The following is a 72,089-nucleotide window of genomic DNA, read 5'->3' as shown; positions in this document are numbered from 1 at the left end:
CAAAAAAGTTATGTATCGTCTCCAATAGAATATAACTCAAATACCCCAATGTAAATATCTAAACCATAGTTCGTATGATCAAAAAGCAAATAGACTAAGTTTTAAAAGTGTATTAGTTAAATATAATGAGAATTTGGCAACAAGAGGTGCAATTTTGACAAAATAAGGTCAAAATTGATTAGAACACAATATGTAATGTTGACAATGTCTAAATTAAACATCAATTTAAAGGGACAGTTTAAATGTATCCAACAACAAAGTGCGCTTTTTACAAAATAAAGTCAAAATTGAACGTTGATTGAACTCGACAGTCAAATTTGACAAAAATAAAGTCTAAATTTGGGGAAAGAAAAAAAGCAAACATCAAAGTGCTATATAATTTTAATTTTGGGTTGCCCAGATATACATTTGATAAATTTTAGTTGGGGATATATGCATTGTCCCTGTATGATAATATCCAACCATAAAAAAACTTATCCATGTAAAAATAACTCCAACCCCATTCTAAATATTATTAACAAACTTTATAACTATCTTTCATATTAAACGTTATCATAAGACCCTACTCATGTTTTCTTACTCAATAAGCCCTTCATCCTAAACCAAATCCATAACTCCTGACAACATCCCCAAATCTTGTTCTCAATCCTTCAAACTCTAAATCAAAATCCATACATTAGTCACGTTTACATCAAAGGTAACTAACTCTATGCAATCGATTCAAGCAGATTGTCTTTTCCTTGTTTGACTGTTTTCTCCCCCTTTTCAACAATTATGTTTTCTATATTTGCCGGTTTTGCCATTTTTTAAATCGCAACAAGTTAATCGAAATTTCATCTCAAAATTTGTTTGTTTGTTACTATATCTATACTATATATAATGCATCACTCATGGGCAAATTAAGACACTCCATTTTTAAGTAATTTACAACACTCAAAGCATTATGTACAACCATTATAGCATGTAGTATAGGGGCAAAGTTTTTCACTGCAAAATATATTTTTCCGTAAATTCAGTTTTGTTAATAGTTACAGCATTGGTCCTTAAACTTTACTAACTTTTTGTAACTTTAAGAAAATGTTACAACTTTTACCCCTCAACGATTTGACAAGTTTATATATTTTCTTGTTTTCGTCTATATCTCTAAATATATTACGTTTATAAAAAAACCGAGCTTACCGATGCATCGTACTTATTTTTGTCGACGTTTCGATATAAAATTTATTCAATACCGAGGTACATATTATAATGTACAAGTCACTAAAGCATTAATGTAAAACTTAAATATGCAATTATAAATCAATAAAATGTTTAAACACATGAACATGCAACCCATGTTCTATTTTAGTTTATAAATTATGAAATTACAAATTCAGTCCTTCCATTTATATAGCACACATTACAAAAACAAAACAATAAATATTAAAAAAAGAATAAGATAAAGAGAAGGGAAATATCTAAGTGAACTTTTACCTATGGTAGTTTGAACAATTCAAATATCCAGCCAGCCCATCCTTGGCTTCCAGTCCATATTAGTCATCCAGGCCATCAGAATTAAGTTCTCAATTTATACCTAAAAAATATCAAACGGGCATCCAAATGAAGGAGCCTTGGCCTTGACCAGCTCTGGTCCACCAAGCTTCCAAGCTCCACTTGAGTTAATTAGCAGCCTCAAATAACCAATGAAGAAAATGATTAAATGAAATGCTAACATCGACTATAACGATCAATAGGTAAGATCAAATAAGCTTTTGTATACCTTAGGCAACAGACCGTGATGAACGAGGTGAGCATTATTATGTAGAAATTCCAATAATTCTGCTACCTGAAGTAACTTCATAGTAACCAATACATACACATTATCATAACCTCAAATTTCACAAATAACCAAACAAACAACCTACAATTCATTGCAGCTCACGCAGCACTTAGCAATATTATCCAACATCCCAACGGCATTGGCCACGGATGCAAACAACGGCTCAGTTCTGGGGACCTTTGCATCTGGTGAATAGAGCACAGCTTCAACAGGTGGAAGAAATAGTGCATCCCAAGACAATGATATATTAAGATAATAAAAAACGAAATTTTAATATTAAATAAAAACAAAATTAGGAATCTTTTAATACCTAAAATACCGAAATTAAGGGATTTTTAGTATTAAATAAAAACAAAATTATAGGAATATTTTAATACCTAAAATACCGAAATTAAGGGATTTTTTAGTATTAAATAAAAACAAAATTATAGGAATATTTTAATACCTAAAATACCGAAATTAAGGGATTTCAAATTAATAACTGATAATGGTCATTATTTTTAGAAATAATTTGAAATTAATAACCGAAATTAATCAATTTACTTTCACTCCAATTTATTTTAAATCCTATGATATGTGGGTTTTAATTATCTTGATTTTTAAGCAATTCAATTTTTCAATTTATGTAATATTAACAATCAGCTTATGAAATCCCACCTAATCACGAAATTATAGGGTTTATCAATAAAAATCTTTATATAAAAAAACCTCCAAAATTATGGTATTTGAAATTAATTAATGAATGACCATTATCTTTATGAAGGATTACAAACTAATGACCGAAATTATGGTTCTTTGCAAAATTAATGCAATCTTGATAAATATAGGAAGTACAATTTCGTGAGACACAATATTATAATGTGATATTTGTTGATTTTATTTCAATAACAACTATGTTTTGTTTTTTTATTTTTATTAAATTGTTAAATATTTTAATATTTAAACAACTTCCATAACTGCTCCTATATCACGGTTAAAAGAAAGTGGGGCAATGCAGTTTTTAAATTTAACCCTCTATATAAAGATATTAAAAGTAATAAGTGTTCAACTTAGACACAATTTCTTGTTTTACTCATGGATCATCCGACTGAAATCATTAAACAACATAAACTAAAAGAGGATTCTTTACATCACACTGCCTACAAGCTTGAAGACAAGCAAAATCTTCAATCTGATAAGGTAAATTCTTAAATTAATTTTTTTTTTAATTTTCAAATATTTCATGTCTGCTTTTGTTAATTTCAGGGGCATCAGCCAAATTTTTTCAATGATTCTCCCTTAACGTGTATCAAATCCATACACTTAATCCAAAAGCATAAAGTTTATGAAGATGTAAATTGACGGAATTAACATACCTATCAATGTATTCAAAAACTTGCTGAAGACACAAATAACAGAAGAACATGCACCCCAAGTTACTTCCATTTAGGCATACTTGAAGGTAAAGCTCACAGATTTTAGATTCTCATATTCAAAGAAATTTGTCATGGATTCTTTCTTGTTACTTGATATTAATGAGAAACCTGGTGCTTAAGTTCTAGATTTTTCTAGTAGAGTCTGCAATAGGCATACTATAAGAAACAATAAAGTAATTCAGATGTAATACACACCGAAAATAATAATGCATAACACATCAATCAATGGTGTGGACTAATTGAGTAATTGGGTGAAACCCCTAATTTATCATCACACCCAGATTCTAAGAAACCCTAAAACAATGAGAAAATGGAACCCTAAAACAATCTAAGATCATGTAGGGAGTCGGAGTGGACCTTATGGCCTTACGGATCTGCAAATCGCCATAGTTGAGGCGAAGGAACGGTGGTGAAAGGCTGACAACGTAGTTGAGGCGGATATGCAAATCGGCATGGTGGAGGAGGATCTGCAAATCGCCATAGTTGAGGCGAAGGAACGGTGGTGAAAGGCTGACAACGTAGTTGAGGCGGATCTGCAAATCGGCATGGTGGAGGAGGATCTGCAAATCGGCGTAGTGGAGACGGGTCTGCAAATCATGTGCCGGAGGAAAAACCCTAACCCGAAGAATAATATTAGAAGAAGATGAGGCGGAGGAACGACGGTGAAAGGTTGACGACAACAGTGGTGGTGTTTCTATTTGTTTTGTTAGGTTTTGGTTATTTCAAACTTTGAAGACTTAATGCTTTGAAGACTTATATGTCATTTAACACGTAACATGATAGGTAGAAAATTGAAATATAAATTGTTTTTAATTTAATTTATTAATCTTTAATAATATAAATATCATTCATATTTCCTTTTTATAAATATTATTTATATTTCCTTAATATCTTTAAAAAAATATATGATCTTACCTTATTAAAAATATATAAAAAAAAAAGTTTCAAAATCCATAAATTAAAATTTAAAACATACTAAATAGTTTCAAATTATAATCTAATCTTTAAAATAGTTTAATTTTTAATATTTATAAAATTTTTTATTGAATAAAAGATAATTTTAAATCATATTTATTTAATTAAAATTGATTTTGGTTAGTTTGTGAATGAGAGTGAAAATTTAAGTTTGGTTGGATTGTAAAGGTGGAATTGAGATAAATTAGTTTTTTTAATGAAAAGTATGGTTAGCTTGGGTTGAGAATGAGAATAGAAACAAGTAACAAACCGTTCCATTTTTAACTTCCAACTCATAAGAACAAATTTTCATCCATTCGGTTTAAACATCTTACCCAACTTAACCCATAGAATTAAAATATATATATAAAAAAAAAGCTCACACTGACCCAAATAAAATAGTTTTAGGTTAGGATTGACACCCCCTAAACATAGCTAACTTTCATTTACATCTCTAGATAATATAAACTCGTAAATTAGGAAATTCAATTTTATTTATATAGTTAGAAACGACCAATTTTATATTTCTTATATACGCAGAAAAACTCTTTTTGGTTTTTATAATTACCAAATATAATTTTGTTATTATTATATATAATAAATTTTACATGTAAACTAAACATGATTTGTCTTTTTCCAAACTACATTGTTTAGATCAAAATGACTACATCATCCCTTCCGATTATGGTATTAATGCTGGAGATTATTGCAAAACTCCCTCCAAATGTTATCGCCCAATGCAAGACCGTTTGTAAGGAATGGTTAACCTTCATATCAACGCCGGTGTTTCTAAATCCATATCATTATTCTTTTATAAAGATAGATTAATTACATTAATGAGCGAGATAGTTTGACCAATATAGTAGGAGAAAATTAAGCTCGAGATTCAAACACATGTCCCCATTCAAACGTTTCCTAACTACGTTGTCTTGTCATTACATTATGTTAATTAAAATCTACGTATTGGCCATATGAAACTCATACAATTATTTCGATGTAAGTTTGGAGTGAAAAAATTACGAATCATTTGTCACAATGTTTGATTTAGCTGTCTTTTCTTCTTGTTTTTCAACATACTAAGCTAATCATTTTATATTACATAAGTTAGGAATTTGTAATGGACGAAATGCAACAAAAGTTTGAAGCTTTATCAGGTATGTATACTAAATACTTATAACATCACTACTTTGATAAAAGATATTTAAGAGACTAAAATATTATTTTTCCAATATCGAAACTTGTTACAGGAGATGTAGCAATGCAATAAGCCAACACAAAATAAACTCAACCTCCACCAAATGTATCAACGAAAGCTGCAGATCAACCTCCTTGTCAATCTATTGATAGCATTCTCACCGATTATGAACGGTGGTTGAAAAATCAAGATGAGATAATTAGGATGTGCGAGAAGTATGATTAAAATTTATTTGTTGTTTTACTTTATTGCACTGTCATAATTGTTTATGGATTATGCAATTATTTTCTTGTTAATTTTTTATTTATTTCACATGTTTATAAAAAAAACTTATGAAGTAGATGTACCACATTGATGCTACTAAATTGGAACTGTAATAACAGTAAAAAGAATTATATACTAAAGTTTTGTAAAAACATTATATGAATAACAAAACTAACTCATGTACTATTATACAATATATCACGATTTTATTTATGAAGCAACATAAACGAGCATGCTGTTACAAAATGTCACCCCCGCAACATCGCGCGGGTACGCTACTAGTATATATATATATATATATATATATATATATATATATATATGGCCTCTATGAAACCACCGATGCCAATCAGTCGCTCTCTCTGTAAGAATGATTTATCAGTTATCATCCCGCCTCAACGTGCGGGTTGGCGTCACATATGACAGCACACGATAATAGCACTTATCATCCTCTGGAGGAGTCCGGGGTTTTGTACGCTTCGGTGGCGGTTCATCATCCGACGTGGTCGGCGCTCGCGCTATCCTACACATGGACGCATCTGGTACGGGGACGTTGTAGGCGGTGCCGAAGCCACGGGCCACCATTGTAAATTTGTAATGATTGATTGATTGAATATCGGATTCCCCATTATCGGGTGCTAATTGGTGACTGTTCGTCGAATGCTTTGGCAATGGGGGCGGCGCCTAAGGATGCTGTGATCAGGTTGTTTCCGCCATTGGGATGGGGAGGTTGGATGGATATCATGATGTATTTATAGGTTTGGGAGCGCTAGCGATTAACGGTTAATAAACTAAAAGATGGTTATTAGGACACGACGAATGATAAATTGTATCTAAAAAAACCTCAAGCATCTAATCTAATCTAACTATATATTAAAGCAACATGATTTTTCCACATGGTATCATTCTAGGGCTTCCACATAGAATGCCACATAGATGCCATGTGAGCAGTTTCCTGTTTTATCATCTCTTCTTCTAAACACAATATGGAGCATAAACCCGTTTAGTTATGTTATAACCCATGACCCGGTTTTTCGTCAAATACAACCATCTTCATATGAAGATTGACCTCATGTGTCAAACTAAAGATACTTACCAACTCCACTTAAGTAGTTATTGTGTTGGATTTCTTGACTTATAAATGATATATTGTTAATTCATTTATAATTAATACTAGAAAATGATTAAACAATTAAGTTAGCATCCAATGTTGTATTCAAAGAGACTTTTAGAGATTTATGAATTGTAAAATTTTGTTTATCATTATTAATATCTTATGAATCTATAAAGTATGTTATCATGTATATTACTAAATTTAACTTTTTTGTTGTTTTTAATCACCCGTGTATCACACAGGCTCTATCCTAGTTACAATATATGTCGGTTGAGTGAATTACACGTGTAAGATTTAGGTTAACAATGTTGGCATCAATTATAAATGTAATAGAGAATAATATGGTAATTTCAAAAATAATATGCTATACAGTGCTGCTGGTTTTTTAAATATGTTAATATGATGAATTTATTTTTCAGTTTAGTTCCGGTAATGAACGTAGTCAATAAAGACAGAATTCACGTTGACTAAGTTTTACCTACCGAATTCATCGCGTAATGCATAGGTAAATCACTAGTTGCCATACTAAGTATAACGTGAAATTCTAAAATATTCCTAAACACAAAAATGCCAAATAATTTATTGAGAATGTGTAATGACAATAATGCCCTTTTGTTAACATTTAACGAAAGTTAAAGTTGCTACCCAGCATTGTTATAAAATTAAAACCTTAGTATCTATATTTGTGACATTTAAACCTTTGTACCTGTAACATTCGTTAATTTTAAAATATGAAAATCCGACGCGTTTTTAAATTTTGTTATAATTCGATCCACATTTATTATTGAAAGTATTGAATTTCATGTCAATTATAACTCATGTATAAGATTTCATTGTTATGATTTTTATTTTTGATGTTTACGATGTTACGGACCCAATCGCAAACTCTTTTTGATGTATTTTATTCTCAAATTTTATTTTATCAAAGTCCATATATTTAAACTTGTCAAAAATCAAGCTTTATTTCCTTTTAACTCTTTTCGAAGATATTTCATGAACCTAGACATGTCTCTATCATCAATTCATCATTTGACTCATTTAATTGAGTCAACTTCATGATTTTCTCCATAAGACTTAAAACTTGACTAGCCATCAATTTAACTGCTACTTCATAATATTATATATTTGTTACATGTTACACTGACCACATACTCCTCGTGGTTCGACACCCTACTTACCCTAGCTTTCTTAGGTGATAAGGGCTTGATTTTAATTGTTTTTTACTAGATAGCGACAGTCTAGCATCAATATACTTATTGCTGATTAGTAAGAGAGATAGCTGCGACCTAGGAACACGTTAGTCTTAGCACATTTTTTGAATAAAGCTGAACTTACAAACTTCTGTAAGTAAATACTATGAGGCTTTGCTTATAATATCCATCTTGTTGCTTTTACCAAAACATCAATTGATCTGAGAACTTATTAATAAGAGCATGTTGAATTGAGTTTAATTGTTTGTAATTGTGTAGTGTCCAACTCTGTCGGGAAGTTTAAGTGTGGTTATTCAATGTTAAAGTTCATTAAAGAGAACATTGGTGAAGGACTTGAAATACTCGTCATTAACAATGTAAGTGTAATTTACAGGTTTGATTATGTTTATATTGGTTTGTTTTGCCAAATTTCTTAACATTTTCTTTGTTTAAGTTCTTCTCAGGTTGGGGGAGGCATACATGAACACCGGGAGCGAATTTTTATGAAAGACAAGTAGAATGGTCGAGTTATGTAGCACAATTTGTTTTCCGGTGATGTATTTTATTCACTATTAAACCAAAAATTTTTTAACTTGGGAATATTTGTAACCTTTTGACTTAAGATGTTTGATTATGAAATGAAATGGATAGTTTTGCTATATTTGTATTTTATGTTGTTTGCAATGAGAATTTAATTACTGTTATTAATGTAAAAACTAATAATTATGCAAAAATAAATAAAAATATATTAAAAAAAATAATAATAAGATGACACGCATAAATGTAAGTCGTGTATGGGGGTCGTAAAACCATGTCATAAGCGCGTGTCATTAATGCGTGTCATAAAATATGACATGCGAATGCATGTCATATTTAATTTATGATTTGGCTTCAATGGCACGCATCTGCGTGTCATCTGTACCCTTTAATAACACGTATTACGTGTCGTTAAAGGTGTTTTTTCTAGTAATGTCTCCTTTTGTATTTTAATTTTTTCCTAAGTATAATGTTTTTGTGTTCAAATTTACCGAGGTAGTTATCTTTTGGCATCTCAAGCACAAGCACGTATGCATATCGTATATTTTTTTATTTTGTGTATGTTGTGTCGGCCTGCTCAATATAATTTGTATCGTTCATGCTGTGTATTGTTTATTTCATACATGTATACACAATACACAATTCATATACTTGTATCTTGTCTAGTTATAGTTATACTAGCTTTTGAACTCGTGTATCACACGGGATTTGTTAAATGATAAAAATATAAGGTTTGTTATTTGAAATAAATGAACCAAATTAAAGATAAAAATGAAATGAAATATATTGTGCAAACAATAAGAAGTCTGAAATCTCAAATTTATAAATTTGATAAAATCTCTTTATATACAACATTTGTTATTTTATCATAAGTATTCAAATCGTAATCCAATATAAAAAAATTTAGACTATGTTTGTTGTTACCCTGAATAATGCAACATATAATGTTCATGAGAAAAATCTGGATATCGAAAGAACAAAACAACCTTAGAAAAAGAATTTGTTTTTGCTAATCTACTTGTTTTTCATATTTCTAAATGTTTGATCTTCAATCAATATTTTACTTTCAATTTCGTGACTATATTATAACCCAGTTGCCAAAATTGTTTTGACCCATGACCCATTGGAAGTTAGTATGAATGAAATGAAATATTATATTATTAGAACTAGGTTAGATCCCGTGTTACCCACGGATGGAAAATATATAAAATTTCACACACACACACACACACACACACACACATATATATATATATATATATATATATATATATATATATATATAAAAGTGTGTGCGCGTGTGTCATATACATTTTACCGAATTGTAAACGTCAAATAATCTATTATTATTATTATTATTATTATAAGGTATCATAATGTTACTTTAATTAAAAGAACCCAATATACAAAGACAAATTTAGAAAAATAACAATTTAAAACATAATTCTAAGTTATCCACTTATTTCTAACTTATTCCGTAAAATAAAAAAAGATATATTAGTTAAAACTTCATCATCTATTGGAGTCATATGTTGTACACTATAAGGTGTAAACATGTTGATGTTGTAACATAAGTTGTGTGTTATAAAAACTATTTTTATTGAAATTATAAAACATTTAAGTACACAATATAAAAAATGCTAAAAATATGAATATAACAACGATATATAATTATAATTTTTATTAAACAACGTGTTTAATAAAGCAACAATATAATCCAAACCTCGTGAATTAAACCACCATTTCAATCCAACCATCCAGTCCGAACGTTCACAAATAATTTTCCCAAAATCCAAAAAAAATAATAATAAAATAACAAAGTCTCGAAATTTTTAAAAATAACAATGAAAACAATTAATTGTTTTTATTACTTAATAAATGATGATTATAATAATTTATTTTGAAACTTTCTTTCAACCTAGGAGTTAATGTTTATAATTAATATTCAAATTAACATGTGGAATTTATATAAATGGAAATTTGATGAGTTGGAAGCCTATGTGAATATGTTAGTTGAATGCCATATGAAAACCTTGTATTGCTTTAATAGTATATTAAGATGGTAACTTGACTATTTTATAATCCAAATGTCAAAATGATTTCAACCCATAACCTATGGATAACATAGATTAAGGAGAATAGAGATTATTAATTAAGATTTAATATGGTTATGACACATTATCATTATTACTTTTGTTTATTAGCAAAGTAAGATTGTTTTGGCCCATGACCTACTGAAAACTAGTATGAATTAAATGAACTATTAGAATATTAAAATGGTAAATTAACTATTTTATAACCCAATTGTCAAAATTATTTCAATACATAACCCATGGATAGCAAGGATTAAGGAGAATAGAGATTAGAAATTAAGATTGTGGTTATGACACATCATCATCATCATTATTTTGGTTTATTAGTAGAGTTTGAAGTAAGATAAGATTGCCAAAATGATTTTAACACATAACCCATGGATAGCAAGGATTAAGGAGAATAGAGATTAGAAATTAAGGGCGCGTTCGTTTCACGTACTTTTTTTTAAAGGATTTGGAATTAAATTGGAATTGGAATTGGAATTGGAATGGAATGTTTGAGAATCCCTACATGTATTTGGTTGGTTAATATGTATTGAAATTGGAATCTTCTTCATTCCCGGTTTTTTTTTTTTTTTTTGAAGAACGAGGACAAAGGCGGAAACATTTTAGTTTTTTTTTTATTTTTCATTTTTGATTTATATTTTGAGTTATGATTTTTTTATTAATTTTTTGAATTTTTTTAGGGGCTTTTTATTTTTTGTTGTTAATAGAAACCCCTCAAAAAAAAATTCAAAAAAAAATCATAACTCAAAATATAAATCAAAAACGAAAAATGTAAAAAAACTAAAACGTTTCCGCCTTTGCCCTCGTTATTCAAAAAAAAAAAACTCCGACCCGAAACCCGTTTTGGCCCGTTCCGACCTTGACCCATTCCGATCGTAACCCGTTTCGACCCATGACCTGTTTCGACCCAACCCAACCCATTTGCCACCCCTAGTGATTAGGGTTAATAAAACAATCATTTATTTTCCATAACAATCCTTATAAGATAGGTAGGATTTTAAAATCTTATGAAACATGGGATTTGATGGGATTTAGTTTCCATTCCTATTCTTTCATTTAATGAAACGAACATGTCAATTCATGAGATTTAAAATATCTTATATCATTCCTTAGAATTCCTTTCAAATCCTTAAAACGAACTGGACTTAAGATTTAATGCGGTTATATTATGACACATCATCATCATTATTTTGGTTTATTACTAAAATAAGATAAGATAAGCTATACATGTTAAGAAAATGTTTTTTCTCATTATTTATGCTTTTTTAATCTGTTTCGACTATGATCCATATAAACATCTTGTTGCATGTCATCAAATATTTTGTTCTTAACAAGCTTAGCTAATACGATACACAAATTAATTAAATTATAAAAAATAAATTAAACAAAAACAATGACCGTACCCGGTAATAAATCTCACTAACAGCAACATCATTAGTAGGGTATGGAGATGATAAGATGTGAGCAAACCTAAAAATAAAGAGACTACTTTAAAAAAAAACACTAGCTTCAAAACAAAATAAAAGCATCATATAGTTCTACACAAGAACTATAAGACAACATAGAAAAAAACAACAATAATAGATAGGTAACAAGTAATTAAAATTAGAATAATGGTATAAAAATAATACACTAAAAGTTATAATATTAGTAAATATTCTAATAACTGAATTGATGAGCAAGTAAGATCAAACATCATAGAAACACACGAAGACAAAACTCAGGTAAAATTAAGCCTAACAGACGGACTTATAACAAGAAAGTAATAAACCAAAATTAATCAACTCATCCAAAGTCAATTCTTTAATTATTTTATATAGATATACCTTTACTATTTAATTATTTTGGAAACCAAAATTGAAGATGCTATCTTGTGCGTGTGAATGAATAAATAAGGTGCCACAAAATTATCCTCATAAACCAACCTACACTTCACAAACTTTAAGAGACTTTGTAAATAACACTAGAAAGTAAAACATCCAACAGTCATAAAATTTGGCTTCATCTTCTAACATGAGTGGTTTAGTGACCAAACCACCATACATATGTTTATTGCGCATCATGCTAACTTATGATAAACAAAAAAATCATGGCCCAGTTACAACTTCTGCGGTTTCTTGAGTACGAAACATGGCGCCAAGCTGTTTTTCCATTTCTGCTAAACTGTTAACAAGATTAATAAATATAGTGAGCCGCAAATTCATTATCAATAATTTTATGTGGCTAAACAAGTCAATTTCATGGGTCAGCCCGATACACACCCGAAAGTTTTACAATAACCTGAACATGGCACATGTATTCGCAGGTCGACACAAATGATCCGCATAACTCTTTTTTTTACATATTAATACTTAAGATTCTAAAACTACATGTTATTTTTATTTTCTTTTAAAATTAAGTTTTAAATATGCCAACTTGTTTTTGAACTTTCAAATTTTAGCAAAAAACCCAGATAGTGCAAATTATTGCACAAAACACATTGAAATAATAATACGTGGTCAAACGGTGAACCAGTCAATTTTGACACAAACATGGCATGTTTATCTAAACGTATTTGCGGGTTCAACCCAAAACTGACCAAACCAGTTTAGACTAAACCAAATCCACGAATTTTTAGTTAAGTTCGTGTCGTGTCAGAATTTCATACCTGACAATATGACATGACTATTTTGCTCCAAATGAGGATTGTCGTAAAACCTCCAAATGTCGTGTCAGGATTGTTGTATGACTATTTTTAGTTTGACTTTTTAAAGGCACGTTTTCATCGTTATTTCAAAATCCAATGTTCATAAATTGCAGTAAGTTTTCGTATCTGTTTGGAAAACGGAAGGACAAAATTGCCCATATGTGCAAAACATATGGAGAACTTGGTTAAATTGAGAGAACAAAGGTGTTACAGAACCATGAACAAACCTTGAATTTCTAAAAAATGAACATATAGCGCAAATTTAAAACACGGGAACGGTTTCTATAATTAAATCTTTGAAGAATTATAAACATATAAAACAAAACTCACATCTGGTATTTTTGAAAAGCTTCATTCCGCTTCACCATGTATGTAGGACTGTCCTTTAGGAGTTTAGTTGCGCTACTACCTGCAAAAATAAATAATAAAATCAAGTTTTTTATGAAATCAAATGAAAAAAAGGACATAAACGGAAACCAATGAATTCGTTAACGGAGTAAAAGAAAGCGATGCATGAAAAAACGTAAGTCATACTTGGAAGCATAGCTGGTGATTTCTTTTCTTTGGTCTTGTGAGCCTTTGAAGAACTTTTCTTAACACGAGTATGCAATCCCTGATAACATATTGAGTCGCCATTATGAAATTTAAATAAAGTGGTCGTACTAAGAAAGATATTGTAGAACCTTTGCCTGATTCGTGTTTAAAAGCCTTTTTGCAATAAACTAGATAGCAAACTGCATGTGCCAAAATATGCGATTTGTAACAACATACCTTTATTCAGCAGTTAATGAAGCAAGCCGCATAAGTTGGTAAGAAATGGTAAGTCTGTTGCTTTGAACAATTAAGAGAATGTGTATTGCATATAACAAAACTAAAAAGTGACTGGTAAAATGCACTTTGTTGCAGATTTCCGCAAAATAAAATGTAACCGTGCAACAAAAAAAGAAGCTTTTTGAATCAAGTGACCACAAAATAAATTTTGATAGCAAACTGTGCGTGCAAAAACAATGTACCTTTTTTAACCATTTAATGAGCATACCGTTTCTTATCAACATATGTAATTCATAACAGCATACCGTTTTTAGCAGTTGATGAAACAAGCTGCGTAATTTGGTAACAAAAAGCAAGTACATTCAATTAGATAACTAAACGAATGTGTGTCGTATATAACTTTAAAACCAAAAACTTACTAGTCAATTAGAACACAAACTACTATGGAACCGTGTCACAAGAAGAAAGCTTTTTGAATCAATCGAACACAAAATAAAAAGAAGCCGTGATATAAATTTTACCTCTTTCTTCCCTCTTTTCTTGAGTATTTTCTTGTGGCACTTTCTAATGTAGTGCACCAGATAATAATCGCGATGTTTTGCCAACACATCTCCCATGATCTCTGCATTCGCAGTAAGCCAATGTTGAACTTGTATTTTGCTAACTACCTCATCTGTGTTTAAACTCTCTAACCAATTGTATACCGGCATCCATTGCTCCGACCGTTGGAAACGAAAATAAAAAGGATCTTTTTCTTATATAAACATAACACAATAACCATTATTATATACACAAATGTACCATTTAACATCCCATCTTAATATTCTAGGCAAAAATGTACAATAATATTCTATCAATTATGAATTTTAATAAAATGAGTAACCCGGCTAGCAAATAAACAATGAAATCATATAAAATGTAAGTATATGTATATATATATATATATATATTATCTATCCTAAGCCAGAATTTGTGAATCTGTAAAAGATGATTAGCAAAAGTGAATTTGGAGATGATACCTGATTGGAGGGAGGAGTTGATGTGATCAGGTGGGGCTTCTTCCGCCATTGAATTGAAATTGAGCTCCTTGTCCTTTGCACCGTCTTTATACTGTAGTAGGTCAACTCAATGTCAAAACGTTTTTTTTTTTTTAACAAAAATGGATTTTGAGGATAGGAGCGAATAAAGTGAGTGTGATTTCGAGTGGTAGAGTAGAATTATATGAGTTTTCGTGAAAGTAGAAAGATGGTGATACTCAACTTGAAAACCTAAAGATAGTATGTCGGTGAAATATACATCTAAACTAACTAATATATTTTATCCATATGTCCTTCGTTAAAATAGGCTTTCATGTCATCAACCTTTCATAAATATATTTTATACATATTTACAATAAAATTTTAATCAATTATATTGACTTTTATATTTTTATAACTTATTAATATAATTATGATATTAATTATTCTAATTATTGTTAGAATTATATTTACTGAATTATTTATTTATAAAGTATTTTCTTTTTATGTTATAGACATAGTTTAACATCTTTTGTAATATCTGCTGGTAAAAAATTTATGTCAAATTTTTTGTTGATTGAATATGTTTTTTACATTTTATATTGTTTCTTTATATTTTTTTCCACTCGTGTGTAACACGGGTTATTACCCTAGTAAATCATTAAAATGATTGTTTGCTTAAGCTACTAATTGATTATTGTATGTGAGCCCGTATGTTTATAGTAATATAGTAATCTGAAAAGCTAATACAAGAGCATGTGTGGTGGAAACTCTATCTCTGTCTAGGGGTGGATCCACCATATAAATGGGTGGAAACTCTATCTCTGTCTGGTGAATAACTTTCTAAGTTGTTAATTGAAGGTCGCAGGTTCAAATCCGTTTTACACTATTTTTTTATTCAGTCTTTTAGGTTTCACAAACAAAAACTTTTAAACAAATATACAATTACAAGCGTCATTCTCTACCTTTCTCCCTTCTTCACCACGATTACACAGGCGACCAGGCGCCACACCTCCTTCCTCCGATAGTCCGGGCATCCGGCCGACCACAGACCACCGACATATGCCGAGGCCTCGTGTCTTTCTCGGGCCGTCTTACTCCAGCCTTGCTAGTTGCTACTCTTCCTTGAATCCTCCGACCGTGATGGTGAATTTAGATTCATTTGTCAATTGTTCTTGATATTATTAATTGTTTAGATTCATTCGCTAATTAGTAAGATATTTATTAAATTTTATATTATAATTAGCAAATTAAACCAGTGGTAAAGCATTATTATGTAATGAGCCGATCCGAATTGTATAACCGACCCGAAAATTTTATATCGGATTCCATGAAATTGAAGCATTTAAAACTAATGCGCCACCTGAAAAAAAAAATCTGGATCCGTCACTGTCTCGGTCTTAATCTTCAAAATGTAGATGCTTTCTCTATTTTTCATCTACATCAAGATCTTAATTATCATTTCTATTATGGGTTTTTCCTTAGCAACAAAATAATATGAGAGAACCAAAGATAGATCGAAAGAGCTTTTTAAACTTTAAATATGCATATTAATTCCAAATAAACCTAAGGACTTAGAAACTATTGGGTTTCAGTGGTGATCAGTCAAAATTTTATTTATTAAAACCGGTTTAATAAATGCGACAAATAATAATTAATCTCATTAATTAATAAATGCGCAACGAAAAGTAAAAGAGTAATCAACACCAAAACCCGACAAGATCCGGTTACAAATCATACGAGTACAGTTACAACGAAAACCAATTAATATATATATATATATATATATATATATATATATAAATGTAAACCGACAACAAATATATATATATATAACTTTGCCTCGGTTAATAAATAGTCGGTCGAGACACCGAGAGTTAACGAGCAACGCTAGGTGACAAACGAGACCCAACGGTGGTGGTGCACAAGGCAGTGGAGGTGGCTGGGGAACAGTAGCCGCGGCAACAGCAGGTGCAGCGGCGGTAGGGCGACGGCGGCTGGCGATAGCGCACGGGATAGCAGCGGCGAGGGAGGGCGGTGACGGGGTGGGCTCCACAGGGCGGTGGCAGTGGTGGTGTGGAGTTCTTGGAGGAGATGGAATATAATATGGTGGCTAGGGATAGGATTAATGATAAGTTAACTAGTTTATAAATAAACTAGTTAAGCTAATACGGGCCACCAAACCCATCTCTTGTTTCCAAAAGCCCAGTCCAAAATATCTCGTTAATTTATGATATACCCGGTTAACTAACTTAAGCGGATTTCACGCTCGTTACCCAAGATGTAACTTTAACGGGTCAAAACTCGGTCAGCCGCGTTGACTTTACTGAACCGGTCCATAAAATCCAACAGTATTCCACTTGGACGGTTTCTGGTTAAGTTCATCAACGCTAACAGTCATCGGTGCTCTAGCTACACATGGCTGCTCCCAACAAGTTATGACATTTTAAAGTCATTAACCAAAACATATTGGAATACACTATTGCAAGATAATGAACTTATGGTAGTCGTTGTCATCTATCCTTTCCGTATAAGACATAAATTGAACAATGAGACATGGATCATATTCAATCTCATATGGCGTTAAATCATTATTTCTCGGTCTAGAATCAAAGTGGTCCAATCAAACACACAGTAAGTTTGTTGACGCCTCACACTTCACCATTTAATCAATGAGGGCGCCAAGATGTCTAACTGTTACATATCATGTAAGAGTACATAATCCCATCTTGATTACATACAACTCCCACTAAACTTCAGATTATTCATTATTCCCAACCAATGCCTTTAGCTGGCAGTTACGCCACAATGGTTGACACTGATCAAAGAGTAACTTTTAGTAAACGAAAGTTCCAATATGTATCTCAGGTCTAAGGATACTAAATGAGTATACCAATATCAAAAGCATCTTATGACTAAGATCCATGAAGATGATTTGATGCGAGTTACATCCAACGACATTCATAATGAGGTCTGTGAGTTTGGAAGTCAACTCCTTGAGTCAAAAGTCAGAATAGTCTTAATTCAAAGTAGTTCCCACGAGTCTAACCGACTAAGGATAATTTATAATACAGTATTCATGGATTAAACGTATTAAAATCGAACACAGTTATATTATTCAACATTTGCATTTAACCATTAAATCAAAAGAGAACTCAAAAGTATGACTGTTTAAATGTTCACACATCCAAATACTAAATCAAAACAAACTACTAGCTAATCTAAGACCGATAGCATCTCTGTGATGATCATGCTTGTCCTGAGTCATCGGTTTAGTGAACGGGTTAGCTAGGTTTTGATCTGTGTCTACTTTGCTTATTATGATGTCACATCATTCCAGTATTACCAATACCCGATTTTCTAATAACCTGTCATACCCGAATCCTGTCCATACCTGAAACTGACTATTTGAAAAACCCGATTTGAACACCTAGTTCCTATACACGTATCTAGTCTACTTATGCACTTTCAAAGAATATGTGCTCTCTCATCGTTTATGCATTTGGACACCTCTAGTTCATATACAGGCATCTAGTCTACTTGTACACTTTTAAAGAATATGCGCTCTCTCATAACTTTTTTGCATTTAAATTTGTTTCGACAAGGATTCACATGAGCATCATGTTGCATGTCACCAAATATTTCGTTTTTAACAAATTGCTAATACAATGCACAAAATAATTGAATTGTGAAAAATAAATTAATCTTTTATATGGTTATACCTTTTTTATTCAATTATTTTAGAAACCAAAATTGAAGTTGATGTTATCTTGTGTGTGTATAAATAAGCTGCAACAAAATAATCCTCGTAAACCCGCCTTACATTTCACAAACTTAAAAGAGATTTTGTAAAAAATGGCACTAGAAAGTAAAAACATTCGATAGTCATAAAATTTGGCTTCATCCGAGTGTTCTAGTGACCAAACCACCATGCATATGTTTATTGTGCATCATGCTAACTTATAATTAATAAAAAATCATGGCCCTGTTAGAACTTTTGCGGTTTCTTGATTTCGAAACATGGCGCCAAGCTGTTTTTCCAATTCTGTCAAACTGTTTACACAATTAATAAAAATAGTGAGCCACAAATTCATTATCTATAGTTTAAGTGGCTAAACAAGTCAATTTCATGGGTTGGCGGGTCGAGCCCGACACACACCTGAACATTCACACGTCGACAAAATGATCCGCATAACTTTTTTCTTTTTCCTTTTTAATACTTAAGATTCTAAAACTTGTTTCCAGATAGTTCAAATTATTACACAAACACATTTAAAAAAACAATAAACGGGTCAAAAGGTGAACTGGTTGGTTTGACACAAACACGGCAGGTACGTTTAGCTAAACGTATTTGTGGGGTTCAACCCAAAACTGACCAAACCCGTTTAAGACTAAACCAAATCCACAAATTTTTAGTTAGGTTCGTGTCATGTCAGAAATTCATACCCCCGCGCCTGACAATCCGACATGACTATTTTGCTCCAAACGAGGATTGTTGTAAAATGCAGAAAGAATGTTAATTACAAAAACCTTCCCTGTACTTTGCAAAATTTGCACAAAAGGTACATATTTCTTAAAATTCAAAATAGTCCCCTACTTTCACAATTCTGTTAACACTTTTGTCCCCCCTTTTTCCCAATTAAGCTTTATTATGTTTTAAATGCTTTCAGTTTTGACTTTTCAAAGGCACATTTTCATCGTGATTTCAAAATCCAATGTTCATAAATTGCAGTAAGTTTTCGTATCTGTTTGGAAAACGGAATGACAAAATTGCCCATATGTGCAAAACATATGGAGAACTTGGTTAAACTGAGAGAACAAAGGTGTTACAGAACCATGAACAAACCTTGAATTTCTAAAAAATGAACATATAGCGCAAATTTAAAACACGGGAACGGTTTCTATAATTAAATCTTTGAAGAATTATAAACATATAAAACAAAACTCACATTTGGTACTTTTGAAAAGCTTCATTCCGCTTCATCATGTATGTAGGACTGTCCTTTGGGAGTTTGGTTGCGCTACTACCTGCAAAAATAAATAATAAAATCAAGTTTTTTATGAAACAATTGACAAAAAGGACATAAACGGAAACCAATGAATTCGTTAACGGAGTAAAAGAAAGCGATGCATGAAAAAACGTAAGTCATACTTGGAAGCATAGCTGGTGATTTCTTTTCTTTGGTCTTGTGAGCCTTTGAAGAACTTTTCTTAACACGAGTATGCAATCCCTGATAACATATTGAGTCGCCATTATGAAATTTAAATAAAGTTTGGTTGTACTAAGAAAGATATTGTAGAATCTTTGCCTGATTCGTGTTTAAAAGCTTCTTGCAATAAATTAGATAGCAAACAGCATGAAAATACTTGCCATTTCTTGCCAAAATATGCGATTTGTAACAGTGTACCGTTATTCAGCAGCTAATGAAACAAACCGCATAAGCTGGTAAGAAATGGTAAGTCTGTTGCATTGACTAGTACTTTGTTGCAGATTTCCGCAAAATAAAATGTAACCATGTAACAAAAAAAGAAGCTTTTTGAATCAAGTGACCACAAAATAAATTTTGATAGCAAACTGCATGCAAATACAATGTACGTATTTAACCATTTAATGAACATCCCGTTTCTTATCAGCATATGTAATTCATAACAGCAAACCGTTTTAGCAGTTGATGAAACAAACTGCGTAATTTGGTAACTAAATGAATGTGTGTCGTATATAACTTTAAAACCAAAAACTGACTAGTATTCTAGTACATTGCATTTTCTTGCGGTTTTCCCAAAACTAATATGGAACCGCAACACAAGAAGAAAGCTTTTTGAATTAACCGAACACAAAATAAAAAGAAGCGGTGAATATAAATTTTACCTCTTCCTTCCCTCTTTTCTTGAGTATTTTCTTGTGGCACTTTCTAATGTAGTGCACCAGATGACAACCGGGATGTTTTTCCACCATATCTTTCATGATCGTTGCATTCGCAGTAAGCCAGTCTTGAACTTGTATTTTGCTAACTACCTCATCTGTGTTTAAACTCTCTAACCAATTGTATACCGGCATCCATTGCTCCGACCGTTGGAAACGAAAATAAAAGGGATCTTTTCCCTATATAAACATAATCAACAATTCAACACAATAACCATTATATACACAAATGGATCGTTTAGCATCCCATAAATTGCAATAAAAATATGCCCTAAAAACCACAATCAACCTTTAATGGAATGCACAAATAATTAAATATAAATAGGGGTGTGCATGAAATCGAGAAAACCAAACCGAATTAGAAACTGACAGTTTGGCTTTGATTTTTAGTGCAAACCAAAATATTTGCTTCGGTTCGGTTTTGTTAAAAAAAAAAAAGAACCAAACCGAAAAATCCGATTTGTTGAATTACATTTTCTTTGAATCATTTATTTATGTTTCAAAAGGTTGAATATTTGTTTTATTTGACGTTAATTGGTTGTGCCTTGTCAATTTGTATGAGATTAAATCATTTCAGACAATATTCTAGGTCAGCCAAAATGTACAATATTCTATTAATTATTAGCAAAACCGAATTGAACCCAAAAACCGAATCGAACCCAAAACCTAAAAAACCGAAACTTTGGACTTGTGATCGCACCACACACAACATGAAAAACCCTATTAGACGGTAAAATTGAAATTGAAATTGAATGATGATGAGACCTCATTAGACGGAGGAGTTGAAAAGGATTTGATGAGCTGGTACACGTCGGATGGAGGCATCGATTTGATGTGATCAGGTATTGATGATGAGTTGTTGGATTGGAGCCACGCTTCCACGTCGGATGGGTTTACAGACTTGCCCGCCGGGAGAGTGGCTAGCCACGACCGAGCAACTGCTTCCAAAGCATTCATGTCGCCGGTAACGCCGCAGTTGTCCAGTTGGGTTTCTTCCGCCATTAAAATTGAAATTGAGGTCGTTGTTGCACCGTCTTTTTAATACTGTGGGTGTAATGACTCAAGCCGGGTTCAGGTTCAATCGGACCCGGTTTATTTGAGCGGTTTTGAGGGACATCGAACCGGCCGGTTTTCTATAAAAACCGGTTTATACCGTTAAACCGGTTTAAAGCCCACCGACCTTTTTTTTGTCAGGCCTATTTTTTTACCAATTACCATTAACCTAGCCTAAATAATATTAGTTTCTTGTCGTTCAAAAAAAAAATATTAGTTTCCATGACGATTCACTCATCCTTCACAAGGAACTGCTAACCGATTATACAATAATTGATTAAACAAGAAGTGCAAATCGATTATATAGGAACTACTAATTTGCTATTGAAGCTTCAATATCAAGGTCGGTTTCTAATTTTCTATACTACATTGATATTGTGTAATTGACTGATTTTGTATCCAAATTCCAAGTGCTTTTGTATTATTTTTTGAATATGGATTAACTTTTGGATGATATTTTATTATAGAATCATGTATTTTTTTTAGTTAAAGTTGTATTTATATGAAATTATAGAGTAAACTATACAACCTGGTTGAAACTCCCGGTTCAACCGGTTGTACTATTTTTTAATCCAGTCCGGTACGAACAAAATACCGGTTTTTAAAACATTGATGAGGACATGATCATCAAACACGCGTAAATCGTTAAAATGATTGTTTGCTTAAGCTAGTAATTGATTGTTGTATGTGAAGCGCTAGGTTTGTAGTAATATAGTAATTGGAAAAGCTAATACAAGAGTATTCATAATGGAAACTTCGTCTCTATCTTAATCTTCAAAATGCGGATACTTTCATTATTTTTCATCTCCATCAAGATCTCAATCATCATTTATATCTCTAAAGTTTTACGAGTAGTCATTTTCCACATATATATAGATCCACTATTTGTCATCTTGTAAGCGTTTGTTGGAATTTAAGAAAGAGAAAAGTAACATAAAATAAATGTTTGTGAGTGAGAAAAAGATAGAGATGGATAATCATATTTGGTATGTCAAACAAAATTTAAAGATAAATTTAGCGAATATGATATCTAGTTAAATTATAGTGGTCATAAGATGTGATGGGTTAAACAAATTTAGAGATAAATTTGTTATGTGTGTCAAACTAGGTCAAGCTATAACAACTCTTGACTTAAACAAGTTTAAAATTCTTGTCAAAGTGTATGAGTTGTTATGTACTTATGTATGTGAATTGAAGTGCGTGTCTGCATGCCCATACGTGCATGTTGTTTCATGTTACGTGTCTATGCATTTGCTTGATAGCTAGACTTCCCGCTTCATTATAGTTTTTACGTTACCTAAAGGTGGTGGCGTTGCTCGTGTTTGTACCATCTTGCAGGGCCGTCTCCGAGAATTTAAATACCTAGGACGAGCATAAAAAAAGGCCCGTAGGCCCTAACAAATAACGAAATATATAATATATTTTTTTAAACAACATTAACGTTATAACAACAAAAATAGCAAAATTATAGTAATAAACTCAAATACAATAAAAGCTAAAGTCTAACCGATAATTTATGAAGCTCTTCTAGCATTCTTAACAGCAAATTGTTTGATCATCTCTTCGCGGTTTATACTATCTAAAATTTCGCTCTCGATGGCTATCATCGCCAATCCATTGAGTTTTTCTTGGGATATTGTGGATCGTAAATAAGATTTTAATAACTTCAACTTTGAAAAGCTTCTTTCTGCGGATGCCACCGTGATTGAAATAGTTAATAATATTTTATATGCAGTCCTTGCATTTGGGAAATTTTCTTGGGTCTCGTTCAAATGCTTCAAAACTTCAATAGAGCTACTAAATTCCATGGTATATAATGTGTCTAATGAGCTTAACTCCATATAAAGCTCCTCGCCATCAATATCCGATCTTCCTTCAAACCTAGGTGCATTTTTAAGAAAATTACAAGATAACTAAAGATCTCCATCTTCAATTTCCCTCAAGTTTTGTGTAAACAAAAATTTAGATAATTTCTCATAGTTTTTGAATTGATCAAATCTTGTCTCAAGAGAAGTAATAGCTTGATCAGTAATATATAAAAATAATTTACTCTAAAATTCTTTTGAGGAGTAAATGAAGCTTCTTGGCTGCTTGAACACTCATCACTTTGTTTTTTCCTTTTAATTACATGTTTTTGTGCAAATATCGGGCCAATGCCCATTTCAAAAGCAATCTTCTTAGCTTCATCTCGCTTTTAAAAAACCATTTTCTCTAAAATCCTTGAAGAAGTCAATTAATCGGTTTATTAGTTATTATCATTTTTTTAATTAGTTTGGGCTCAATACCACAAATGGATTATGGTAACACAAAAAATGGGCCCAATATGTAATAAGGGGATTAAGATTTATTCCTATTCTATAAAGAAATTTAATATATATATATATATATATATATATATATATATATATATATATATATATATATATATATATGTGTGTGTGTGTGTGTGTGTGTGTGTGTGTAAAAGGGTTCAAATAAGAACAAAGAGTTTCCTAGGAATTGTAAGAACCAATAGATTTTTGACATTTGGCATTAAAACCTATGGCAAAAGAATAATTCAAGGAAAATATGTCGGTTATAATGGTGAAAGAGTAATTGTAGGAAACTATTTCGGTTTTTGGTAATTTTAAATCTCAACCATTGATTAACATGATCCAATGGCTACGATTTATTCCTACTCTTCCTAAAAAACTATTTATTTTTAGGATAACCCTCCCTATATATATATATATATATATATATATATATATATATATATATATATATATATATTGTGCCCCGAAAAGTAAGTGCCCCCGCTGGTGGTCCGGGTTGCACCACCCAAGAGCCGGGACTGCCACCTCAACTATGTTGTTCTCTATCACACTTCCACTACCTCACCCTTAGGCTGTATGCTATGGTGAGGGGCATCGAAGCCCATCCACAGTGCCACATCAGCGCCACGTGGGCCCCGGGGGCCTTGAAGCCCTTCTCCATAACGCCCCGCTATGGTTAAAGCCCCTTGGGCGCCCCATTATATATATAAATATATATGTGTGTGTGGATGAGAGTAAGAGAGAGGGAGAAGGCGCCGGTCGTCTGATGCCCCCCCCCCCCTTGCGCCCCCCCCGGCGGTGTTCTCCCCTCGTCGGCGCCCCTTTCCCCCTCCAAGGCGCCCCATAGCGGGCAACCTTATCAATATTAATTAAAAAAAAAAGTAGAGATGAGATCGGTACCGTATCCGTATTTGGAAGTACTTGTACAAAAAAAAAGTAAAACTGGTTACCGAGTACCGTACCTAATTTTATGGTATGGGTACCGGTACTTTCGGCACGGTACCCATTTTAGTACCACTTTGTTTTGTTTTGTTTTTTGTTTTAATTTCCATTGAAATTCGTATTAGTAACGGTACGAGTAGGGATGAGATTGGTACCATACCGGTACTAAAATCTTTGGTTCGATACTGGTACCGGGATTGAAGGTAAAATCTTCAGGAAATACCAGTACCGAAACCGAAACTCAAAACTTTGGTACCGATTCGGTACCGATGGTACCATATCGGTACCAGTTCAATATTCTATTAATTATTAATTTTTAAAAAATTATTAGCCCGGTTAGCAAAACCGAATTGAACCCAAAAACCGAATCGAACCCAAAACCTAAAAAACCGAAACTTTGGACTTGTGATCGCACCACACACAACATGAAAAACCCTATTAGACGGTAAAATTGAAATTGAATGATGATGATGATACCTCATTAGACGGAGGAGTTGAAAAGGATTTGATCAGCTGGTACACGTCGGATGGAGTCATCGATTTGATGTGATCAGGTATTGATGATGAGTTGTTGGATTGGAGCCACACTTCCACGTCGGATGGGTTTACAGACTTGCCCGTTGGAAGAGTGGCTAGCCACGATCGAGCAACTGTTTCGAAAGCATTCATGTCGCTGGTAACGCCGCCGTTGTCCAGTTGGGTTTCTTCCGCCATTGAAATTGAAATTGAAATTGAGGTCGTTGTTTGCACAGTATGCACCGTCTTTATACTGTGGGTGTAATGGGTCAAGGTGGGTTCAGGTCAAATTGGGTCCGGTCAAACAAATTTTTTTTTAACAAAAATGGATTTTTCAAGGGTATGAATTGTGTTCACATGTGTTTGTGCTTTTAATTTTGTATGTTACTAGCTTTTGAATCCGTGTATTACACGGGATTTATCAATCGACAAAAATTAAAAAAGGTCGTTTATTTCAATTGTGATTCTTAAAATACTTATAAATTAATTTAATGTAGACTTAAATGTAAAACAAATGGGTTAATGAAAATTACTAAAATAGCATAGTTTTGGAAATGTCGGGTGTGGATTTGCAAGAAATTTAAAAACTTTGCTAAAGTTCCGTATTTGGTAAACTTCATGTATAAAAATGACACTATGTTATAAAACCACACTACGTTATTGTTGGAAAATTTTTGTGAAAAAAAAAAATATATATGCTTAAACTTTGAATTATTTTGTTCAAGGTTGTTACTCAATTAGTCAAAGTCATTAAAATGTCCTTTAATTTGGTCAAAGAAAATAAAGTTTTGGTTAATGGTTCCTTTAATTTGGTCAAATAACTAAAGTTTTGGTTAATGATGGTTGAATGGTTTCAACTTTCTACTAGTATAAATACCAAGGGAGCTCCTTGGTTGTAAACACACAAAAAACACAAAATTAACACATTCTCTCTTGTGTTTTCTCCAACATTCTCCTTAAAAAATTCCAACATTCTTGATCATCTTCATCATTTTCTTTAAGGTACTATTCGGGTGCTAGAGCCCTCACCGACAGTACATATTGCTTAGGCCGTTGTACCCTAGGAAGCAAAACGGGGAGAGACCCGGAATTTGTTTTAAGGGCCCCGTGTAAAACACGATCCTCGGCCACAAAGACTACGACACCATTCTTCTTCTACATCTTTCTTGCATTATTTTATTTCAATTGTATTGTAATTTTGATTTTTTCCGGTGTAATTCGTATTGTAATTTACTTGCTTTCCTAGATAGGTTTGATTCCTTGTATTGTAATCATTTTATTAAAAGTTTTTTGTTTTTATACGCGAACGGTTTCCTACATTCTTAAAACAAATTTTTAAAAAATTATCATTTGTGTATTCAAAACATTCTCGTGTGACTCAAATTAGTTTTGTTTCACGCGATTGTGTTTTTTAAAAAACATTTCTTTTCCGTTTCTATTCAAAGGAGTGACTTTGTAGAAACGGAAACCGGTTACAATTCGGATTTTTGACGCTAAACTCTTGAAAAACCCATTGTTTGGTCCCTTCAAAGTTGGACTTAGAACACCTTCAGTGGGTTAATTTGAGAGTTCGGATTAAAAAGTTTTGCGTAACTTTAATTTAGTGGGAGCGACCATTATTAATATTTCCGAAAAACTAACTTAGCATAGTTTATTTTTCAGAAAAAATGGCATCACCGTCATCGAGCAAGGTTACCGGTACGCCTTTGTCCGTTATGGTAGGAGCGACTACCATGGCTAATCACGCTGAAAACCCTGAGAAGTTCTCGGGTTTGCACTTTAAACGGTGGCAACAGAAGATGTTCTTCTATTTGACCACCTTGAACCTTGCGAGGTTCTTGACAGAATCCACTCCCCTAGCCACTAACACGGAGGGGGAGACCGACGCTCAAACTTTGAGTGCAGTAGATGCGTGGAAGCATTCGGAATTCTTATGTCGAAACTATGTGTTAAACGGTTTAGTTGACACGTTGTATAACGTGTACTCTTCAATAAAGTCTGCCAAAGAATTATGGGAGTCTTTAGATAAAAAGTACAAAACGGAGGATGCGGGAACAAAGAAATTTGTTGTCGCCCGTTTGTTGGACTATAAAATGGTTGACTTTGAGACTGTAATTAGTCAAGTCCAAGAGTTGCAAGTTATACTTCACGACATCTTTGCTGAGAGAATGACACTTAGTGAGACATTTCAAGTGGCAACGATGATTGAAAAATTGCCTCCTAGTTAGGTTGAGTTTAAGAATTATCTTAAACACAAGCGAAAGGAGATGACCATTGATGATCTTATTGTTCGACTTCGGATAGAAGAAGACAATAAGAGAGCTCAAAAAGGTAGCCTAGTGGATGTTTCCGCCAAGGCTAACTTAGTCGAGTACGGTCAATCCTCCAAAGGGGGCAACAAGGGCAAAGGCAAAGGTAACAAAGGGAAAGCGAAAGTGGACCTTGGCGTGAAGAAAGGGGCTGTGAAAAAGAAGCCTCCACCTTTCCAAGGACCATGTTACAACTGTAACGAGATGGGGCACCGGGCGAACCAGTGCAAGAAACCAAAGCGCGAACGTGCGCATTTGGTGGACGAGGATGGCACTCCTCTCGTGGCGATGATTACCGAGGAAGCGGCTTTCATCGAGGAAGTCAACGTTGTGGGAGACACTCCCATAGGGTGGTACGTTGACACCGGCGCAACCCGCCATGTTTGCGGCGACAAACAACTCTTTAAGAATTTCAAAGAGGCGGCGGGTGACCAAAAGCTTTACATGGGGAATAAAGCGACTGCGGACATCATGGGGGAAGGCGATGTGGTCTTGAAGTGAACTTCTGGCAAGGAGCTCACGTTGACCAAAGTTCCCGAGATTCTCAAGAATCTTGTCTCGGGATGGATGCTCAACAAGCACGGATTTCGCTTGGTGATTGAATCGGATAAATTTATATTATCGAAAAATGGAATGTTTGTCGGCAAGGGTTATGCCGACAATGCTATGTTCAAATTGAATGTAATTTTTGTAAAAAATTCTATGAATAAAATTGCAACTTCTATTTACATGATTGAGTCGTCAAATTCTAATTCTTGTGTTTGGCATGGTAGACTAGGACATGTAAATTTTAATTCAGTTCGACGTTTAATTAAATTAAATAGCATTCCATATTTTAAAATCGATTCAAAATATAAATGCGAAACATGTGTTGAATCCAAACGAACAAGAAAGCCTTTCAAATCAGTTCAACGAATAACCGAACCCCTTGATTTAATCCACACCGATGTGTGCGATTTAAAAGCCACTCCCACAAGAGGTGGAAATAAGTATTTCATCATGTTCATTGATGATAGTACTCGGTATTGCTATGTATACTTACTTAAAAGTAAGGATGAAGTAATAGACAAGTTTATCTTGTATAAATATGAGGTTGAAAATCAATAAAAATGGAGAATAAAAACTTTGCGAAGTGATAGGGGTGGTGAATATGTTTCACCATTTGCGGAAATATGCGCAAAAAATGGCATAATACATGAGTGTACCCCACCTTATTCTCCACAATCAAATGGCATTGCGGAACGAAAGAACCGTACATTAAAGAGATGATAAATGCCATGTTGATTAGCTCGGGCGTGAGCTATGACTTGTGGGGGGAGGCTATTCTCTCGGCCAATTATATCTTGAATAAGATACCCCGCAAGAAAATGGACGTGACTCCGTATGAGTTATGGAAGGGTAGAAAACCTTTATACAAATACATTCGAGTGTGGGGGTGCCTTGCTAAGGAGACGGTTCCGCCACCAAAGGCACTAACGATAGGACCTAAAACCGTGGATTGTATATTCATTGGATATGCACACCATAGTAATGTGCACAGGTTTCTTGCATATGAGTCCAAGAATCCCAATGTACATGAAGGCACTATTGTTGAGTGGAGGACCAACGATTTTTTCGAAAATGTGTTTCCCTGTTTAAGGAAAACACATGCGAGTTCATCAAGAGCGGTTGATGAAGCAAGTACATCAAGAGCGATTGATGATTCTGTTCATGATGTGAGACATGAACGACCCGAAATTGAGGAAGGTGAGCTTAGACGAAGCAAAAGACCAAGGATTGAAAAATCCTTCGGTCCTGATTTCGTGAGCTACATGGTTTAGGGTGAGCCCAATACCTACCGCGAGGCGGTTACCTCCGCGGAATCACCTCAATTGAAAGAAGCAATTAAGAACGAGATAGATTCTATATTGCAAAATCATACTTGGGAGTTAGTAGATCTTTCGCCGGGTTGTAAACCCCTTGGATATCGTTGGATATTCAAAAGGAAGATGAAAGTCGATGGAAGTATTGATAAATACAAGACAAGGTTAGTGATCAAAGGATATAGACAAAAAGAAGGTCTAGACTATTTTGATACTTACTCGCCGGTCACGCGAATAACCTTAATAAGGTTGATTCTTGCAATCGTGGTCTTACGAAATTTGAAAATTCACCAAATGGATGTAAAAACCGCATTTCTAAATGGCGATTTAGATGAAGAGATTTACATGAAGCAACCTGAGGGTTTCTCCGCCCCAGGGAAAGAGGGCAAAGTATGTAAACTAGTAAAATCATTGTATGGTTTGAAGCAAGCTCCAAAACAATGGCACTTAAAGTTTGATCATGTCATGTTTGACAATGGTTTCAAAATAAATGAGTGTGACAAATGTGTCTATGTGAAGGACACGCCAGGAGGTTATGTGCTTTTATGCCTTTATGTAGATGATATGCTTATCATTGGGAGTAATGATACTATGATTAAATCTACAAAAGATATGTTGAACGCGAGGTTTGACATGAAAGACTTGGGTCTCGCGGACATGATTCTCAGGGTTCAAATTACTAGAACCCAAAATAGTCTTATCTTGAGTCAATCTCACTATGTGGATAAAATTCTTGAGAAATTCAATAAGGATGACACGCGTATCGCGTCAACTCCAATTGATACGACCCACCATCTATCTAAAAATAGAGGCGAGGGTGTTGCTCAGTTAGAGTACTCAAGAATTATTGGTAGTCTAATGTATCTTATGACATGTACTCGACCCGATCTAGCTTATGCCGTGAGTAGGCTAAGTAGATATACTAGTAATCTGAGCGTGGAACATTGGAAAAGTATAACACGGGTTCTTAAGGTACTTAAGATACACAAGAGACTATGGACTCCATTATAATCGAGATCCAGCTATGATCGAAGGATACAGTGATGCAAATTGGATTTCGGATATAAAAGATTCTAAATCAATAAGTGGATATGTATTCACACTTGGTGGTGCAGCTATTGCTTGGAAGTCTTCTAAGCAAACGGTTATAGCTAGATCCACGATGGAATCGGAGTTTATCGCCTTGGATAAATGTGGTGAAGAGGCGGAATGGCTACGTCAATTTATGGAAGATATTCCAATATGGCCAAAGCCTTTGTCGGCTATTTGCATACATTGTGACAGTCAATCAACGATTGGTAGAGCCCATAGCGTGACGTACAACGGCAAATCAAGGCATATTTGATGTAAACATAACACAGTACGACAACTACTCACAACGGGTGTTATCACGATTGACTATGTGAAGTCAAAAGATAACATTGCAGACCCGATAACAAAAGGCTTAAGCAAAGTGTTAGTTAACAAGTCTCAAAAGGAATGGGACTAAAGCCCATGGGAAAAGGGGACATGAGGGAAACCTAACCTAGTTGATTGGAGATCCCAAGATCTAGGTTCAATAGGACAACTTAATCATGAAACCAAGAGTGGTCATTGTGGGGGAGTACCCCAAACCAAACTAAAGGGCGTTGCGTGCGCGCGCGTCCTAGTTCATTCCAATCAGTGACACATGTTGTAAGGATAAGCATAATAAAGGTTAATGATTTGTGGAAATCAACAAACCTATTGCTTTTAATGATTCGAGCGAGAATCACCTATGTGAGAGAGAACTAAAGTCCGTTCGAATGGATTTTGGGGCAAAAATCCTAGAGCTCTCGCAGAACCAGGCTAGTGTTCCAGGACCATAATAGGACACGACAGTGAGGGGTTGGCCAGACCAGGGAGAGTGTTGTGTGAAGTGTATTGTCGTCTACATAAATGGGGGTATGTTCAAAGACATCGTGTCTACACACCGCTATGAGACTAAGTATGCTTCACAAAGGAAGGTTCAAAGGGTAACACTTACCTATCCTGCAATGCTCAACCGTTGAATTGAATCTAAGAAACTTGCATGTATGGATTGATTTCAATGTGAAAATGAATGAGTTTTGTTTTCACATGTGGGGGATGTTGGAAAATATGTGGAAATGAATAAGTTTTGTTTTCACATGTGGGGGATTGTTGGAAAATTTTTGTGAAAAAAAAATATATATGTTTAAACTTTGAATTATTTTATTCAAGGTTGTTGGTCAATTAATCAAAGCCATTAAAATGTCCTTTAATTTGGTCAAAGAAATTAAAGTTTTGGTTAATGGTTCCTTTAATTTGGTCAAATAATTAAAGTTTTGGTTAATGATGGTTGAATGGTTTCAACTTTCTACTAGTATAAATACCAAGGGAGCTCTTTGGTTGTAAACACACAAAAAACACATTCTCTCTTGTGTTTTCTCCAACTTTCTCCTTAAAAAATTCCAACATTCTTGATCATCTTCATCATTTTCTTTAAGGTACTATTCGGGTGCTAGAGCCCTCCCCGGCAGTACGTATTGCTTAGGCCGTTGTACCCTGGAAAACAAAACGGGGAGAGACCCGGAATTTGTTTTAAGGGCCCCGTGTAAAACACGATCCGCGGCCACAAAGACTACGACACCATTCTTCTTCTACACCTTTCTTGCATTATTTTATTTCAATTGTATTGTAATTTTGATTTTTTCCGGTGTAATTCGTATTGTAATTTACTTGCTTTCCTAGATAGGTTTGATTCCTTGTATTGTAATCATTTTATTAAAGTGTTTTATTTTTATACGCGAACAGTTTCCTACAGTTATAACTTGTTTGACAAAATGATTTTAACCCATGACCCATGGATAGCTAGAATGAATGAGATGAGAGATTAGAAATTAGGAGAAATGTAGGCTTGATACCTAAGATTCAACATTTTCTTTTATTAGTATTGTAAGATAAGATGTTGTGACTTGTGAGTGTATTGTGTGCAGATAATAATTAGAGTGTTTGTTGATAGAGAGGGTTAGTGATATTGGAGTTATGGAGTTACATGTGACATGTTCATGTGTATTGTGTGCATATGTGTTTACTCGTAATTTGACGATGATGGTAGATGGTAGAAAGATGATAATGGTGAGCGTAATTGATAGAGAAGATAACAGTAATGGTGGTGGATAGGAGCAAAAAAGTAAGTGTTGTTTAGTGGTAGAATTGTAAGGATTCGAGAAGGTAGAAAGACGTTATCGGAGAAAGAAAATGTTATGGGATAATCATGGTTAGAGAGTTATTTGTCACACCCCAACTTAGGACCTAGGCGTGACACCCGTAGTTGGTACCTGTTTCGAAAATATATCAGAGTTGCGGGTTATTAGCCGGAAGTCTTTGATTATAATAAAATATTAATTTATTTTAAAAATCTCTTGGATAATAAATATCCAAGTATTTTGGGTTTACAAACCTTGTTTATTCTTGTTTACAATATTTCATTTATTTAAAAACTGAGCCATCTTCATCTACGAGTATCTATCTCCATGAATGACTCTAATTCCTTGCTATCTGTGCTATATTTGTTTTCCTGTAATGTGGGGGAAAAATACATCAGCGATATGCTGGTGAATCGTTGACTCTGAAAACATTTGACTGACAAGATAGCTTTGGGACAAACTCAGCAGAAACGTCTCTTATTTCTGGGAACTTGTCCCACTGCCATACACACACAATTATGGTTCTCCAATAACTGTTGCCCATTGGAGAACTTTCGTTATGTCTGTTAACCTGCGGCCACGTAGCCTTGATTGATAGGTTAACAGATATGTTTGGATCCAGACACTTGTGTACTCGGTCTGAGTTGCTTTTATTATCTACCTTGTGACTTTAGGGATCACGTAATCCCTTAAAAATTTAGAGATCACGTAATCTCATATTTGACTGACTGTTTAAGATAAACAACCCGTTTATCTGACTAACTGAAAAAGGTTTAACGTATTCACCTGAATCGATGATATGATTGTTTGAAAACCTTTCTTGATTGCGAATGATTGTCAACCTATAAACAAATAGGTTTGAATGATCACCTTGATGGTGTTTCTCGATTAGACTGCAGACTTTAAGTCTGGTTTTAACCTTGATTAGGTTTGTGAATGTTTTGAAATCATGATTGTATTTGTGTGACATTTGATATAGCATGCTTTGGCCTAATAGGGTTTATCACGTTGGTAAACTTCTCCAGGTAAGTAAACGGGTCCCACGGTTGATTGGGATGTGTACGAATTACTTACATTAGGCAAGAAGAGTCTACTAATGACATTCCCCTTCCAGTTACTACATGCCCGTCAAAATATAGTTTTGTATAACATTATATTTATAAAAATAATGTTTGGTTGAAATCTGTTCATGAATGCTTTTGAAAATACTTTCAAGGTTAAAGGCAATAGCCTTAACTGAGTCTAAGCTTAATATAATATAATTGACAATAACTTAGATTTAAATTCTACCTTAGTAGGTGCTTGAAATACCTATGCTAAGGCATAATGATTGCTTAGTTGGCAGAACTTCGTTCCTAACTCGCTTAACTGCTCTATGGCTCGTTAACCCTTCAATACTTGTTCAAACTTCACGAAAACGGACCTCGGGACTCCTCGGCAAAGCTAGCACGTTTCCCAATACTAAGTGTGTGAGAATGAGTGTGAAAATTGGATGAAATGGGCTGAACCCGTAGCTGCCTATTTATAGCCTTGGATCATGCATTTTCGCGATACGCGAAGGTGCAGCCTATGACAGTTCGCGATACGCGAAGGTGCAAAGTCGGCGCCCTCAATTTTGAATGTCAACCCCGTGCTGCCACATGTCGCCACGTCATTGGATAAGCTTTGAAATGTGTGCCAGCAACTTCGCGATAAGCAAAGATGTTCTGCTTTGCATCTTCGCGATACACGAAGATGCATAAATTTCAGAAATTTCATTTCCAGTCCTTCTAGTTCCAAATTTGGCATTTCTAGTCCTTTAACTTTCAGAATTTTGCATTTTTGGCCCAAAATTGATTAGGGTATTCCCGAGATGTTACATTATTGGACAAAAAAAAATTGTTATCGTATAAGGATTTCGTGAAAGTAGAAAGGTGTTACCTAACTTAAAAAACTATAGATAGTATGTCAATGAGGACATGATCATCAAATACGTGCAACTCATAAAATGTTTGTTTGCTTAGCTATTAATTAATTGTTATATGTGAAGCGTTAGGTTTGTAGCAATGTAGTAATTGGAAAAGCTAATACAAGAGCATTCGTAATAGAAACTTCATCCCGATTTTAATCTTCGAAATGCATATACTGTCTTTATTTTTCATCTCGATCAAGATCTCAATCACCATTTATATCTCTAAAATTTCGAGTTTTATGAATAGTCATTTTCCAAATATATATAGATCCACTATTTGTCATCTCTGTAAACATTTGTGAGAATTTAAGAAAAAATAATGTAAAATAAGTGTTTGTGAGTGAGAAAAAGATAGAGATGGATAATGATATTTGGTATGTTAAACAAAATTTAAAGATAAATTTAGCGAATATGATATTTAAAAATTAGAATTCAACTTGAAATTTAAAATCTTAATTCAAGTTGGTTGCCATTTTGATTAAAAAGTATAAGATTTTTCATAATATACTAAATCTTGTTAATTGTCACGATAAGAACTTTGGTGTTCGAGAAGAAGAACACACCAAAACTCTTCCTAAACCCATCAGCAGGGTCGACCCCAAGAGTAGGCAAGCCACACCCTAACTGAGGCCTTTTTTTTAGTCCAAAATTATGAAACCTTAGAAAAATGATTGAATCATATTAGAAGTTTAAAACCTTATAATTGTTTGGCCCAAATAATTTTTTTTATTCATAATCCAATAATCCAAGTATCTAAGTATAACTTATCGAGCTATTGGATCCAAACTAAAAGTAAAAAGAATAAAATAAAAAAAATTCAAATTATAAAGAGTAGCAACGAGCATGGAAAGAATCGAGTAGTCTATGCCAGGTAATCAGTCACCTAGTCCACCACTGTCAGCCAGAATTAGCTACAGTCGAGTCCACCAATAAGCACCGTTGACCACTACTGTATGTTTTATTTTCATTTTTTTTCCAATTTATTGATACATTCGATTTAGCTCTAATTTATAAAATTTTTAAATTTAGCACTGTATTAAGGGTTTTGTTAATTTTTGAGTCACAAATTAGATGTATTGTTAGCAATTATGCCTCGTAAACTAGCAATTATGTTTTGTTTAGAATGCTAGGAGAGTTTCATGAATTGTCGGTTAGATATTATAATATGTTGTTTTAGTTATTTTTTGTTATGTTTATTGTTATAACATTAATCACCATTTATAAAATTAGTTTATATAATATGTTATTTGTTAGGACATAAGAGTTTTTTTCTTTCGGCTCAGTCAAGACATTTAATCTTTGGGATCGAACCTGTCAATTAAGACATCGTCTTGGTCTTATAATCCTAGCCAACCATGAGCAACAAATGGATGTAAAGAGCTACTTGATCTTATAATCCTAGCCAACCATGAGCAACAAATGGATGTAAAGAGCTTCAAGTAGCCATCTTTTCTACTAATGCTTGCTTTTATAAATATATGATTTTTCTTCCTTAGAGCATCCAAATAAGGGATTTATGAAAATTTGTGGGGCTTAGGTGGAGATTCTTGACCTACATACCATTGGAGCCCTCAACTTTTTGGAAGTTTTTCATTTGAAAATTCTTACCCATAATATTCACAAATCTTGCTATGTATTGAAAAGTGAATATGGAGATGGGACCATGGGTTGGATCTTACATTAAAAAAACATATTTTTTATTTTGAATATATATAGACTATAAATTATATATTTATAACTACTCTATAAATTATATAATATAGCTATAGAATACAAAACTACTTTATAAATTATAAACACTAAATATTTTAACTAAATTAATTAATTAATATTTTAAATTAATAGTCATTTATTTACTATAATTTATTAATTTTTAGCTTCAACGAAAAATATTTAAATTTTAATTTTATCTAACTTTTAAATTTTTATTTTTAAAACTTTTCCAAATAAGATATTAATATCATTCTATATAGTTTATATTCTATATAGTTTATTAAAATAAAATATTGGTTATCATTAAAATAAATGTAAAAGGTGGTGATGATGTGCAAATGTTTTTGGGTTTCCTTATTAAGGAGGTTTTTTAAGATTTTGAAGAGTAAGGGGGTGTTTGGGATTGCTTATTTTCACCAACTTATAACTTATTAACTTTTTGAAAGATAATATGGTGTTTGGGATTGCTTATATTGCAAGAGGAAAAATTCTATAAATTACACTTTTGTAACTTATTAACTTAATAAAAAGTTATAAGGAGAAAAAAATAAGGAATCCCAAACAACCCTTAAGTAATTTTCTGATGTAGCGATGTCTGGACATGCTTTTACAGATTTTTTAAGTTCCTTATTAGTGATGATCTTATAATTTTCTTATTGAACTCTTTTCATACAACACTTTCTTATGACAAAAATAATAGTTAAGTTTCAGTTACATTTTTATTCGATTAGTTAAGGCAAGCTCAAAACTTGACTTGTTTGCAATCATCTAAAATTTATGGAATTATGCTTGAGTTAGTTCTTGCTATGATTGGCCGAATATTAGGGATGCTCAAAAACTATTGTAACCGATTGAAATGTTTAACCGAGCGATATTAGCCGGCTTAGCTAATTTAGGAGTAAGCTGTAAAACAGTTTTGAAAACCAGGTTCATGACTCGTTTCTCGTTTTAAAAAAACCGGGCTACAGTCTCGATTTATTGTTCAAAACTGGTAAACCGAAACAATCGAGCCATAAAAAATAAAGATTAATATATAATATATTTATAAAAAAAATAAAATTAACAGGATGGTTATGATGAGCCCACCCGGGTTTTCGTCCCACTGTGCGTTACGCTAGAGAGTTCGCTCAAGTGACGGCTGGCGGTATGGTTTCAAAGTCAACGTGGACCCTGTTAAGACAACATAGTCCGACTAAAGCAAGGCAACGGACTCTCCAAATTATAGAGTGCGGTGACACGAACACAAAAATAAAAAATAAAGTCTTCTTTCTTACAAAAATGATGAGCCCAATAACGTAAGCCCAATCCAACAAACACATAATAAAACTCATTTTCGATCAAAATCAAAATCTAAAACCCTAAACCTAACAAGGTTTATCATTTTCAACCATGTCGATTGTTGCTGAGAATCCTGCAATTGAGCTACCATCAGACGAAACAGACGACGATGAGGAGGAGGCATTTTGGTCATCGGATTCTGAAATCGGAGAGGCTTTGGATTATTTGGACGCCAAAGACGATGCCGGAGCAGTAGATGGAGCTATTACGCTTAATGCTCGCCGGCCGAATGCTCACGGCGGAGTATACTCTCGACCGAATGCGTCGGCTCTGCAGCCGCTTTCGAATCGGAACCAGAAGTTTACTAATCATATTAGGGCTTCGCCGTTAGAGGTATGCGTTTCTGCACGGTTCGGTTTGGGCTAATTAATTTGTTCTTATATATTTCGGTTATAAAATATTTAAGGTACATATTTATTAAGTTCTTAAATATTACTTAAGATATGAGATAAAAAATGAAAATCTATAAATTAGGTTCAGTTTTTATTACATGAATTACGAAAAATAAAAATAAATAGTCGGTTTTTGTATGTATACGGTTTGGTTTATTGATCGAATAACTATGTTAGTGTTTTCACAATTTGATGTGCATGTTTACAGGTTCGTTTTGGTCGGTTTTGGGCTATAACCTAACCAAAAATCGATTTTTGATTTTTTAAAACCTTTCTTTTGGTTTGAGTTTGGTTTTGGTTTTTCGGTTTTGCCATTTCAGCTTTGGTTTGAGTTTGGTTTCGGCTTTTTGGTTTTGCCATTTCAGCTTTGAATGATTTTTTTAGTTAATAAGTAATTTATTTTTGTACATTTGGGCTGTAAAATATTTGAGTTACATATTTATTGAATCATTATGAACTACATAAAATAAAAAATTAATATCTATAAATTTGGTTCGGTTTTTGTTACATGCATTGCAAAAACATAAAACCAAATTGTTGCTTTTTGTTTCAGTTCGGATTTTAGTTTTTTTTCCCGGTTTCATGTGTACTCCCACAATTTGATGATTGAGTTGGACAATTGGTGTGGTACAGGAATGGGAGGGAAGGTGGAATACCGGCATGTCGAACTCGGTGACTACTGCGATTCGTGAGAGTGTGCGAGGGACGGGTATTGGAAAGACCAAAACTACTGAAAAAGCTGACAGAGCAACTGTTGAACAAGTGAGTAATGTTATTCAAAATTTGATCTTTATGTTTTAACATTTTTTGTATTTGAATACTGTGAAATCAAATGCTGACTAATTGCTTACCGATGACACCTTTTGGTACAAGATGGCTTGTGATTATGAACTATGGATGAGTATCATTATAGAACTTTTAAATTATTTAAGAACCTTAAGGAACTCTTAATGTTATTAGAGTGTAGTTTTATCACTTTTTAGATCTATATTTACGATTACAGTTATGAAAATTAGTTTTACACATATCTATGTAAATTTGTAATTACATAAATTTTACACTTGTGTAAACTTGTGATTTATATATGTAATCAAAATTTTTTTATTTGAATATGATAAAACAAGTCTCAGTTAATGTTAATATATAAAAAAATTATAAAAATGTTTGGTTGTTATGAGTTCCTAAAAGTTCTTAACTTTTTTTGAATCTTCTGAAAGGATACCAACCCTATGAACTATTACATGATAATTTTTATACTTTCTAGTTTCTAATTGGGGCTGCTGGTTATGGTTTTCAAATATGTTTGAATGCTCTTAGACAACCTTGTTTTCAATCATCTTATTAGTAAAAATTGCTGTACGGTGTCACCACTAGTATAAACATAATGTCTTTGCTGTTTAATCATTTTCCAGCATTTGGTGTATTTTGTCTTTCTAAGTTGCATCTGTTCTACTATTTTATCAATGATTTATAAGAAGAAAAAGTTTAGGCTTTGAAACTACAATCATTTTTATATGTGAATATTGTTAAAAGCAAATGCTGGTTCACTTAAGGCCGTGCCATAGGTTACCGGTGACATCTCACATGATATTTTTTATACTTTTTAATTGTGCTTACTGGTTCTGGTTTTCAATCATGTTTTTAGTAAACGTTGATGTATAGTGCACTACTTTTATAGGTGATATATAGTGTCCACCACTTGTATAGACATAACATGCTTTTGTTTAATATTTGTTCTCAATGTGGATGTATTTTGTTGTTTTAATGCTTTGAAACTATTATTATTTGTCAGGCAATCGACCCTAGAACTCGCATGGTTCTCTTCAAAATGTTGAATCGTGGTGTTTTTCATGATATCAATGGCTGCATTTCAACTGGGAAGGAGGTATGTGTTGCCCTACTATAAGTATTAGATTCAGAAGTGAATACTTCTAGACTTTTAAAACACGAGTGAGTGTTTTTATGATATTTTTTTTGCATACCTTCAACTTGTATCTGTCAAATAGGCAAATGTTTATCATGCTACAAAATCAGATGGCCAGGAACTTGCGATCAAAGTGTACAAAACTTCTGTTCTTGTGTTCAAGTATGTTTCACACGCCAAACCTCATACCTTCATTAGATCATCTATAAATTATAAAGGCATATATGCATTATGTGCATGTTTTCTCACTTCTATTGCGCACTACTATTCTTTCATTCTATGATATGGCTTTATATTCATGTTTTTATCTTGACAACTTCAGGGATAGAGATCGCTATGTACAAGGTGACTATAGGTTCAGACACGGATACTGTAAGCACAACCCGAGGAAAATGGTGAAGACATGGGCTGAAAAGGAAATGAGGAATCTGATGCGGTGACACAAATTTTTCTTACTTTTTAATTGTTATGTGATTTCATCGTCTTTAAATTCTAATTTTGATGGTTATATTTTATTTTGGATGGTTATGTAAATGCCACTTCTATTCCATTAATCATGATTGGAGAAAAGTATGCTACACAATAATAATTTGTGAAGGGTAAACTACATGAATATGTATCAAACTTTACACCAAAAGCTAATGTATGCATTGAGCTATAAAACTTACATTTTAATGTACCATACTTTCAATTGCTGCTTTTTCTAACCTGTACACCGGTGACGTGCCATCGGTTTACGGATGAGCTTGGGACGGTACCGGTTTATCGTGCAAAATTCAGGAAATACCGGTACCATACTGGTACCGTACTGATACCGAAAACTCAAAACTTGGTACCGATTCGATACAGACGGTACCAAATCAGTCGGTACAGGTCCGGTACCGGTACCGCAAACGCTCATCCCTACATCAGTTTATAATGGCACGGTGATTTATTTGGTTACCATGTCAGCAAAGAGAGAGTTTGTGGCTCCTCGAGCCTGCTTGTTAACTAGTTTTCTTTACTCATTGATATATAAAAGGCAAAAAAGTAATTTTTTTAACATACACTATACAAAATGTATAAACTAGAGAATTTGTATCATTATATGTGTTATTTTTGTATGCTTTTCAATTTTTTTATAGACTGAGGCAGATTTAAAATATTATATGCATATTTGACTGCAGCCTGAAAGCTGCTGGAATTCGTTGCCCTACTCCACTTCTTTTAAGGCTCCATGTGTTGGTTATGGAGTTCATAGGTAAATTGTTGTATTTATAACTTTATTATTAATATACTTATAATACACTCTCAATGTGATCACTATGGATAACAGTCACGTGATTTATTTGGTTATTAATATGTGTTTTACGTTACAGGAACCACTGGATGGGCTGCACCTCGACTAAAAGATGCTGCACTGTCTCTAGACAAGTTACGTGAAGGTTATGTTGAGGTAGTTGAGATTGCTTTACTAAAACTGAGGGTGGTTGTGCAATTTTTACGTTCTTTATTTAGATGATAACTTCAATATATGTATCTTTACTTAGATGATAACTTCAATGCGGATACTATATCAAAAGTGCAAGCTAGTACATGGAGACCTTAGTGAATACAACATACTTTATCATGAGGCAAGTTTTATATTTTCATTATTTTTTATTTGCATATATCTAATATTAAAAAAAAGCATTGTGTTATTATAATTTATTAAAATTTCTTTCTTGCAGGGTCACATGTACATCATTGATGTATCTCAATCAGTAGATCTTGATCATCCTCATGCGCTTGATTTTCTGAGAGAGGATTGCGTTCATGTATCTGTAAGTGTTTGTTTAGTATTAAACGGGTCAAATCTGGCCAAATCGATTAATCATATCAACTTTGTTGCGTAATGTAGGATTTTTTCAAGAAAGGTAGAGTGGCGGTTATGACTATTCGTGAGTTGTTTGACTTTATTGTCGACCAGTCAATCAGTGATGAATCTGTTGACAGTTATTTGGAGGAGGTATGCTATGGTTGTTATTAACTTATTATTATCATCATTTTTTATAATTGATTTATTTTCAAGGAATTATATTCGCCTAGTTAATCAAATTCAAAAATTCAGGCCCAAAAGAAAGTTTTGGCCCGAGGACACGAGATTTCCACAGAAGATGAAATTGCAGATGCAGTTTTCGTTCAGGTATGCTTGACAATCATGTTTGACTTTATTGTTGACCCATTTATGTTAACGGGTTGTCTCATCTACTCTCTGTTTTAAAATGCTTATTAACAAGAGCTTGGTTTTACTACTAAAACCAATCGGCCTGTTTGTTTTTGTGGGCCCGTTTCTGAAATCTGTTTTGTTTTAATTTATGCAGTCGTATATCCCAAAAACATTGGATAACGTGAAAAACGTGGAGGCGGATGTAATACGGTTAACAAGCGGGCAAGACACAGGAGACATGTATTATCAAACGATTACAGGGCTCAAACACGTGCGAATAATGGAAGAACAGAATCAAGAAACAAATATTTTAGAAGATTCAAATGCTGATGTGGCACAACATTCTAATTCACAAGATCATGAATCACAAACCAAAACAGACGAAGATGATGATGAGGATGATTCTGATGATGAATATTATTCTAGTAATGAAAAGCCAACAGCTTTGGATAAGAAGGCGGCGAGAAAAGAGAATAAAAAGAAAGTAAAAGAAGATAAAAGAGAAGCTAGAAAGACTAAAGTGCCGAAAGCAGTTAAGAAGAAAAAGAAGAAGTTGGCTAAAGCTAAGAAAACTCGTTAGAAATCATGTTTCAGTGCCAGACGTGGTTTGATGGTTTTATTTTAAGATAATTTTATGGTAGATAATTTTAATTTTGTATTGTGTTGAGTTTTTATATTCATCCATTTTGTACGTGTGAGCGATCCGGATTTTCTCATCTTTTATTCTTATCAAATGCCATAAAGTTGGTATCTTTTACTACACAACAAGGTACATACCGTGAGTGTTTTAACGTATCATACACATTGCTTTAAAAAGCAGTTATTATTTCTATTCTATTATGTTCTTGGTAACATTCAAGATGAAGTTAGTACTGTATTCTGCCATCACCTTCAGTTATAATATCCTTAAAACTTCCTCCAGCTGGGATCATGGGTAAAATATGTTCTTGATGTGGAACAATAACATCCAACAAATAAGGCCTGGGCGTATCCAACATTCTCTTAACTGCGGTTCTAACATCTCTCATTTTACTCACTTGGGCCGCTGGCATGTCACAACTGATGGCTTGATTGTTTCGGTGTACCGGTTTTGAACAGTAAACCGAGACTGTAGCCCGGTTCTTTAAAACGAGAAACGAGTCATGAAACCCGGTTTTCAAAACCATTATACAGTTTTACTCCTAAATTAGCTAAGCCGGCTAATAACGTGCAGTTTGAACAATTCAGTCAGTTACAACGGTTTTTGAACATCCCTAATATTCGGCAATCTTAGCAAGAACTAATTTAAGCATAATTCCATAATTTTAGGTGATTGTGAACAAGTCAAGTTTTGAGCTTGTCTAAACTAATCGAGTGAAATGTAATTGACGCCTAACCATTATTTTCACCATATTTTTATAGTAATATATTTTTGTCATAAGAAAGTGCTGTGTGAAAAGAGAATAATAATAAAATTATAATATCATCGTTAGTAAGGAACTTAAAGAATCTTTCAAAAACATGCTCCGACACATTAGAAAAATACTAACTCTTCAAAATATTCAAAAACCTCCCAACATTAGAAAAGTACTCACTCTTCAAAATCTTCAAAAACCTTCCTAGACAACTGCCACGTTAGAAAGGTACTTACTCTTTAAAATTTTCAAAAACCTCAATAAGGAAACCCAAAAACATTTTCACATCATCACCACATTTTACATTTATTTTAATTACCAATATTTTATTTTTATAAACTATATATAATGATATTTATATCTTATTCGTTTTAAGGAAAAGTTTAAAAAATAAAAATTTAAAAGTTAGATATTTTTTTACATTGTAGGAAAAAATTAAAAATTAAAAATTTTTTGTTGGAGCTAAAAAATAATAAATTATAGTAAAATATTATTTAACTATAAATTTAAAATATTAATTAATTAATTAACATAGTTATAATATTTACTGCTTATAATTTATAAAGTAGTTTTGCACTTTATAGATATATTACATAATTTATAGAGTAGTTATAAATATGTAATTTATAATTTATATATACTCAAAATAGAAAAAATATGTTTTTTTGAATATTAAACGGACCCAACCCGTAGCCTCACCCCCATGTTCACTTTTCTGCACACAGTAAGATTTGTGGATAAAAATTTTCAAATGAAAAACTGTAAAGAATTAAGAGCTCCAATGACCAATGGTATGTAGGTCCAAAATCTCCACCTATGGGATGCTCTAAGGAAGAAAAAGGATATCTTCATTGGCAAGCATCGGTAGTCGTCGGATAGTTGCAAATCTATCAGGCCCCTAATCTATCCTTAATCTGGTTCTCTAAAAGCTCCCATCACCAAATGCTTAATTTCACAATACAAAAATCCTTCAAAATTTCAAGGGTGTGCACGAATGGTTACTATTAAGCAATTATGCAGCAGATAGCAGTGAATGAATCAAACATCATTTACAATCTCATATTAAAAATAGTATAAACATAAACAAATGGAACCAATGAACATGATTGTTTGTATACACATTTGAATTGATCCTAATCCATGGCACTAAAACTAGGCGCATCCCACCCTAATCGGTCCACAATCTTCCTTATTCTTTCTTCTTGGCCCTTTGAATCCCCTAAGGCTGTGGTGAAAGGGTACACATATGTAACCTTGGTCGCCATGCACCGATAAGATACCACGTCTCCTTTCACCAAGAACTCTAAAACATCACGGCCAAAATTTCCATCCACTGTTGCTTGCACATATTGATCTGGCGAGTAAATATTATGTAAATAGACCAATAATCAATGAACCGAAAAGCATGCGCACTTCTATAGTTCTACTAGTTACTTAGATCATCAACAAGCAAATGACTTTAGTTATTATAGAGGGTAAAAAAATGAACAAAAAAATAATGCATGATGTATACAAGAACAGAGGAGAAATCATATAAAACTCATTTTTCCTACAAAGCGTAGTAAGCAGTCTAGGTTTTTGATCAAACAAAAATAATAATTAATATTAATACAGTGACAATTTCATAATTAATAAGAAGTTACTAATGATTAGGAGTAATGTTAGGACATGAAATGTCACATGTATGTCCCCAGTTCTATCAGGTTGGTTCAACAAGAAACCAACGATCGTGAAACCAAGTTAACGTACTGAAAATGTCAAACGAAGCTGATTCGATCGAATCAGTCACTGATTCGATCGAATCAGATCGAACCAAATCTCATTCGATCGAATGGGTATCTCATTCGATCGAACGAGTCTTCGATATATAAACGTTACTTAGGAAATTTCACAGAGGCTTTTCAACACAACTCACACTCACGTAAATCAGAGAAGCAGCAGCCTCCAGAAACACTCTCGAGCGTTCTTCGTGTTCTTGGTCGTTTCCTCCAATCCTAGGCGTCAAACACCTTTAGGAATCGTACCTACGTGCCCGTTGATCACCACCGAATCGCCGTGTTAGAGGATTCCGCACTCTAACACGTTGCCCCGTGAATCGTTGGGAAACCGAGTCCCGAACCGGTCCTACAAAGTGGTATCAGAGCTAAAGTCCTATAATGTCAAAACAACAGGGACTGAAAAGGTTAGATGTCTCGCTCAAGGACTCCCAACAAGCTGGAACACCTTCCTGACTGTGATGAGAAGAAGTCATCAACTGGAGACGATTCTTCTTTCTGACTTTATAAAAGAAATCAGACAGGAAGATGCTGAATTAAGAGCATCCTCCAGGAAACCCAGAGCAACATCTGACAAGTCGCTGTACATGTCAAATTCACCAATGTCAGATTCAAATGACCATGCTCCAATGAAGACTACGTTTGTCTCCTCAATGTCAAATCAATCTAAGGGGACCGAAACGAGATCTTCTGCACCACCAACATCAAATTCCGGAAATTCAAGTTCTAACTCCGGACCCAAGTCAACTGAAAAGGCAACGTTAAACACCGAAGGCTTGGGAAAGGTAACGGTGGAAGTTGCCAAAGAACATATGGCAACGTTAGGCATAATAATTGAATCATACAGCTTAATGGTGGCTGGTAAACTTGGCAACAGTCATCTGGACAGCGATGACTATGAACAGCTAGATGAAGACGATATGGAACGCATCGACATAATGTGGGCACTTGGCAGCGCGTTCCGTAGGGCTAGAAAGTGGACTAAGAAAACAGGCCAAGCCCTTTCAATCAATAATAAATCCAAGTTTGGTTTTGATAAAACCAAAGTTAAATGCTACAACTGTGGCGAACTTGGTCACTTTGCCAAGGAGTGCTCTAAACCAAAGAGGGAAGGTCACCAATATCCCTTCCGAACTACTTCAACTTCATCTACTCCTGCTGCAGCCGCTGCAAATGTCAACAATGAGAGACAACTGGTCCCTCAGAATCAAACAGCAGCAAACAACGCCAACATCAACAATGAAACTGCTCTTGCTGTTCAAGGTGATGAAGGCGAGTCCTGGAACTTCAGCATTAACATGGCTGACATTACCGTTGTGGATGGAGACTCAGAATCTGGGTCTGATGATTCCTCAACTGATGAAGAATACATTGTCGAGGAGCCAGCTACTGAAGTAAATGAAGGAGAGCATGAAGCTGAAGTGTCATCAGTGGAGATTAAGGAGGATCAAGCAAAAGAGTCAAATGTTCCTCAATCATCTCCAAGTTCAACAATTCCTGCAGAAGCTGCTACTGTTGAAGAAGTCAACGAAGTACTGTCAAAAGCAACTTCTGCATCTTTTCTGGAAAGAGCGGGGAATCTTTACTTTGCGTTCATGGCAGAGACGTCAAATGATGCCAAGGTAAGTTCTAACCCGACTACTCCCAAACCAGAAAATACCAAATGTTTAAAATGTGAAATGTCTGAACAAGAAATTCATTCTCTGAAAGAGAGAATTGAAGATCTCGAGGCTTATAAACAAGCAGCCTCAAGATCCTTAATTGAACTGACTGACGCTCTTGCTCAAAACAAGGCTTGGAAGCAGAAAGAGTCTGCTTATAAAGAAAAAGTTGATAGCCTTAAGCGTCAGAACAAGGAATTGGAGATATGTGTTCTAAATCAACAAGACTCTATAAACTTTCATATCAATAAAAATAATGTCTTGAAAAAGGAAATGGAGAACGCAAAAGCTGACCTTGAATCATTGACTTTCAAGTTAAAGAGTTACTCCAATTCCTCTTATTTGCTAGAACACATTATCCCCAAGTTCCGGTGCAATAAGGAAAGAGGTGTGGGATATCACAATGTCCCACCCCCAGTGCTGAACCAATTTGTGAACACACCAGGAGCTGTGCCAGAAGATGACTCAAATGTTAAAACACCCGAGGACACAAAACAAATTTCAAAGTCCAAGGGTCGTTTTGTTCTTGGACTCAAATGTTAAAACACCACTTTGTAGGACCGGTTCGGGACTCGGTTTCCCAACGATTCACGGGGCAACGTGTTAGAGTGCGGAATCCTCTAACACGGCAATTCGGTGGTGATCAACGGGCACGTAGGTACGATTCCTAAAGGTGTTTGACGCCTAGGATTGGAGGAAACGACCAAGAACACGAAGAACGCTCGAGAGTGTTTCTGGAGGCTGCTGCTTCTATGATTTACGTGAGTGTGAGTTGTGTTAAAAAGCCTCTGTGAAATTTCCTAAGTAACGTTTATATATCGAAGACTCGTTCGATCGAATGAGATACCCATTCGATCGAATGAGATTTGGTTCGATCGAATCAGTGACTGATTCGATCGAATCAGCTTCGTTTGACATTTTCAGTACGTTAACTTGGTTTCACGATCGTTGGTTTCTTGTTGAACCAACCTGATAGAACTGGGGACATACATGTGACATTTCATGTCCTAACAAAGGAGCCAGTTCTATTTGCTTGTAACCAATCGAGTTCTCTTGCTCGACCGTAACTCCCCCTTGGAGTTATCTCACTCTCTCTTTTCTCAAAACTAGTGGTGCAGACATTGCATCCACAAACTCCTTTCTTCATGGAGTTCTCTCTTTACCAAATGGTACAGTCAGTCAGACTTACCATAGGTTCCGCATATCCTGAGATGCTGTCAATTGGAATTTTGGATTAACATTTAAGCACAATTGTATTAGATTTGCAAAATTTACATTAAAGCATAATCTATCACAATATTCCAAATCATATTTCATTCAATTCAAAACCATTACAACCAGAAGATTTAACTTTGAATTACAACAAGAAACAAGATAAACGATAGACATGACAATTAATCTTCAGTTTCTTGGGCATACTTCTTCTGTTGTTCTTTCCAATTTGATCCTGCATGTATGTCATAGGCAAAGCAAATCCTAATGACATTTCTGTACGTTAACGCTTGCTCTATGTCTTCGGGAGCGTAAAGAATCTCTGTCTTGTACAACGTATAGACATCCTCCCTTGACAAATTTGTGAGCCACATTGGATCAAAAATACGAATTGTGCTCCAATTTCCATTGTCATTGAGCACAATAACTGCCTCATGCAGTTTTCCATCATAGTACCAATGCCTGAATGATTTGTAGAAGTCCTGCTTCATCTTTCTAAGAGGAATCTTCTTCATTGTGAGTGGTGGCATGTACTTCAAAATAACTTTTGGCCTGTTGGTGATCGGATCGATCTCTTTTTTTTGCTTAGATATCTCTTCGGCCTTTGTGGTGTGATCATCTTCCATTTTGTGTTGTACTCTTTTCGCAACACATTCTGATAATACGTGGCAAATGGAGATGAGTTGGCGTATAGCAGATTAAGATAATTCAGACGGTTCAGATCATGAGTAGGAAGGGTCTTCAAATCAGTAATACGTTGAAAGTATTCAACCCCCCTTTCTCTCTTGACAGCTACGCAGTTAAGATCCTTCAGACATGCCCAAGCGATAATTTCTCCTGAAGTTTTGCGACCCTTCATTTTATATGACGTTGTATGAGGAATGGTCGGCTTCGCTTGTTGTCTGGATCTTATCTTCTCAAGAATAGCATTGAATGCTTTCTTGCATTCCTCGGTTTTCTCTAAAAATTCGGCTTGATCCGCTTCAGAAGGCTGTTCCATATTGTTTGACCTTTCTTCAGCCTTTTTCTGCATTTCCTCCTCTGTTACATTTTGGAAGAAACTTGCAAAGTTAGGAAGATCGTCATTTTGAGACGTATAGTATTCAGGATACTCTTCCTTTGACAAGTCTTCCATTTCAACGTCATCAAATTGAGAGGGATCGAAGTGTGAGGGATCAGTGGCCGTAGATGATGATGATTCAGGTGTAGCAGCAGAAGAAGACGTTTGTTCTGTTGGAGGCAAAGCCAGATACTTGCCTGTTTCTACGTTGGATAACTCAAACATTTGTTCCAATTATTCTTCTGTGAAATTATGAGAAATTTCACCTTCTTCCAAGTCTCCACTTGCGAAGTTTAGCTGCTCATTTGGATTGTCCAGTAGAAACGTGAAAAATTCTGCTGCTGTTTTTGATTGCAGCGGTTGGACATTAAACGGATTATCATCACCTGTTTGATTAAACAAACACAATGTAACAACAATTGTAAATAAACATATGTAATATCATAAACATGAAATACAATATCATTACATATGAAACTGAGTTTATACAAAAATCATCATTTAACAAGATTTAACATTTAAATCCTCACTACATCCACTCAACTCACTCTTTAGTACCTTCACCACCATCATCTGAAGAGTCAAGTTCGTCTGTGTCCACATCAACATTTGTTGGACCTTCCAAACGTAGAACATCTCCTTTCAGTTCTGTTACTTTCGCCTCAAGGCTTAGATTCGACTCTCGTAGTTCCTTGATAGAAGAGCCCTGTTCGGCGACAGTCGCATTCAGCTGAGTGTTTTCAATTCTGAGCATGTCGTTTTCGGCTTGAAGTTTGGCAATCTGCTCATCTTTCAGTGATTTTGCTCTTCTTGCCGTCTATTCAGCTCTTCTTGCTCAGTCTTGAACATGAACATCTTCATCATTGCCTTGTGAAGATCAGCTAGTTCTGTTGCAACCTGAGGAGGTATAGACATTTCTGGTTGAGGTTGAGTAGTCGGTTGTGGTGCTGATTGTGGTGCTGGTTGCTGTGGTGGTGGCGGTGCTTGTTGAACGGGAGGAGCAGCAGACGAAGTCCCAACTGATTGTAACGGTGGAGGACGTGGGAGATCAGAAAATAGACTACGATACTTCCTTGTAACCTTCTTCTTTTGCCTCTTCGCAGGCCTTTCTTCGCCCGCAATTATATCGGCCAGTTGCTCCTCGACCCTAACCTCACCAGCAAAGTGCACATCTGATGCACTTGCTTCATCACCAGCATCCAGATCCTCAACGTTAAAGAATGAATCAGCCTCTTTTTCGGCATTTGTTCTGGTGTCTGCCGGTACCCCCGCCTCCACCTCAGTGTCAGACTCGTCGCTGGTTTTCTGATAAGGTAAGTTCTCGACGTCTGAATCACTGGCGGCTTTCCTCCACTTCCTCTTCGGAGGAGCCTTGTAAGACTGATTTGCCACGTGCCCAAAACACCTTTTGTGTGGTGGCCTTGTGGGGCGGTCCTTGTATGATTTTAATCGGTTGAGGGTTTCGTTCTTCATGTGGTCCAGTTTCACCACATCACCCTCATTTTCTTTCAGTAAACCCGGAGCTTGACTATCGACGATCATTTGCACAAATCGCGGGTACTGTAGAAACTTCTCACCCGCCCCTTGTTTTATTGTAAGATTCTCCACCATATGGCTGAAGGTCATCTGCGAAAAGTTGTAGGGGTGGTTCATCACTAATGCAGCCATTGTAAACTGCATGCTTTCCCTCAATTTATCAAAACTTGTTCTTTGAGGCCCTAAGCAGTGCATCACCACGTGTGCCAGATATTTGAACTCTGGACACAGATTGGCTTTATGGAGTAGACCGGCATTTAGGTCACCGTCGTACTTCATCCTGCTGGAACGTGTGTGTTTCTTTCTAATGTCCGATTCCGAGAACAAAACGACCAAAAACTTGATCAAAACACGGTTATAATCCAAAAATTCTTACATATTTGTGATGTACGTGAAAAACCGAGTAAGATGTATGGATCAAAACGAGGGATTCGCGAAAACGATTTTGAAAGCAATTTTCTGGAAATTTTTTTTTTTCGAACATTTCTGACCGATCGAATGAGTCTGAGTATTTATAGTGTTTCTGGACTCATTCGATCGAATCTTTACTCATTCGATTGAACCAGTCCAGAAAGTTTGAAAATATTAAACGCATTCAATCTTTTCGATATCTGTTCGTTCTAACACGTTTATGTTTGCAGATAAAATGGCTGAAGTTGCAGAAGTTTTTGTGCCTTTCAAAACATCCATCAAGCACAACATTGTAGCCTTTCTTGACGAAAAGGCAAGCCATGGGAAAGACTTTGCAACTATGATCAAATTTCTGAAACGGTCCAGGATTCACGGACCTATCTCTAGGGTAGTCGAACCCGTCATGTCAGTTCAACAGGAATTCTGGAGGAATGCCACGCACGACAAAACAGTTGTGCCGTCGGTAATTCGCTCCACTGTTAGAGGGCACAAAATTGTTATATCTGCCCAAATCCTTAGGGAAGTCTGTGGGTTTGTAGATTCTGATTCAGATCCTACTGTGTTACATCCTGCTGGAACCAGAGGCTGTTTTGCCAGAATGAAGTACGACGGTGACCTAAATGCCGGTCTACTCCATAAAGCCAATCTGTGTCCAGAGTTCAAATATCTGGCACACGTGGTGATGCACTGCTTAGGGCCTCAAAGAACAAGTTTTGATAAATTGAGGGAAAGCATGCAGTTTACAATGGCTACATTAGTGATGAACCGCCCCTACAACTTTTCGCAGATGACCTTCAGCCATACGGTGGAGAATCTTACAATAAAACAAGGGGCGGGTGAGAAGTTTCTACAGTACCCGCGATTTGTGCAAATGATCGTCGATAGTCAAGCTCCGGGTTTACTGAAAGAAAATGAGGGTGATGTGGTGAAACTGGACCACATGAAGAACGAAACCCTCAACCGATTAAAATCATACAAGGACCGCCCCACAAGGCCACCACACAAAAGGTGTTTTGGGCACGTGGCAAATCAGTCTTACAAGGCTCCTCCGAAGAGGAAGTGGAGGAAAGCCGCCAGTGATTCAGACGTCGAGAACTTACCTTATCAGAAAACCAGCGACGAGTCTGACACTGAGGTGGAGGCGGTACCGGCAGACACCAGAACAGATGCCGAAAAAGAGGCTGATTCATTCTTTAACGTTGAGGATCTGGATGCTGGTGATGAAGCAAGTGCATCGGATGTGCACTTTGCTGGTGAGGTTAGGGCCGAGGAGCAACTGGCCGATATAATTGCGGGCGAAGAAAGGCCTGCGAAGAGGCAAAAGAAGAAGGTTACAAGAAAGTATCGTAGTCTATTTTCTGATCTCCCACGTCCTCCACCGTTACAATCAGTTGGGACTTCGTCTGCTGCTCCTCCCGTTCAACAAGCACCGCCACCACCACAGCAACCAGCACCACAATCAGCACCACAACCGACTACTCAACCTCAACCAGAAATGTCTATACCTCCTCAGGTTGCAACAGAACTAGCTGATCTTCACAAGGCAATGATGAAGATGTTCATGTTCAAGACTGAGCAAGAAGAGCTGAATAGACGGCAAGAAGAGCAAAATCACTGAAAGATGAGCAGATTGCCAAACTTCAAGCCGAAAACGACATGCTCAGAATTGAAAACACTCAGCTGAATGCGACTGTCGCCGAACAGGGCTCTTCTATCAAGGAACTACGAGAGTCGAATCTAAGCCTTGAGGCGAAAGTAACAGAACTGAAAGGAGATGTTCTACGTTTGGAAGGTCCAACAAATGTTGATGTGGACACAGACGAACTTGACTCTTCAGATGATGGTGGTGAAGGTACTAAAGAGTGAGTTGAGTGGATGTAGTGAGGATTTAAATGTTAAATCTTGTTAAATGATGATTTTTGTATAAACTCAGTTTCATATGTAATGATATTGTATTTCATGTTTATGATATTACATATGTTTATTTACAATTGTTGTTACATTGTGTTTGTTTAATCAAACAGGTGATGATAATCCGTTTAATGTCCAACCGCTGCAATCAAAAACAGCAGCAGAATTTTTCACGTTTCTACTGGACAATCCAAATGAGCAGCTAAACTTCGCAAGTGGAGACTTGGAAGAAGGTGAAATTTCTCATAATTTCACAGAAGAATAATTGGAACAAATGTTTGAGTTATCCAACGTAGAAACAGGCAAGTATCTGGCTTTGCCTCCAACAGAACAAACGTCTTCTTCTGCTGCTACACCTGAATCATCATCATCTACGGCCACTGATCCCTCACACGTCGATCCCTCTCAATTTGATGACGTTGAAATGGAAGACTTGTCAAAGGAAGAGTATCCTGAATACTATACGTCTCAAAATGACGATCTTCCTAACTTTGCAAGTTTCTTCCAAAATGTAACAGAGGAGGAAATGCAGAAAAAGGCTGAAGAAAGGTCAAACAATATGGAACAGCCTTCTGAAGCGGATCAAGCCGAATTTTTAGAGAAAACCGAGGAATGCAAGAAAGCATTCAATGCTATTCTTGAGAAGATAAGATCCAGACAACAAGCGAAGCCGACCATTCCTCATACAACGTCATATAAAATGAAGGGTCGCAAAACTTCAGGAGAAATTATCGCTTGGGCATGTCTGAAGGATCTTAACTGCGTAGCTGTCAAGAGAGAAAGGGGGGTTGAATACTTTCAACGTATTACTGATTTGAAGACCCTTCCTACTCATGATCTGAACCGTCTGAATTATCTTAATCTGCTATACGCCAACTCATCTCCATTTGCCACGTATTATCAGAATGTGTTGCGAAAAGAGTACAACACAAAATGGAAGATGATCACACCACAAAGGCCGAAGAGATATCTAAGCAAAAAAAAGAGATCGATCCGATCACCAACAGGCCAAAAGTTATTTTGAAGTACATGCCACCACTCACAATGAAGAAGATTCCTCTTAGAAAGATGAAGCAGGACTTCTACAAATCATTCAGGCATTGGTACTATGATGGAAAACTGCATGAGGCAGTTATTGTGCTCAATGACAATGGAAATTGGAGCACAATTCGTATTTTTGATCCAATGTGGCTCACAAATTTGTCAAGGGAGGATGTCTATACGTTGTACAAGACAGAGATTCTTTACGCTCCCGAAGACATAGAGCAAGCGTTAACGTACAGAAATGTCATTAGGATTTGCTTTGCCTATGACATACATGCAGGATCAAATTGGAAAGAACAACAGAAGAAGTATGCCCAAGAAACTGAAGATTAATTGTCATGTCTATCATTTATCTTGTTTCTTATTGTAATTCAAAGTTAAATCTTCTGGTTGTAATTGTTTTGAATTGAATGAAATATGATTTGGAATATTGTGATAGATTATGCTTTAATGTCTATTTTGCAAATCTAATACAATTGTGCTTAAATGTTAATCCAAAATTCCAATTGACAGCGTCTCAGGATATGCGGAACCTATGGTAAGTCTGACTGACTGTACCATTTGGTAAAGAGAGAACTCCATGAAGAAAGGAGTTTGTGGATGCAATGTCTGCACCACTAGTTTTGAGAAAAGAGAGAGTGAGATAACTCCAAGGGGGAGTTACGGTCGAGCAAGAGAACTCGATTGGTTACAAGCAAATAGAACTGGCTCCAAGGGGGAGTTTGTTAGGACATGAAATGTCACATGTATGTCCCCAGTTCTATCAGGTTGGTTCAACAAGAAACCAACGATCGTGAAACCAAGTTAACGTACTGAAAATGTCAAACGAAGCTGATTCGATCGAATCAGTCACTGATTCGATCGAACCAAATCTCATTCGATCGAATGGGTATCTCACTCGATCGAACGAGTCTTCGATATATAAACGTTACTTAGGAAATTTCACAGAGGCTTTTCAACACAACTCACACTCACGTAAATCAGAGAAGCAGCAGCCTCCAGAAACACTCTCGAGCGTTCTTCGTGTTCTTGGTCGTTTCCTCCAATCCTAGGCGTCAAACACCTTTAGGAATCGTACCTACGTGCCCGTTGATCACCACCGAATCGCCGTGTTAGAGGATTCCGCACTCTAACACGTTGCCCCGTGAATCGTTGGGAAACCGAGTCCCGAACCGGTCCTACAAGTAAAAGAGGGAATTTACCCTTTAACTGACTTTTAAACCAAAACCTAGTTTCATCGGTTTTAAACTCGAACTTTTGCATACCTCATTATTTTTTAAGAAGGTATACCAGAATCGAGAAGCCTTTTCTCTTTATCATGGACATTTATAAAAGGTGTAATGCATTGTGTGACAAACAGCCGTTTAACCCATTTACACGGTGCGGATATATGCCTAACGCGTCTGCATGGTGTGAATGTGTGTCCAGGCTTGCAATGGGTTTCGATTCATTTTGGCATGCGTGCCTGAAATTTGCATACAGTATCTCTTACCCATAGAACCCGTGCGTGGCTTCTTAGTTGTGTCCCACACTTCTAGCTAACAGCTATACTTGATTCATGATTAATTATTCTTTACTAGAAATGCAAAATAAAAAGGATCATCTAGCATTACATAACTGAACCTAAATTACAATGCTTTCATTACACAAGTGAAGCAAAATTACCATCAGGGGTGTCTTCTACAATCTCAATTTTATCGTTTTTCTGCGTTTCTAATATCGCATTCTGCAATTGCTGCAATAAACATTCAAAAAATTGTAACTTTCACCAAACAGAAAATAAAAAACACCAAAAATACACAACTGACATATTATCAAACACCGGGAGTGCATTATCTATAGACTTGTCCGGAATCCACCAAGGGAATGCAAACGACGACGATTTCGGATTACTGGAAACACACCCGGGATTATTCGACGGGCACGGTCTAATCTTCCTGCAAAACACAACCACAAACTCATAATTTCAAGAACAAACAAACCCAGTAAAGAAAAGAGTGAAAATTGAATACCCATTATCCAATCCGGTGATTAAGTTCTTGGATTGAGAGAACGGGGTGGTGGCAGAAGGTAAATTGGGTGGGTTGTTTACAGATGGGATTGCAAGAGATGATGGTGGTGGTGAAGTGAGTGTTACGAATGCAATTGCTAACGAGAGTAATTGATTTGAGAATAAAAAAGATTGGGTTTTTGGATTAGGGTTTTGTGGAATTGAAATTGAAGGTGATTGAATTGGGGATTGTTTGAGTGGAAATAGAGGGAGTACGGTGGTTAAACAGAAACTCATGGTTACTACTCATTTGCCAACTCATTTGTGGATGGCTGGTTATATATTAATTAAAACTAATAATAATCAGCTGAAGTTTGGCTGAGGGGTGTGGGGGGGCTCTAATGGGGGCTTTAGTGGAGGCTCCAGCCAATAATATTATGACGTGTGGCAGAGAGAGAAACTGGATAAGGGGGGTGTTGGAGCCCCTGGCCCTGGTGTGGAGGGGCTCCAGCAGGGGCTCCAGCGAATTTTTTTTTTTTATAAATATATTCAAACAACGTATTATTAAAAAAACTCATAAATTATTAAAAGAACACACATTAATAAAAAAACACATTAATATCTAAAAATAAAATAAAAATTAAAGTACTAATTTTTGTGTCTCCGGAACAACAAAGTTAGGAGACGGTTGTGTGTTGGATGGTTGAAAGCCGGATGATTCTTGCGGCTCCGAATAAAACATCGGTTGGTGCGGTGACGACCATAAATCGTCGTCAATATAATCTGAATCAAGGTTGGGGTACCAATTTCCAGCCATTTTTTTAAAAAAATGTTGGGAAGATGAGTTTATTTTGGGTTAATGTTTGAAGTTGTGGTGATTGATATGGGTGAAATGGGGTTTTATATAGGAAAAAAAACGTTTTTTTTTAATTAAATAAGAGCCCAACGGCTCTTTATATCATCCAACGTCTCTTTGCACACTCCCCTATGCCCTCAGCCTCTCTCTTCTGCCGCTAACCCCATCACGCCTGCCTCATTTTTCGCGCTAGCGCCCCGTTAGCGCCCCGGGTCGCGCCCCGGTGGTGTGGTGTTAGCGCCTGGGGGCGCGAGCGGAGGGGCTCTAGCGCCCCCGTTGAAGCCCCACACCCCTCAGCCTTATAGGACAGGTTACCATCGCGTTATTAACTGTGTCGTCAGTTATGACCCATGGACTTTATAAAGAAAATGCTAACAGGGACAGGGTCGTTGCTGTTTCACTATAACAGTGGCCACATGCCACTCGACTTTATGTCTGTCACATTTATCTCAAATATGAAATTCACTCTTCAATTTTAGAATGGTATAATTAGTATAAATGTGTCGCCAATGTCACTTCATTTATGCAATTTATCTTCAAACATACGCCAAGTTTCTCCAACATCTCCAGATGTCTTACAATTTGAAAGGACTTTGTTTCTCTACTTTGAGGATTCGGGTGGAGATCTAGTCGCTATGTTTTTAAGTTCATCCTTATTCACGTATTTCTAATTGCTTCTAAGTTTAGCTTGGTATAGTTACCTTACGACTAATAAAATTTGATAACTTCATCTATAAGTATAAGAAAGACCAAACACTAGATCTCGCTTGTCAGTCTCCCGATAACACTATCCTTCATAACCTACAAAAGAAAGGCTACCGTGCATACATCCTTATTCAACTTTGAGTTTTTAATCGACATGATTCGGTATTTTAAAATGCATCTTCCTCGGTTATCACAATATCACCCATAGGGATTATGAAAGTATACCAACTGGAATTTTGTTATCGCTTTGTCCAGGAAGTACTAGAGATGATGGATTATTTAAGGTCTAGTGTAATATAAATGACCACAATTTGGAGACATGATTGTAAGGCCCCGTTACCGGTAGCCCTACTTTCGTGTTGGATTTACTCATAAACGCAGTTCTAAATATCAGAGTTAATTAAAACATTCGCGGAATATAAAAGTTTTCATAAAACATTTCATAACAAAACACGTCTTGTCTTAAAACATCATTTTGTCTTTCAAAATAAACGAAACATTAAACTTAAACGTCTTGAGTCTTCCGATGCCAGCCTCTCATTCAGTGCCACGTGTCTCCTCAAGCGAATTGCCTCATCCTACTCACCTGCGTGCATACTAAAAGTCAGCTACGCTGAGTGAGTTCTAGTTAATCATACACTATACAATACACATAAACTTATATTCTTTCATTCATACTTTCATACTTTCTTTTGTATTAACTTACTTTCATATCTTACGTTATAAAGAGCATTACGCCCTACATTCCTCGAGTATTATTAGGGCTCGGTACCCTCCTTCCTCGAGTATTATTAGGGCTCGGTACCCTCTTTCCTCGAGTATTATTAGGGCTCGGTACCCTCTTTCCTCGAATATTAGTAGGGTTCGGTTCCCTAGTTCTCGAATATTAGTAGGGTTCGATTCCCTCTTCGTTACCATACAACCATACATCATACCTCGAGTATTATTAGGGCTCGGTACCCTTTTCGTAACCATACAACCATCATTTCCTTCTTTTATTAACTATATCACGTTCATACATATCATACTTACCTTATACATAGCGTTACAACCTGACAGTACGTGCAATATCCGAAGATCGTTCACGTACTAACAAGCAATCATTCATACATTTCACATCATTCATATAAGGCATACACTTATCACTTAGGATAAGTGTATTAACAAACATATAGAGTATGCACACATCCCCGAAAACATAACACATAAATGGGGCTAGAAACTCACCTGAATCCTGTTACGCTCTCCGTTAATAGTTATTCCCTTCTTGAGCTGTGCACGGCTAACTGTACAATATTTACACGTATCAATTAACTACTACTACTCATGTTGTATTTCTATCTTTATATGACCCACAACGAACGGGGGTCCGGGGGCAGCGCCCCTGGCAGCGGGGTCTAGGGGCGGCAGCCCCTAGCAGGGTCCAAGGGGCAGAGCCCCTGGCTGAGGTCGAGCTGTCAGGTCAGCTTGGAAAAATTTTATTTACATTAACTGTCTTAACACATTTTCCATTAGGTTTTTAATTTATTTTCTAAGCGAACTTAACTTTAGGCGAAGTTAAACCTTAAGCGAACTTAGCTTTAGGCGAAGTTAAACCTTAAGCGAACTTAGCTTTAGGCGAAGTTACCAGCTAGGCGAACTTGGCCTTAGGCGAAGTTACCAGCTAGGCGAACTTGGCCTTAGGAGAAGTTACCAGCTAGGCGAACTTGCTTGCAAGCGAAGTTAAGCTTGCAGGCGAAGTTATCGCTTGCAGGAGAAGTTATCGCTTGCAGGCGAAGTTACCCAGCTACGCCTCTGTTCAACCTTAATCCCCCAAAATCATCATCGTTTTGACGTGAAACTCTTGGATACGATATTTAACCAACTCGCGATTAATCCTATGGTCGTTTTTGGATATGGCTTGACCCGAAAACACGTAAAGTTTGGACCTTTAAGCTCAAAAACGTTCAATACTAGTGTTAAGGGTTCATTAACTGAGCCGTTTCCATTTTCGGGTTCATTACACTCGTATTTATCATCAAGTTTACAACTTTATGTTTCGTTTATACCCGATCTACTCTCGTTCTAAGTTTCAATGCTAAACGTTTATAAAAACGTAAACTTTAAGATCAAAACGTACCTTTTCGTGTTTGTTTGGCTTAGTCACGGACCCTAGATCTTGTATTTATCTTGCGTATTGAAGGATCTATCAAGAATCTCGTTTACTTGGTCTTGGATCCCACTCTCGCTCTCGGCCGTATATAGGTGTAGGTATGTGTGTGTGTTTTTGAGTGTGTAGAGATTATGATGGAAATGAAATGAGGGTTTAGGGTTTTAGGTTGGTTTAGGGGATATTTATATCCCTTAAAGCCCATGGACCTAAGGCCCATTCTCATTTAACCCATCTTAATTAATCTAAGTCCATGATCCGTTCTTTACTCGAGATTAATTAATTAATAACGCGAAATCACTAAACGTAACTTTCTTTATTTAACCTTATAAATTTTAGGATGTTACAATGATTTAATTAGGTTTCATTGTAATTATTATCATCGTAATCCTACAAATATATAGTTGACTAGTAATAAACAAGATTTTATAATATTGTATCAAATCCTTACGATTGCTGCCTTCTTCTTTTGATAATTAGGAGAAATAATTTGATTATGTTTTCATTTTAATCCTTTAAATAATTGATCAATAAAAAACAGCACTTCAGGTTTTTATTATTTTCGTATGGCATCAATCTTATGATTCTTTTCTTTAAATTATTTTAGAAACTATATTAGTTAGAGTTTATTGTTATATCATTACCATAGTTAGAAAATGTGATTTAGTATGTTTCCTTGATAATTATCCATATTGCAATCTATAAACAGTTGAATAACAATAGACAATATCTTATGATCGAGTTATCCCATTTCTATATATATAGCATAAGAGTCTTACGTTCTTGGTTTCTTATTTGCCTCTTCTTCGTATCCTTCTGCGCATCACCCAATCTTGGTGGGTTTAAGCTACATAAATTTAATTAGATTATAACAATTCATTTATGTGTTTAGTCGTATGTGTATGATGACTAGTACACTAATGAGCCTTGTTTGTGTTAGCGAGCTAGTTTAAGTTACATTAGGTTATAACAAGTTATTTATGAGTTTAGCTACATGTGTAAGATGACTAGCACATACACTAATGGGTCTTGTCATGTGTTGGTTCACGTTACACTAAGTCATATTAGATCATAAACAAGTATTTTATGTTCAATTACAAAAGTTACACAGAGTCACATTAACTGATATATACATGTGTATGAAGACTAGTACACATGTAGAATTCAATAACCCAAAAGGTGCACTTCAAGCGTTTCTTTCTCGTGCCGCTGAATCCTGACTCTATAGCCAACATCAGAAACTCTTCCTCCGTACGCTCCTTTCCTTCATGTGTTAGCATGAGTGCATCAAGATTCAAGTCTACTTTCGTGATAGAATTTGTACTCGGTAGAAAAGGAACAATCTTTTCTACTATAATGACTTTCCTTTTGTCTGGTAGGGCCTTATAGCATTTCTTTAAAAACTTTATGCAATCATAATCACCCTAACCATGCACTATCCTCTTTATTATAAATATGTTACATTATAACTTGTTAGTTAATTATATATACGATTAATTGTAAAGAATGTATGTGTGCGCACATGCGTACCTTGAGGAAAATATCATTACCGTGAGGGACACTGTCAAACATATCACCTGCAACATGTTCTATGCCTGCATTTATAAACAAAGACCATGTAGAAAATAATACTGTTTTCGCTTGCACCACCTGTAACGGGCACCAAAGGACGGATGTCGCTTATGTTGAATTATCATACCCGGAAATTGTGGGGCACGACTAATCATAGTAGGTAGATCAAAATTAATGCCTTTAATGTTTTTATGTTTTGATACAATCATGTAGAGGTTTTCTTCGAGTCCGCCTCCAACATCAACCAAAGTTTTGAGGTTGTTGAAGCCGTCGTAATCTTTGAGAATTTCCTTTATCAAAATTGTTGAAATATCTTTCATGGACTTGTTGAAAATCGCCGTGAACCGAGAATTGGATGCCATATATTCATATCCTTTCATTCCCGTGACCTTGTCAATTGGAGTACCTCCTTCAATTACTAAATCTTTAAATTTAAACCTTGTTTTATTAAAAAAAAAAAAAACACAACATCAACGTAGAATAAGTAAAAACAAACAACCTTGTCAAGTCCTTATCGGTAAACAAACCTGAACTAAACACTGAGAGTCGAGTTTGAAGACGATTAGTCCAATAGTGGTATCAGAGCCACGTGGTTCTCTGATCGGGATGATAATACGTATAGAACGGTTGAAGAATATTATACCAAGGATGCAACAGAGTCAGAAGGTATGTGTTTCGGTAGGCCGAAAGGGCTGGAACCGGTGAGAGTGAGTCCGAGTAGAGTGTACGAACCAAGAGGGTTTGACTCGGAAGAGAGAATGCCTAGATTCAATAAACCAGGAGGGTTTGATAGTGGTTGCAGAAGTTCGATGAATGAGTGTTCCTAAGAACGGTTGTCGCGAGAAAGGGCAAGGTGAAGGTTGATACCGCCGAAGAATGGCCGTTAGAACATGAAGGTATAATGCCGTTGAATGACATGATAAAGAAGGAGAGAAGATATGATTGGTTCGAGAAAGTAAAAACGAGTGGTAGTAGGAAAAGACCGGCAGGAAGACCGAGGAAGGGTGAACCCATGTGTGTCCGATGTAGAGTGAAAAGCCATATACTACCATTCTGTACAAATGAATATGTAAGTGAATTCATGTTACCACCCAAAACTGATTTTGCGGTTATCAGAACCGAGACAAATGGGTCCGATGGTGTATGGTATGTAGATCCGCACGCTACATATCATGTAACTGGGAATCGTGCTTTGTTCAAAACATTTAAAAGAACGTTTGGGGTTAAGTTTGATAAAGAAACAAAAGGTTATGCTCTCTTACACAGTTTGGCTGAGATTATAATACTCATTAGTGGAAATTTGAAAATAATCCTGTGCGTGAGTTTTAACCCAAGAAGTTATAAAAATGTTTTAAGTATGAATCAGTTGTTGTTCCAAGGGTTTGATATTGTAATACAAGGGAACATGTGTATCCTAAGGAGGATGTTTGAATCAAAGTGGGTGGAAGTATTTGATCTGAGCGAGTCCGAGTTGGAAAGTGATTTTATGTTGGGGCTTTAAGAGAATGAAGTTGTAAACAAGTCGAGAGAGAACTCGTTGGGTGAGATATAAATTCGAAGTTTGATAAAATCATGAAAGGAATCGGCGAATTGAATGAGAAAGGAATCAAGATCGAAAGGGAGGAACCTGTGGTTAAAGAACGAGTGAAGTTTGTTTGCGAAAAGAAAGCGCTTAAGAAATATATTGAGGCAACAAAGGAGAAGCCACATATAACACACCATGTGCATCGTGATCGTGTACGGGAGTATGCGGTGAGAGACCCGTACTTGTCGATTGAAGAATTTGAAGAAGACATCACAGTTGAAAGTGTAGTAAATTTTCTTGATCTCGTGAAGATACATGAAAGATTGATTATGTATGAAGATGCGTTCCCAGATGAGTTCAATCGTTTAATTGAATGGTTTGTTAAAGAATATCTCAGCTTGGAAAAAGCCGATTATGGGATGCCAAAGTTAGAAAACAGAAAGGAAATCGATCTTCTAAATTTACATGTTATGGTAAATTTCGAAGGAGGATACGATCATGTGTGTGAAAATTTTAAGTGGGATTATATTGGAGTGCGTTTGGGTTACGAGTACGGAAACGGAAGAACATTGAAATTAGCCTATGTCAAGTATCTTGATTTGATAGATTGGTATCACCGTATCGTAAAAGAGGGTGGTCGAGAAAAAAAAAAGAAACGCCTCGAGGAAAGGAGAAGATGGGGTGCGGCCCAGGTTATTCAAGTGGAAGTAGCAAAGTTCGAGTGAAGATGGAACCAGTTGAAGATGACGACCTCGCATTCGTGGTTGGTGGAGATTGCTGCTTCTAAAGGAGTCAAGAATTAACAAATTAGCGGGGTGATGTGCTAAAAGTAGTTATTAATTTATTAACTAAATAAACGCTAATCTAGACACTAAGTAATAAATTCTAGACTCTTAAACTTAACTAAACTACTAACCGGCAAGTGAACCGATCGACTCTAGTACAACTAAGTAAGTCCGGATATCGAACCCACGAGACTCTTTAAATTACGTTTACTAGCTAATTAGACTCAACTACAGACACAACTTATTTATTTATTATTTGTTTTAGGGGGGTTTTACTAATAAACTAATTTTAAACTATTAAACTAATTAAGAAAACTAAAAATGACTAAACTTAGAACTTGGACTTAATTCAGATGATGATGAACAACCACCTAGGCTAGAATCCCCTAAGTTTCAGTTATCAATTAACCTGGAGACTATTTAGTTATGGAACTGGGATCGTAAAATAGATGCTTAAGAGAAAACCCGAACAAGACCCCTGACCCTTCTCCTTCTCAGGAGACACCTATGGGTTTCTAATAAGTTTTAACGCACACCAGTATTAAAAATCAAGTTTACTTACGGTCACCTAATTAATTACAAACTAGTTCCTTTATACGAAATCCTACCTTACAGCGTGGAAATCAAAGGCAGTCTAATATATTCAATTGACTTGATAGAAAAAGTTAATCAATCAAACCTAGACGGACTCCTTACGAAGAACTAAATCTAGCAATCCTGATCAACAAAGACCTATCAATAACCTAGCACCTTACAGCTATTTAGGTTAGCAGCACACTTAGGTTTATTTGATTAACTAATATTATTCCTATGATCTTATCCCGAAATCAATCATAAAATAGTCAAAAACACAAAGTAGATGACCTAATAGAAACCTATCATAATGACAAACAATAATCAAGGCAACTATGGAATAATAAAACTTAGTTAAACAACCTCAAGCACACATATGCATCAATTTAATATAATCAAACCTTTTAACTAGTTCATAAAAACCATAATGATAAATAAATCCCAAGTCAAAATCAAACGTCAACAAAGGTTCATCATAAGCCTAGGCAATCTATAAATTTTAGTCTAGTATGGTAAAATCAAACAAAACAATAATAAAGGAATTCATGGTGAAAAATAAAAGAAACGAAATATTAAAGGCGATAAAACCTGTGGTCTTCGTTCTTGATCGATTGGCACTTCACCGGCTGATTCCTTGCCTTCAAACCAGCCAAATATTGCAATCCTAAGCTCCAAGAAACTCCAAATTCGGCTCCGATTCGCAGGGTATGCTCAGGATTAAGTTTAGGGGTGTTTAAATAGGTTTTCTGGGCCCAAAATTAATAAAAAAACGAAGAAAATACGTGAAACGGGATGCCCGGCGCGCCGCGCGGCGGGATTTGGCCTCCTGGTCGCGTGGCGCTCCGAATGAGGGGGGCTGACCGGTCCGGTTCGTTTCCTGATGCGGTCCGGTTCAATTCTGATTCTCCGGTTCACCGGTTTGGCTTGTTTTAGCTCTTTTTTCAACCTTTTTAACCATAAACAAGTCCCGAAACCTACATTATTCAAATATATTAGTAGTATACAAATTCTAATAAAACCGAACAAAAACTAATAAAATATTAATTAAAATATACAAGAGATTTATATATATATTTGGCCTTATATCACGGGGAAATTGTAGACCGTAATTTGTAAATTATTTATGCTTATTTTTAGTTTTATCGAGTCAAACGATGTCGTTGATTTGTTTTTAGAGTCGGATGATGTTCAGCTCGTTTTGGGCCTGTTGGGGCTTGTTTTCTTGTTTAGGTCAAAACTTAAATCATGGGCTAGAAGCTACAAATTGGGATAAAACTTTATAGTTCCATGATTGTAGGGAATTTAGTTGGTGGTTACAAAACAGTTATCACCAATAATCATTATCTTCAAAAGTCACGTCTGCTTATTTATGTGTCTATATAAACCCTAGAATAAGAACATGTTTTGTAATTTGTTTTTACATATTCAAGATTAATGGAGAGTTGTTCTTGTTCAATTGTTGTTCTTATATTGTGAGTGTGTGTGATTGTGTTCTTTGCCAACACAAATCATCATAGTGAACGATTAGAAGGTTATGCAAGATCAGAGAATTGAGTTTAAAGACGATCGGGTATATAGAGACTTGATTACAATTAATTAACTTGAACTGGTCTCACCTTCCTGATAACTCGAGTTCAGGAATTAACTCTAACACCTTGTTGCAAATTAACAATCTATTATTTTAAAAACAACTAAATCCATAGAATTTGTAAAAAACACAACAAAATTCTTGCCACATGAAGAAATTTAATTTTAGTGAGATTTCAAAAGGTGTTACTACCATTGAAAATATCGGCCGGACAAAGTTGAATTTTATTCTCTTCGGTTTCATATAGTGACACCTTTTGTCACAAAGAAGTCTATCACTACACGGCAAGTTCCTTGTCATCTAGATAAATTGTGAGACGATGCGAGTATTTTTGGTATTTATCAGGGTTGAACCGTATGGGTTCGGTTAGGACTAACAGAACCTATAACTGAGGTTCCGTTTTAAAATTTTCGTAACCGAATAGTTTGAGTTATCTGACAATCCATAACGTTCCATCTCAATCATTTCGGTTAGATTGATTCGGTTTATTATTATTTCAGTTATGATTAGATAATTTGGTTTTATTAATTCGCACCATGTATAATAATTAGTATCACAACTAAAACCTGTAATAATTAATAGATAACAGAATAAGAAATTATTGAACGTAGCAGCTTTTAATGGTCACTTCATCTTGCAACAAATCCATCATTGTGCCAAACGACGCCCCATACGCGAGTCCATGCACTCTAACCGACTTAGATTCATGTCCCCTTGGGTGCACGTGACAGTAACTGAACCTAGGCCCGCCTCGGGCCTTGAGCTTGATTGCATTAGACAACACCATGGGCAATGTTATAGAGGGAGCAAGTTGCATCGCGTAAGTGTATTCTTCCTCTATATCGCGAATGGTATCCATTTTCACTCACTAGGTTAAAAGCGGTAGATAGATAGCCTGGTTCCTGTAGGTCGTGGTCAACGAAAACTTACAATTGGGGACCGATAAAAGCTATCTACAGTTGTCTTTTTGTTGCTAAAAGCTTATGCTTGATTCAAAAGATGGCATCGGTCGTTTTATATAGGAAAAGTAAGTTGGGCGTGGGTCCGTAACCGTGATTTGAAGTTTTGGATGATAAAGAATAGTCAACAAAGATAGATGACTGATAGAAACAAGAGTTTTGTGTATTTACTTTCTTGCCGTCTCCTTCTCATTCATGCATTATAAATATACCTCTGTTACAATCTTCTGTTTTGTGAAAAAGATCACAACCATTAATTCTAAATACATGGAAATATATATATACTAGAAATGAGTTTATTATGTCTATTAATGACAGCATGAAAAAGATGTCATTAAATGTTGATTTTTCTGTATACATTGCCTTATTAAGAATAAGGTGGTTCGTATGCTGTTAAATTTGACTGCATCGTATTCGGTCGCTTTGTCCGAGTTGAATATGTACGGTTAGATTGATGGTTTGGTTTTAATAGTTTAATGATTTATGATTTGTTTTAAGGAAAATTCATAAAATAAACATTTATGAAAACAAATTTCAAGTTTAGGTATCATTTGCAAAAATTCTAGAAAATATGTTACTACTCTAATAAAAGGCTACTACATTGTGTCACTAGTCAAGCTTTCATCACTTCTTACTTTTTTAACCAATATTCACTAAATGGTATTTATTTCGGGTCAACCGGCCAAAATAATAGTTTCCGGATCCTTTTATTATTCTGTCCATTTCTTTTCATTCAACACACACCCAACCCAAATAACAAACCCTAATTCCCAACTCCGTTCTTCCCCACCGCCGTCTCCTATTTTCCATTGTTCAATCCATTTCTTATCTTAAATTTACTAGAAACAATTATTTGTCTTATAGCCAATGTTTCAAAACTAATTGTGGTTCATCATTCTTATCTTTATCCAAGTTTCTGTAAGTGTTTGTTTAATCTGTAATGGTAGTTTGGCTTTGTTTGCATTAACGGTTTGCGATCATCAATGTCTGAACTTCTCTATCTCGCCCGTTCAAGGTCAATTTCCCCAATTAGATTATTACTATTATTTTATCTAATTATTATTATGTTGTGTGAATTGGAGATAAACATTCATGGCCATTGTCACTGCGTGATTCTTACCAAAAGGTCTTATGACCCTTCTACTCATTCAGGTTGGTTTTATTAGTTTTAAATTGTTTTGATGGTTGAGTAATTTTTTAAGGTCAGATTTAGATGGCTGAAGACGGCAAAGGAGAAAACTGCTTTAGATCTATCAATTTGCCGTCCCCTGTTCCCAATGTTGCTTTAGATCCATCCATCAATCCATTTCTTTTGATTTAAGCACGATGGAGAAAACTCGTATTCTAGATATTTATGACTCGTGCAAGTAAGTAAACATCACAGCTTCATATTTTTTTATTTTTTGTGCTGGATATAACTTCTTTTTACAACCTTCAACATATATGATCCTTTGCATAATGCCATGTTATTAGTTTGAAATTGTTTTGATGCTTGAATAATTTAAGGTCAAACACAATGCTGCAATTTAATAAGTGTTCAAAACAATTGCAATTTAATCCTTACTGCAATTTAACTGAAAATGAAATTAGTTAAAAGAAAATTTTAAATGCTTAGTTTTTGGTATGTGTTTGATTTCTTATTCTGGACTACTTGCAAATATAGATTCTAACATTTCATACATATGAAGTAGAGAAGTCAATTTTTGGCCCAATCATTTCATGTGGATTTGACTTGTGCTTTATCTCAAACAGGCCAAACAGGCCAATTAAACAATTTAGCTAGAAGGGAATTAATCGAACCGATTAAAGCCTAGTCAAACCTGATCCTTTGGACTGTTACCCTAAAAACCAGGTTGGAACCCAAATCGGTCTCACTAAAATTCGGGTTTGACTTTGTTTGGCCCAACCCAACCCGATTTCAACATGAACTGGTTTGGGCCAAAAACTCAATTTGTGCACATCTAGAGTTGTCTATACGTCATTAAAATTGATTTGCATGACACAAGCTCTACCTTCACATGATAAGAAAAGATAGACAAAAGTACTTGTACTGTAAGGGTATAATTCTCTAAATAGATCGTAGTGTCTCTGCTTCTCATTTTTAATGAATAAACTGCTAAATCGTTTGTACATTGATATAGATTAGACTTGTGGTAATATTCTTTTTATAAAGAGCTTATAACATCATAGGTTGTAAATATAAGTATGATATGGAGTTATTAATTAAAATGATAAAGTCAGGATTACCAACTTACTATTTTCATACACTCATTCTTACTTGAATTGTAATTAGCTCACCACTGACTCCAACAGACAATAAAATAGCATATAAATTTCAAAGACGACAGTTTCCCCTTGCAGTATGTTTTTAGATGACCATAAACAAAAGCCAAGGTCAATCATTATCTAGGGTTGGTTTGTACTTGAAAGAACCCGTGTTCTCACATGGACAACTATACGTCGCCTTGTCAAGAGTAACAAGCAGGTGTGGGCTAAAGATTATGGTTCTTGATAAACAAGGTAATCTGACCAATACAACCACAAATTTAGTATACAAGGAAATTTTTTCTTATTTGTAAAATACTTCCATAATGTTTGTTTTGTAATTCTTGTAATTTTAATGCAAGTTGTAATTGTATTAACAATGTATGATAATTGTGTTATTGATTGTATTTTGGTTAATGTTTAAATATTGTAATTTTCATTAATTCCCCGTGTAATACACGAGTCTCAAACTAGTGTATTATAAACTAGTCGTGACGAGTATATTAAGATAACGCACAAGTACTTTGTAAAGCCAATTAAAACATGACTTGTGGCCATAAACCAACCATAATGAACATGCTCACTAATCATTTACTCGCAACAAATAAAGAAGTTGCATGCATCGTAATCAACGCCCAAACTAACCATGACGAGGTGTTTGTTTACCAAATACATCGAAACGGTTAGTTTTATAAAAGCCTAACTGGAACGGTTAGTTTGAAAGCTCAATTAGTCTTTACGAGTAGTTTTTCCGGCAGTGGTGAATGTAGTGTATTGGGTCTTCGATAGTGTAAAAAAAAAATTTAGGTCAGTTCTCGTGTTTCGTTACCCTTATAAAAAATAACGTTACCCCTATGCGTTTTAAGCCCAACCAATTTAAAAATTCAACTAAACTAAATCCCAAACAAAGGTGTAAAGCCCAAACCAATAAAACCCATTAACATTTAAAATAGTATATGTTATACTCAAAACAAAATTTCCGGTCCTCAATTAATCAAAAACTGCCACCACCGTGACCAGACACCACCAGACATCACTACGGTGCTGCGGGCTGCCCTCTGTCAGTATGCCCTTCTCCGGTCACCTGACCAGGTGACATCCACCGCTCCATGCTGCAACCGAGAAGAGATGGTTCGCCGGTTCGAATCCTCTTTCACGGTTCGACCTATAGTTTCTCAATTTAGGCATTCTTCAACTTTTAACTAAAATTATAATTGTTTATATAAATTTTCAATATAGAACAATCGTAAGTTTGTTAAAATTATTCCCGGAAGTTGTTGAGGTACTTATACTTTTATTAAAGAAGATGGAGAGAGTGTGCAACAACGAACTAATGCGAAAAGTATTCTTAAGTATTTTAAGAGTCTTGATTTTGTGTTTTAATACACTTATTAGACGATATTTTATGCCTAAAAATGCTCTATCAAAACATCTTTAAAAAAATCAAGATTTGTTAGAAGCGTCTAAGTTGATAAGCGGGAAAAACCGAGCATTAAATAATCTAAGACAAAACTGGTTTGACAAGATGTTGACTAAAGTGACATTTTTTGTGAAAAAAAACAAGATAAAGATGTTAGATATGACGGAAAGTTATGGTAAACAATGAAACCGAAAGAATATCATTACTAATCGACATTATTTTGAGGTTGAAGATTTTAATACCATTTGGATATGCAAATTCAACAACTTGAAAATAGATTTAGTGAGGTCTCAACTAGTTTGATAGAAATATGTCCAGTTTAAATCCTTTTGATTCATTTTCTAAGTTTGACATATCGAAGATAGTGGCAATTTATGGTATGTATCCCAATGACTTTAGTAATGAAGAAAGAGGTGTATTTCGGGTGATCTTACGAACTTTTATCATACTTTAAAGGAAGATGATATTACAAAATTTGGTGGAATGTGTGACCTTGCTCGTGTAATGGTGGAAACCAGAAAACACGCCACTTTTCCTTTGGTTTATTGTATATTGAAGCTAGCGTTGGTTTTGCCAGTTGCAACCACAACCGTTGAAAGATATTTTTCTAAAATGATGCTTGTCAAGACGGATTTGTGCATTCAAATGGGCGATGAGTATTTGAACAATGCTTTAATTTGTGCGGTAGAAAGAGAAACGCTTGAAAACTTAAAGAAGAGGATGTGATGGCTTGATTTCAAGCTTTTAAAAACCGAAGGGGGGAAATATGCAGCCCATGAATTTATTTATCATCGTGTTTCTATTTTTGTTTAGTTTTTATTGTATGAAATACGGTTAAATTTTTTTTTGAACGTTACCCCTGACATTTGGTTCTAGATCTGCCACTATTTTCCGGTTTACATTTCCAATACGATTAGTTTATTAGTAGTTAACTCGCTGTGACAATTTAACCTTACAATCTACTCGTGGCTACTCGTTATAGTGGTAATCCGATATATCTTAAAAATATATATAAATATTATTT

At 35.1% G+C, this 72,089-nt stretch overlaps 3 protein-coding genes and 1 pseudogene across 3 annotated transcripts; 1 reads left to right on the top strand and 3 right to left on the bottom strand.

The window, feature by feature from the left end:
* Positions 1–19,017: 19,017 nt before the first annotated feature.
* Positions 19,018–21,244, bottom strand: LOC143563081 (uncharacterized). Its single transcript, XM_077050708.1, has 4 exons — positions 20,930–21,244; positions 20,213–20,291; positions 20,010–20,088; positions 19,018–19,113 (listed from the first exon to the last, which is right to left on the bottom strand). The coding sequence occupies exons 1-4, from the start codon at positions 21,116–21,118 to the stop codon at positions 19,038–19,040; spliced, it is 423 nt and encodes a 140-aa protein (XP_076906823.1). The 5' UTR covers positions 21,119–21,244; the 3' UTR covers positions 19,018–19,037.
* A 16,977-nt stretch (positions 21,245–38,221) lies between these two features.
* LOC143563080 (uncharacterized) lies at positions 38,222–43,254 on the top strand. The gene is made up of 12 exons (XM_077050707.1): positions 38,222–38,503; positions 39,196–39,324; positions 40,355–40,447; positions 40,569–40,648; positions 40,809–40,922; positions 41,653–41,726; positions 41,845–41,921; positions 42,016–42,099; positions 42,196–42,288; positions 42,366–42,473; positions 42,576–42,650; positions 42,829–43,254. The coding sequence occupies exons 1-12, from the start codon at positions 38,222–38,224 to the stop codon at positions 43,252–43,254; spliced, it is 1,635 nt and encodes a 544-aa protein (XP_076906822.1).
* Positions 43,255–45,201: 1,947 nt separating this feature from the next.
* LOC143563089 (thylakoid lumenal 17.9 kDa protein, chloroplastic-like) lies at positions 45,202–56,965 on the bottom strand. Its single transcript, XM_077050715.1, has 4 exons — positions 56,691–56,965; positions 56,501–56,615; positions 56,344–56,413; positions 45,202–45,422 (listed from the first exon to the last, which is right to left on the bottom strand). Exons 1-4 carry the CDS (start codon positions 56,963–56,965, stop codon positions 45,202–45,204), a joined length of 681 nt encoding a protein of 226 aa, XP_076906830.1.
* A 4,531-nt stretch (positions 56,966–61,496) lies between these two features.
* Positions 61,497–62,312, bottom strand: LOC143563088 (caffeic acid 3-O-methyltransferase 2 pseudogene; annotated as a pseudogene).
* Positions 62,313–72,089: the final 9,777 nt, after the last annotated feature.

Source organism: Bidens hawaiensis, unplaced genomic scaffold, assembly GCF_021521415.1.
Source record: "Bidens hawaiensis isolate Kalapana, Puna unplaced genomic scaffold, B.hawaiensis_p1.1 tig00021268_1, whole genome shotgun sequence".
Lineage (NCBI taxonomy): Eukaryota > Viridiplantae > Streptophyta > Magnoliopsida > Asterales > Asteraceae > Bidens > Bidens hawaiensis.
This window is presented reverse-complemented; position numbering and strand designations above follow the sequence as displayed.

Excerpts from the sequence above, each read along its gene's own strand:
- LOC143563081 (XM_077050708.1), bottom strand. The coding sequence starts at position 21,118 with ATGCCGGTATACAATTGGTTAGAGAGTTTAAACACAGATGAGGTAGTT. Across the intron at positions 20,089-20,212 it reads ATCACCAGCTATGCTTCCAA|GTAGTAGCGCAACCAAACTC; the intron begins GTATGACTTACG and ends TTATTTTTGCAG. Across the intron at positions 19,114-20,009 it reads GCTTTTCAAAAGTACCAAAT|TTTGACAGAATTGGAAAAAC; the intron begins GTGAGTTTTGTT and ends TTGTGTAAACAG.
- LOC143563080 (XM_077050707.1), top strand. The coding sequence starts at position 38,222 with ATGTCGATTGTTGCTGAGAATCCTGCAATTGAGCTACCATCAGACGAA. Across the intron at positions 40,923-41,652 it reads GAAATGAGGAATCTGATGCG|CCTGAAAGCTGCTGGAATTC; the intron begins GTGACACAAATT and ends ATTTGACTGCAG. Across the intron at positions 42,289-42,365 it reads AGGATTGCGTTCATGTATCT|GATTTTTTCAAGAAAGGTAG; the intron begins GTAAGTGTTTGT and ends TGCGTAATGTAG.
- LOC143563089 (XM_077050715.1), bottom strand. The coding sequence starts at position 56,965 with ATGAGTTTCTGTTTAACCACCGTACTCCCTCTATTTCCACTCAAACAA. Across the intron at positions 56,616-56,690 it reads ATCACCGGATTGGATAATGG|GAAGATTAGACCGTGCCCGT; the intron begins GTATTCAATTTT and ends TGTGTTTTGCAG. Across the intron at positions 56,414-56,500 it reads CTATAGATAATGCACTCCCG|CAATTGCAGAATGCGATATT; the intron begins GTGTTTGATAAT and ends TGTTTATTGCAG.